This window comes from Lolium perenne, chromosome 3, assembly GCF_019359855.2.
Source record: "Lolium perenne isolate Kyuss_39 chromosome 3, Kyuss_2.0, whole genome shotgun sequence".
NCBI classification, from domain to species: Eukaryota; Viridiplantae; Streptophyta; class Magnoliopsida; order Poales; family Poaceae; genus Lolium; species Lolium perenne.
The window spans coordinates 144,948,208-145,020,296 of record NC_067246.2 but is presented as its reverse complement, the minus strand read 5'-3'; the positions used below and the strand labels follow the sequence as shown (position 1 = coordinate 145,020,296).

The 72,089-nt window shown below is 44.0% G+C and overlaps 2 protein-coding genes across 2 annotated transcripts; both read right to left on the bottom strand.

Moving 5' to 3' along the window:
• Nucleotides 1-29,160: 29,160 nt before the first annotated feature.
• On the bottom strand, nucleotides 29,161-31,671 carry LOC127327101 (ubiquitin-ribosomal protein eL40z fusion protein). The gene is made up of 4 exons (XM_051353884.2): nucleotides 31,474-31,671; nucleotides 30,674-30,884; nucleotides 29,867-29,933; nucleotides 29,161-29,451 (listed from the first exon to the last, which is right to left on the bottom strand). Exons 1-4 carry the CDS (start codon nucleotides 31,574-31,576, stop codon nucleotides 29,398-29,400), a joined length of 435 nt encoding a protein of 144 aa, XP_051209844.1. The 5' UTR covers nucleotides 31,577-31,671; the 3' UTR covers nucleotides 29,161-29,397.
• A 560-nt stretch (nucleotides 31,672-32,231) lies between these two features.
• LOC127327098 (F-box/kelch-repeat protein OR23) lies at nucleotides 32,232-40,153 on the bottom strand. The gene is made up of 2 exons (XM_051353880.2): nucleotides 39,096-40,153; nucleotides 32,232-32,841 (listed from the first exon to the last, which is right to left on the bottom strand). Exons 1-2 carry the CDS (start codon nucleotides 40,085-40,087, stop codon nucleotides 32,553-32,555), a joined length of 1,281 nt encoding a protein of 426 aa, XP_051209840.1. The 5' UTR covers nucleotides 40,088-40,153; the 3' UTR covers nucleotides 32,232-32,552.
• Between the last annotated feature and the right edge of the window lie 31,936 nt (nucleotides 40,154-72,089).

Genomic DNA, 72,089 nt, shown 5'->3' with positions numbered 1-72,089 from the left:
CATTTAATAATTTTCTCATATGAGATTGAGGATATTGTCCAAAACTGAAACTTCCACCATGGATCATGGCTTTAGTTAGCGGCCCAATGTTCTTCTCTAACAATATGCATGCTTAACCATAGGGTGGTAGATCGCTCTTACTTCAGACAAGACGAACATGCATAGCAACTCACATGAAATTCAACAAAGAGTAGTTGATGGCGTCCCCAGTGAACATGGTTATCGCACAACAAGCAACTTAATAAGAGATAAAGTGCATAAGAACATATTCAATACCACAATAGTTTTTAAGCTATTTGTCCCATGAGCTATATATTGCAAAGGTGAATGATGAAATTTTAAAGGTAGCACTCAAGCAATTTACTTTGGAATGGCGGAAAATACCATGTAGTAGGTAGGTATGGTGGACACAAATGGCATAGTGGTTGGCTCAAGTATTTTGGATGCATGAGAGGTATTTCCTCTCGATACAAGGTTTAGGCTAGCAAGGCTTATTTGAAACAAACACAAGGATGAACCGGTGCAGCAAAACTCACATAAAAGACATATTGTAAACATTATAAGAATCTACACCGTCTTCCTTGTTGTTCAAACTAAATACTAGAAATTATCTAGACCTTAGAGAAACCAAATATGCAAACCAAATTTTAGCATGCTCTATGTATTTCTTCATTAATGGGTGCAAAGTATATGATGCAAGAGCTTAAACATGAGCACAACAATTGCCAAGTATCACATTACCCAAGACATTATAGCAATTTACTACATGTATCATTTTCCAATTCCAACCATATAACAATTTAACGAAGAAGAAACTTCGCCATGAATACTATGAGTAGAAACTAAGGACATACTTGTCCATATGCTACAACGGAGCGTGTCTCTCTCCCACAAAGTGAATGCTAGGATCCATTTTATTCAAACAAAACAAAAACAAAAACAAACCGACGCTCCAAGCAAAGCACATAAGATGTGATGGAATAAAAATATAGTTTCAGGGGAGGAACCTGATAATGTTGTCGATGAAGAAGGGGATGCCTTGGGCATCCCCAAGCTTAGACGCTTGAGTCTTCTTGATATATGCAGGGGTGAACCACCGGGGCATCCCCAAGCTTAGAGCTTTCACTCTTCTTGATCATAGTATATCATCCTCCTCTCTTGACCCTTGAAAACTTCCTTCACACCAAACTTCTCATAAACTTCATTAGAGGGGTTAGTACATAATCAAAAACTCACATGTTCAGAGGTGACACAATCATTCTTAACACTTCTGGACATTGCTCAAAGCTACTGGAAGGTAATGGAACAAAGAAATCCACCCAACATAGCGAAAGAAGCAATGCGAAATAAAAGGCAGAATCTGTCAAAACAGAACAGTCCGTAAAGACGAATTTTTAATAAATACTTCCGTTGCTCAGATCAGAAAACTCAAAACTAATGAAAGTTGCGTACATATCTGAGGAACACGCACGTAAATTGGCATATTTTTCTGATTTTTCTACAGAGGAAACAGGCCAGATTCGTGACAGATAGAAATCTGTTTCTGCGCAGAAATCCAAATCTAGTATCAACCTTCGATTAGAGGCTTCACTTGGCACAACCAAACACAAAACTAAGATAAGGAGAGGTTGCTACAGTAGTAAACAACTTCCAAGACACAAAATAAAAACAAAGTACTGTAGCAAAATAACACATGGGTTATCTCCCAAGAAGTTCTTTCTTTATAGCCATTAAGATGGGCTCAGCAGTTTTAAAGATGCACTCGCAAGAAATAGTATTTGAAGCAAAAGAGAGCATCAAGAGGCAAATTCAAAACACATTTAAGTCTAACATGCTTCCTATGCATAGGAATCTTGTAAATAAACAAGTTTAAGAAGCATAATGCAACAAGCATAGAAAGATAAAACAAGTGCAGCTTCAAAAATTTAAGCACATAGAGAGGTGTTTTAGTAACATGAAAATTTCTACAACCATATTTTCCTCTCTCATAATAATATCCAGTGGCATCATGAAAAAATTCAACAATATAACTATCACATAAAGCATTCTTATCATGAGTCTCATGCATAAAATTATTACTACCCACATAAGCATAGTCAATTTTATTAGTTGTAGTGGGAGCAAATTCAACAAAGTAGCTATCATCAAATATAGGAGGCATATTGTATTCATAATCAAATTCATCCTCCATAACAGGTGGTAACAAAAGACTACTGTCATTATAATCATCATAAATAGGAGACAAAGTATCATCAAAGAAAATTTTCTCCTCAATGCTTGGGGGACTAAAAAGATCATGAAAACCAGCTTCCCCAAGCTTAGAACTTTCTATATTATTATCAACAGTGGTGTTCAAAGCGTTCATACTAATATTACTACCAGCATGCAAATAAGATTCCATAGGTTTTTTAATTTTCGCATCAAACAATCCATGTTTTAAATCAGGAAATAGCATAAGAAGCTCATTCTTGTCCATTATGCCAAACTAGTGTAAACAAGAAACAAAAAGATGCAATTGCAGGATCTAAAGGAAATAGCTTTGAGTACTTACAACGGCGAAAATAGCTTAGTAGCCGAAATCCGGAGTGTGAGTACCTTTTACCTTTCCTCCCCGGCAACGGCGCCAGAAAATAGCTTGATGTCTACGCCCCCTCCTTTTCCTGTAGACAGTGTTGGGCCTCCAAGAGCAGAGGTTTGTAGAACAGCAGCAAGTTTTCCCTTAAGTGGATCACCCAAGGTTTATCGAACTCAGGGAGGAAGAGGTCAAAGATATCCCTCTCATGCAACCCTGCAACCACAAAGCAAGAAGTCTCTTGTGTCCCCAACACACCTAATAGGTGCACTAGTTCGGCGAAGAGATAGTGAAATACAGGTGGTATGAATAAGTAGTAGCAACGGCACCAGAAAAGTGCTTTGCCCAGACAAGAACAAGCAGTAGTAACGCAGCAGTAGTAACGCAGTAAAACAGTAAACAAGCAGCGATAGCAGTATTTAGGAACAAGGCCTAGGGATCATACTTTCACTAGTGGACACTCTCAACATTGATCGCATAATAAATAACTCTTTCTCGTATGTGCTACATACACTCTTTTGTTGGATGATGAACACATTGCGTAGGATTACACGAACCCTCAATGCCGGAGTTAACAAGCTCCACAATTCAATGTTCATATTTAAATAGCCTTAGAGCATAATAGATCATTGCAAAATAAACCAAGAACTAACATAGTGCACACACTGTCCACATTACACTATGAAGGAGGAATAGATCACATCAATACTATCATAATGATAATTAACTCCACAATCTACAAGAGATCATGATCATAGCCTACGACAAGAACCACATGGTGCACACACTAGTCACCTTTACACCATGCAGGAGGAATAGACTACTTTAATAACATCACATGAGTAGCACACAACTAGTAGCGATACAAAGCTCATCATATGGATCTCAATCATGTAAAGCAGCTCATGAGATCATTGTATTGAAGTACATAGGAGAGAGATTAACCACATAGCTACCGGTACAGCCCCGAGCCTCGATGGAGAACTACTCCCTCCTCATGGGAGCAGCAGCGGTGATGAAGATGGCGATGGAGATGGCAGCGGTGTCGATGGAGAAGCCTTCCGGGGGCACTTCCCCGTTCCGGCGGCGTGCCGGAACAGAGACTCCTGTCCCCCAGATCTTGGCTTCGCGATGGCGGCAGCTCTGGAAGGTTTCTGTGGGTTTCGTCGAACATGATAGGGTTTTCGCGACGGAGTGCTTTAAATAGGCGGAAGGGCAGCCTCGGAGGTGGCCTGGGGCCACCACACCATAGGGCGGCGCGGCCCCCCCTCTGGCCGTGCCAGGGTGTAGTGTGGGGCCCCCAGGGCTTCCCACTGGCAGATCTCGGGTGTTCTGGATGCTTCCGGGCAAAATAGGAACCTGTGCGTTGATTTCGTCCGATTCCGAGAATATTTCGTTACTAGGATTTCTGAAACCAAAAACAGCAGAAAACAGGAACTGGCACTTCGGCATCTTGTTAATAGGTTAGTTCCAGAAAATGCACGAATATGACATAAAGTGTGCATAAAACATGTAGATAACATCAATAATGTGGCATGGAACATAAGAAATTATCGATACGTCGGAGACGTATCACAAGTCCTTAAGAAAGAAGGATATTTTACCAGAAATTGTCAAGAAAAGCACACTCCAAGAGATTTGCATCACAGTTAGAAAAAGACTTACAGAAGGAGGAGTCGCGGTGGCAGCAGTTGGAGAGACGTCTTTCCCTTTGGAAAGGGAAGAAGCAGTCGATGCTTGAGCCATAGGAGCAGCCTTAGGAGCCGAAGCTTCGGAAGCCACTACGACCGGCGAGGCAGCATCAGATTTGGCTTTTTTAGACGGAGGCTCAATAAAGCCTTCGTCGCTGCAAAGGTGAAAGGTCGACAATGGTTATAAGAAGAGTAAGAAAAATAAAAGGGCAAAGAAACTACTTACATGTCGAAGAGATCATCTTCATCGACAAAGCCTCCGGTTGATCTCTTCACAGGTGAAGCCCTGGCCTCCTCAGCAGCTGCATCAACAAAGGTATCATGATCAGCGTTGTCATTACGCATTGATCCATTTGCGACACCAGCTTCATCGGCTGAGGAAGGAAGGTCGGTGTGGGCAACTTCAAAATCTATCGGACCATTATATTCGTCCTCTAGGCCTGTATGCTCGACAGAGTGAAAATCTACGGGGATTGAGGATCCCCACCCTTCAGAAGTATCATCTGGTGAATCATGCGTATTTCCAGAAACTATGGGGATCTGTCGAAGAAAATAGCAAGTACGAACATTGGTAATTATGTCGGCTAAGTAAAAGCAGCATAGAAGGAACGAGAAAAATGAAAAATACCTCTGATGGTGGATGGCCAGCGTCTAGGGGAGCATAAGAAGAAATCAGCGGAATCGAATCTTCCTGGCTAAAAGAAGTAAGGCGACGGACTTCGTCAAGCAACTCCTTTTCCGACAGATCGGCAGCATTGATCCTGGTTTCATCCTTTGGACCTGAGTACAACCACATCGGGTGAACTCTGGCCATGACTGGTTGGACTCGGCGTTTCAAAAATAAAGCTGCCACCTCTGTGCCGATCATAGTTTGGCCGTCGGCCTCTTTGATTCGAAGGAATTTGGCGAATAGTTCTTCGGCTGTTGCTCTTTCATCGGATGAAAGAATATTCTTCCAGGAATTCTTGGGCTTGGCTTCAGAAACATCGGCAAAGCAAGGAAGCTGAGATTCGGGTGACAAGGAGTCCTTGATGTAAAACCATTTCAGTCTCCACCCTTGCACGGACTCCCTCATTGGTAAATTGAAATAATTGACCTCCGAACGAGCTACAAACCCCACTCCTCCGATGACAAAGTATCCAGTACTGCTGCTGTATCTCTTTACATAGAAGATCCTTTTCCACAGCCCGAAATGAGGTTCGATACCCAGAACGCCTCGCAAAGGGTGATGAACACAGCAACATGGAGGATTGAGTTGGGGGTAAGTTGCCATAGTTGGATTTCGTACGTTCGCAAGAGATGGAGGAGGAATCCATGAGTGGGAAGCGAAAGGCCTCGGTATAGGAAAGATAAGAACATCACGGTAAAGCCAGCAGGGGGATCAGGCCGAGAAATCGCACCTGGAAGGATTACGTTTCCCGCGTCAGAAGATATCAATCCCAGGCTTCGGGATCTCTTTTCGTCACGCTTGGTGACGGTTGATGCTATCCAGTCTCCGGGCTTGACCATTGAACTCGACGGCGCTGGTGGCGCCGGAGCTAGGGGAGGAGCGCTCGGAGCGCTCCCCTTCGGAAGAGAAGAAGAGGACTTGGCGGCGGCACCTCCGCTGGTGGAACTGGCGGCGGCAGGATTCTTCTTCTTCACCATTGTGAGATCTGATGAAGATTGGGAAAGCAGCGGTGGCGGCGCAGCGACGGCAAAGGAAGGAAGAAGGGGAAGAATGAGGAGATGCTACGGGAACCGTAGAGGAGATTAGGGATTTTTCGCCCTTTGGAGATTTTAAGAGTTGTGTAAGCACGTGGCGCTTGAAGAAGGGGAGGAACCGGCGGCCCATTATTCCCACGTTGTGCGAAAATCGAGGAGGCACCTCGGTCACCACGCGTGCACTGATCAAGCCCTAAAAACTACCCGCGCAGAGCTAGGGCGGGCCCGTCAGGTCAAGTCTTGTCCATCAATCCACAATAGTGACACGTCAACAGTGACGTCATAAAAAAGGCTAGAAGCATTCGAAGGAAAAATGAAAAGTTATCGGATGAAGGACTTGAGTCTACGCACGGATTGCAAACATCCGTACCTAGACTCGGGGGCTACTCCCATCGGGAGCGCTGACGCGCACCCGATAAAATGAAGGCTCGACAGAATGAGCAGTCGAAGGAAGAAGGTTTGAGTCTGCACTCGGTTACAAGCGCTTGCACCCAGACTCGGGGGCTACTCCCATCGGGAGAGCGCGGCGTGCACCCGATAGAAGTTTTTTGCACTCCAGGATCATGCCCGGGAACTTGATTCTGTGTAGGGTAACGTTGTTTTGCCATCGGTAGTTAACCAACAAAAGTTGGGCACGTTACTCATTATCCTTTGCATAAAGAAAATATATCGGATGACCTATGAAGACCTGTGAAAAACATCGGCAGAGGGGAATATTCGAGTGGTACAACTTGAGTCTACGCACGGATTGCAGACATCCGTACCTAGACTCGGGGGCTACTCCCATCGGGAGCGCTGACGCGCACCCGATAAAATGAAGATAGAGAAGATTCAAGATGAACAAGGACAATGAAGGAGAAGAGCATCAGGAGAAGACATGTTTTAGTCTCTACCCGAACTATCTTCGGCTAGACACTCGGGGGCTACTGACGTGGGCACTACCCTTCGGGTAACCCACATTACCCTATCCTGTATTGACTAATTGGAGGCCCATGAAGACACCTGAAGGCGAGATGGGCCACTAGGACGGCGCATCAGAAGGTTCCTTGACGGGCAAGACAAGGAAGCGATCGAACAAGGAAAGATCGGATCTAAAACTACTGTAAACCTAGTCGTACTCGGTGAGACCTCTTGAGACCTGGCCTCCTATATAAAGGCCAGGAAAGGGGCTGCCGAGGGACACGATCAATCTTAGCAATCTTATCCAGCAAAAGCTTAGAGCTAGGTCGCCTTAGCAATAGCCATCTCGACGAGATCTTAGCCGAACTATTCGGCACCCCATTGTAACCCATTATCATCATAATCAAGAACAGACAGGCAGGACGTAAGGGTTTTACCTCATCGAGGGCCCCAAACCTGGGTAAATTGCTCTCCCCGCTTGTCTGTGAACCGATGTCTCGTGTCAGCTTACAGGATTCCCTAAGCCCCTATCGGAGGGCATTGGCGAGGAGTACCCTCGACACCCACCTCCTCTCCCCTCCCTCCTATATAAGAGAGGAAGTCCATCCACCTCATTCATCCCATTGGTTTTGCCTTCTCTCCCCCTCTCTCCCTCACGTGTGTCTTCCCATGTTTGGAACGTGCATACGGAGTGAGATCTCTCCACCATACACACGTTGTCGTGCTGATGGAATCTCGGTCCGAATCTTCTTCTTCCGCTGCTTCGCTGGACCGAAGCTCCGGGGACATCTATACACCGTAAATGTGTGGAACTGCGCAGTTGTGACACTTGGAGCACTTCGGCGCTTGTACTTCTACTCGATTATGAGATCGGTGTCACTATACATCTTCACCAACAATGTTCGTTCGGAACGTAACGATTTCGGTTTTCAAGGGTATGAACACCAAATCCCTCTGTTACTTTACATCTACATAGAATAGATGTTGGTTATGTTATTCTATCGTAGGAATTTTTTGTTTTCTGCAACAGAACCCTACAATTCATCCCCTTGGCATTTAGCTTCTCTCCATATCTCTCCCTCACGTGTGGTTCCCTACTTCTGGATCATGCATACGGGGTGAGAGCTCTCCACCATACGCACGCCGCCATGCTACTAGAATCTCGGTCCAGATCTTCTTCTTCCGCTGCTTCGCTGGACCCGAGCCCGAGGAACGTCTATACACCATATGTGTGTAGAACTGCGGCAGTGCGACACTTGGAGCACTTCATTGCATGTACTTCTACTCGATCTTGAGATCAGCCCCGTTGTACACCTTCATCAACAATGTTCGTTTGGAACATAACACTTTTCTATCTTCGAGGGTATAAACATTGAATCCCTTCGTTACCTTACATCTATATAGAATAGATCTTGGCTATGTTATTATGTCGGTAGAATTTTTTGTTTTCTGCTAAGGAACCCTACAATTCATACCCTTGGCATTTTCCTTCTCTCCCTCGCTCTCCCTCATGTGTGGTTCCCAAGTTTTGGAACATGCATACGGGGTGAGAGCTCTCCACCATACACACATCGTCATTCTATTGGAATCTCGGTCTAGATCTTCTTCTTCCACTGCTTCACTGGACCGGAGCTCGGGGGACGTCTATAGACCGTACATGTGTAGAACTGCAGAGGTTCAACACCTAGAGAACTTTATCGCATGTACTTCTACTCGATCTTGAGATCGGCGTCGATGTACACCTTCATCAACAATGTTCGTTTGAAACATCATGCTTTTTTGTCGATGTACACCTTCATCAACAATGTTCGTTTGAAACATCATGCTTTTTTGTCTTCAAGGGTATATGAACACTGAATCTCTCTGTTACCATACATCTGCATAGAATAGATCTTGGCTAAGTTATTCTTTCGTAGGAATTTTTTTGTTTTCTGCTACGAACCCTACAAATCTAACAACTAGCTCTCATTGTATCACAGCATGATCTGGCTCAACCTTTTTGACAAGTAATCCTCTCATGACTAATATTATTTTTTGCGCCTCAAGCTTTCATAGTATGAACTATTTCCACTTGTGTTCTTTGATCTGAAAACTTTGGTCTATATTTCTATCATTTAGTTTGTTCTCGGTTAATTTGTTGATTATTTAGCATTTTTTATGTTGATCGTAACCTATTCATTTGAAATATATAGTGCTTATTAATTATTGCACATCTCTACTTTTTTTACATTGTTGGTAATCACTGATTTTATTTCATACATGAAAGTTAAGCTCATTGATATATTTAAAACTCATGGACATATACATAGGAGAAATATTTTTCCTTTGTATGGCCACAATTATGATTCGGCATTGGAATCTATAAGGAAAGATGGTGAGTGATCTTCCAGGGTTCTTCTATGCCTCTACCACACACAGCACAACAAGACAAAATGGTATCTCATCTATTTCACAGTTAAGTGACTATCATATTTGCATTATAAAAAAGTTATTACTGGAGAACCGATAAAGTTTGCATTTCATTAAAGAACAACAAACATTAGTTTATAAAAGATACTCGAAGCTAAACCGGCACTAAATAACGCAAATAAAACTAAACTACTGGCAGATAAGATGTTGATACGTGCATTTTGTATGATCTATTTTATGGCCTATATGTTTAGTTTATGATTCATCCATTATTCTCTCCTATTTTATCAGTTTATAATTATTTACGGTATTTTCTCAAAATCCCTTTGCCTTGTTATTTAATTTGCAACTTGTTTTCTCATCTTCAACATCCTCATACTCATTAGTCTTATAGTCAAGCTTAACGGTTTAATTCAACCAACTATTCCCTACTTTCCGTTATACTAGAATCAACAAGTATTTTTTGATAAACAGAATATATTAATATCGGGAGATACCAATTACACTCAGCCTCTGCAAAACTGCAATACCCTGATGACAGTATAGTTGCACGCCCAAAAAAGGGAAAAAAAAACTAAGAAAATAATAGACCCGTTACAGCATTCCAGATCTAGCAGCAATAATACGTCTACCACCAAGAAAACACTTGAACTATAGGCTCTTCAAAAGCAACGCCTCTAAGAAAAAAACAATGCACAGACACCGTCGTAACCCAATCAAAGATATTAGGTTTTCACCCTGAAGATAGTCTCCGCTCTCAAAATAATGTCTTCAACAAGGTCATTGCCAGACACAACCAATTAAGGTCATATCTTCTATTTTCTTCTTGAAAGATAAGACGCATTTTTAGTTTTTTACTTTTTTGCATCCGTTTGCGTCTGGATCATTCTCCAGCGGAGAGACACATTCCGTTTTTTTTTGTCTGTTACGTCCGGAGAGACGCATTTGCTACCCAAATATACGTGAGGTTTGCGTCGGGACGGACTGACCGTGTGACAGTGTGACTGCTTTATATCCGCATGCGTCTGGCTGTGTGCTAAAATTGGCCCATATGTCAGTCACTCTTCTCTCCACCTACCTCACTTTCCTCTCTCTCTCGTCTCTCTCTTCGGCTCTCTCTCCCCAAATCATCCGACGAGATAGATCAAGCGGAGTCTGCAACGGTGGGGCATGGCCGGGGAAGAATGCCGGAGGAAGGTTGGTGAGGCCCGCGACCTGCCGCCGTCGGAGGAGAAGTTCAAGCAGGTACTCTCGGAGACGCCGCGGGTCAAGCCGACACCGTCGGTTGGAGGGTAGCGCGGCATGCGCGTTCCCTCGAGGAGAGGTCGGAGGCAGCACCCGAGTCATTGACCACGACCACGGCGACAGGACCCGAGCGGTCGCCGTCAAAACCGCCCAGGTACAGGCAGGGAGCCATGTCTGGCGAGCCCAGACGAGCTAGGCGGGACCGCTCCGCCGCTGCTCCTGGCGGGCGCGCGTCTCCCTCGCCTCCACCTCCAAGGCGCCATCCTGGTCGGAGGTCGCCGTCACCGGCGGCAAAGCGGTTTCAGGACCAGCGCCTCGACACCGCTGCCCGCAGCGGAAGCCACCAGCCGTGAGGGCGTGCGGCCTCGAGCCGATGCCGCGATGTGCGTAAATGGCCTCGAGCCAACGCCACGGCGTGCGCACGACCGCTATGCCGCTGCTCCTGGCGGGCGCGCGTCTCCCTTGCCTCCGCCACCAAGGCGCGACCCCGGTCGGAGCTCGCCGTCGCCGGCGGTGCAGGACCAGCGCCTCGACGCCGATGCCCGCAGCGGAAGCCACCAGTGTCCGCGACACCATGCGGCCTCGAGCCGATGACGCGGCGTGCGCAGGATGCGCCTCGCCAGGCCGTCGGTAATTTTATCCTTCCTGTGCGTCGCCGCCTGGTTGAAATCCGATGGCTTGCTTGGTTGCGCTGCCATGGTTGATTTAATCCGTCGTTGATCTCTCTTCAACAAAGCTGGAGTTGACTACTTGTGTGCTTGTTTTTGGACCAGAGTACTACTTGTTCTTGTTCCACTAGAGACGTAAAAAAATACACCGCTGGGGGCACTCGGACGCAAAACGGACGGTTTAATTTTTGATCTTTCCGGACGCGACGTAAACGGTCAAAATACGGATGTTTTTAGCGTCCGTTTGCATCGCCTCGCTGGAGATGCCCTAAGACTCTAAACTTCACATGTGCGGCTGGCACCACTTGCATACTGCTGCTGCGAAACCCATAACACCAAGCAAGTCCCTCAACAGCGCAGAAATTCGAACCTCCATTGCTAGTCCTCCAATCTGACATTTATGATATTTTTCGCCTTTGACTTCACCATGGACCAAAATGTCAAATGATGGCAACAAACAACGGAGCTTCGCGTCACTCTCTCCAGAACCAAACAGTCGAAATAGAATCATGGGTGCGCATGAACAAATACCACCCGATCCAGCAAACTCTAGACATAGGTGCTTACATTAGTTGATGGAGCCTTCCAGAACTCCCACTCCATCCAGATCAAGAATGAGCAGTTCAGGAAGGTCTCCATCTTCGCACAAGAGGAACCCTAGGCCAGTAACCTTTATTAGGGAGATCAGTAGCCCCCCATGTCTCCACGCACCGGTCAACCTCATTGGCGGAAGAGGAGGCGGCCACTGATAACAAAACCGTCGACGAGTCGTCCGCCGCCTCCCCAAACACCAAAGTCGTGAGCCGCCGGGAGTTAGGGTCACAGATGACCCACCGACCAACACCAAGCATGGCCGTGTCACCATGGACGGTGGATCCACAACCGTCGGGGTCACCCCTGCCGCCAGCCACATCGCCAAGCCATCACCCAGCCGTCATAGCCCTCGCCAAGGGAGCCAGGCGCGAGGCCCCGCAGAACCACTGCCAGAGGCCGCCACCCCAGATCCCGTCCTGGACCCCACCACGTTGACCCCCTACCAGCCCCGCTATCGGCCGGTGGTCACAATCGCCAATCTAGTGCCTCCTCTCTCTCTATCTTTGTGTGTGTGTGTGGGCACGCGCGCGTGTGTGTGGGTGTGCGTGTGTGTGTGTTTGTGGGTGTGTGTGTGAGAGAGAGAGAGACAAGAGGGAGGACGGAGACCGAAGGAGAGGGAGGAAGATGCGGCGGCGTTAGGGTTTTCCACCCGAGCCGCCCTCTTTACTATCATCATTTGCCTCCCATTTCTATGTCTTTCTACTCGCTTGCTTCTACCTCATACTTAAGGAGAAGATACTCAGTTACGCTCGATTGAGTTTTTACATAGACCATCGTCTGAAATCATTGACCGTATCATATGTCCCAGTCTCTGTGTTGACAATATGTACACACATCAGCACAGTCATAGTCATGTTGCAGATGTGTTTACCTCACATCAAGGCCAAAGCCTCGTGAGCCGTAATGTTAAAGAAATTGCTAGTCACGGATTCTTCGTTTGGCTACAGGAGAATTTTGAATTTTATGTGCAAGTGTTCTAGAGTTAGTTCTGGAGCAATAATCAGAACCAGCGGGGCCAAATCTTCAGTAGAAATCCGGATGCAACACGTGGCAAATGGTTACCAACACACGAGTCAACCGACGGCAACTTGGCCAACCTAACGGTATCCAACGTCCAATGATTGAGACGCAACGACCCCGCCTGTAAGGGCATCGGCGCGTGTTGGTTTACGTCGGTCTGCGGACGCAAAAACGTTCGTTTTTGTCCGTGCGTCTATTTGCGTCTGGGGTGTCTCTAGCAGCCCGGTGCATTTTTATCTACTTGTTTTTTTCTCTTCTTCATTTATAAACATAGTTTCAAACATTACACAAACTAATACATACTGGGAACATGGTTTTACATAAACTAATACATAATTGGGGAACATGGTTTACGCAAACTAATACATAGTTTAAAACATGGTTTACACCAATTAGAATATTGCAAAATGAGGAAACCTAAGTAGTGTTGGTTATGTATGTTCGCTGCCAAGAGAAAACACTCTCGGGCACACTCAATCATCCAAACTGGAAAATCCAGCTGGTAATTATATTCATGTTGGTCCTCCAAGGGGGAACATAAAGAAACCACAACTACTGGCTTCAATTGGCTCGTGGCCATATTCGCTGCAAAGAAAGAACACTCTAACAGTTTTAACAGTCGGTGTACGAGCCAGACTCGCCGGTGTGGTAGTGCATGCGGCAGGATGTGTCGTCGAACACCTTAACGATCATCTCGCCGTCCCCCTCGTAGAGGAAGCTGAGATGGCAGTTGGGCTCGAGCACGAGGTCGCGGGCGAACTTGTCCCACCCCGTATGCAAGTACATCTTGCCCTGCCTGATACGGGCATGAAGGCCGAGGTGAAGCCCAATTTCAGGACTCCACCTAGCTAGTTATCTTATTTACTGTATTTTATATCTATGATCATATGATGCGTGTAGTTGACACGTCCGTTGGGAACCCCAAGAGGAAGGTGTGATGCGCACAGCGGCAAGTTTCCCTCAGTAAGAAACCAAGGTTTAATCGAACCAGTAGGAGTCAAGAAGCACGTTGAAGGTTGATGGCGGCGGGATGTAGTGCGGCGCAACACCAGAGATTCCGGCGCCAACGTGGAACCTGCACAACACAACCAAAGTACTTTGCCCCAAAGAAACAGTGAGGTTGTCAATCTCACCGGCTTGCTGTAACAAAGGATTAACCGTATTGTGTGGAAGATGATTGTTTGCAGAAAACAAAGAGAACAAAGATTGCAGTAGATTGTATGCGATGTAAAGAATAGGACCGGGGTCCACAGTTCACTAGAGGTGTCTCTCCCATAAGATAAACAGCATGTTGGGTGAACAAATTACAGTTGGGCAATTGACAAATAAAGAGGGCATGACCATGCACATACATGTCATGATGAGTATTGTGAGATTTAATTGGGCATTACGACAAAGTACATAGACCGCTATCCAGCATGCATCTATGCCTAAAAAGTCCACCTTCAGGTTATCATCCGAACCCCCTCCAGTATTAAGTTGCTAACAACAGACAATTGCATTAAGTATTGCGCGTAATGTAATCAGTAACTACATCCTCGAACATAGCACCAATGTTTTATCCCTAGCGGCAACAGCACATCCATAATCTTAGAGGTTTCTCACACTCCCAGTTCACGGAGACATGAACCCACTATCGAGCATAAATACTCCCTCTTGGAGTTACAAGCATCTACTTGGCCAGAGCATCTACTAGTAACGGAGAGCATGCAAGATCATAAACAACACATAGACATGAATTGATAATCAACATAACATAGTATTCTCTATTCATCGGATCCCAACAAACGCAACATATAGAATTACAGATAGATGATCTTGATCATGTTAGGCAGCTCACAAGACCCGACAATTAAGCACAATGGGGAGAAGACAACCATCTAGCTACTGCTATGGACCCATAGTCCAGGGGTGAACTACTCACTCATCACTCCGGAGGCGACCATGGCGGCGTAGAGTCCTCCGGGAGATGAATCCCCTCTCCGGCAGGGTGCCGGAGGCGATCTCCTGAATCCCCCGAGATGGGATTGGCGGCGGCGGCTTCTCTGGAAGGTTTTCCGTATCGTGGCTCTCGGTACTAGGGGTTTCGCGACGGAGGCTTTAAGTAGGCGGAAGGGCAGGTCAGGGGGCCACACGAGGGCCCCACACCACAGGTCGGCGCGGCTAAGGGCCAGGCCGCGCCGCCCTAGGGATTGGCCGCCTCGTGGCCCCACTTCGTCTCCTCTTCGGTCTTCTGGAAGCTTCGTGGCAAAATAGGACCCTGGGTGTTGATTTCGTCCAATTCCGAGAATATTTCGTTACTAGGATTTCTGAAACCAAAAATAGCAGAAACAAAGAATCGCTCTTCGGCATCTTGTTAATAGGTTAGTTCCGTAAAATGCACGAATATGACATAAAGTGTGCATAAAACATGTAGATATCATCAACAATGTGGCATGGAACACAAGAAATTATCGATACGTCGGAGACGTATCAGCATCCCCAAGCTTAGTTACGCTCGTCCCGAGCAGGTAAAACGATAACAAAGATAATTTCTGGAGTGACATGCCATCATAACCTTGATCATACTATTTGTAAAGCATATGTAGTGAATGCAGCGATCAAAACAATGTATATGACATGAGTAAACAAGTGAATCATAAAGCAAAGACTTTTCATGAATAGTACTTCAAGACAAGCATCAATAAGTCTTGCATAAGAGTTAACTCATAAAGCAATAATTCAAAGTAAAGGTATTGAAGCAACACAAAGGAAGATTAAGTTTCAGCGGTTGCTTTCAACTTATAACATGTATATCTCATGGATAATTGTCAACATAGAGTAATATAATAAGTGCAATATGCAAGTATGTAGGAATCAATGCACAGTTCACACAAGTGTTTGCTTCTTGAGGTGGAGAGAAATAGGTGAACTGACTCAACATAAAAGTAAAAAAGAATGGTCCTTCAAAAAGGAAAGCATCGATTGCTATTTTTGTGCTAGAGCTTTTATTTTGAAAACATGAAACAATTTTGTCAACGGTAGTAATAAAGCATATGAGTTATGTAAATTATATCTTACAAGTTGCAAGCCTCATGCATAGTATACTAATAGTGCCCGCACCTTGTCCTAATTAGCTTGGACTACCGGGATCATCGCAATGCACATGTTTTAACCAAGTGTCACAAAGGGGTACCTCCATGCCGCCTGTACAAAGGTCTAAGGAGAAAGCTCGCATTTTGGATTTCTCGCTTTGGATTATTCTCAACTTAGACATCCATACCGGGACAACATGGACAACAGATAATGGACTCCTCTTTAATGCATAAGCATGTGGCAACAATTATTATTCTCATATGAGATTGAGGATATATGTCCAAAACTGAAACTTCCACCATGAATCATGGCTTTAGTTAGCGGCCCAATGTTCTTCTCTAACAATATGTATGCTTAACCATAAGGTGGTAGATCTCTCTTACTTCAGACAAGACGGACATGCATAGCAACTCACATGATATTCAACAAAGAATAGTTGATGGCGTCCCCAGAAACATGGTTATCGCACAACAAGCAACTTAATAAGAGATAAAGTGCATAAGTACATATTCAATACCACAATAGTTTTTAAGCTATTTGTCCCATGAGCTATATATTGCAAAGGCGAATGATGGAATTTTAAAGGTAGCACTCAAGCAATTTACTTTGGAATGGCGGAGAAATACCATGTAGTAGGTAGGTATGGTGGACACAAATGGCATAGTGGTTGGCTCAAGGATTTTGGATGCATGAGAAGTAATCCCTCTCGATACAAGGTTTAGGCTAGCAAGGTCATTTGAAACAAACACAAGGATGAACCGGTGCAGCAAAACTCACATAAAAGACATATTGTAAACATTATAAGACTCTACACCGTCTTCCTTGTTGTTCAAACTCAATACTAGAAATTATCTAGACCTTAGAGAGACCAAATATGCAAACCAAATTTTAGCATGCTCTATGTATTTCTTCATTAATGGGTGCAAAGTATATGATGCAAGATCTTAAACATGAGCACAACAATTGCCAAGTATCACATTATCCAAGACATTATAGCAAATTACTACATGTAACATTTTCCAATTCCAACCATATAACAATTTAACGAAGAAGAAACTTCGCCATGAATACTATGAGTAGAACCTAAGGACATACTTGTCCATATGCAACAGCGGAGCGTGTCTCTCTCCCACAAAGTGAATGCTAGGATCCATTTTATTCAAACAAAACAAAAACAAAAACAAACCGACGCTCCAAGCAAAGCACATAAGATGTGATGGAATAAAAATATAGTTTCAGGGGAGGAACCTGATAATGTTGTCGATGAAGAAGGGGATGCCTTGGGCATCCCCAAGCTTAGACGCTTGAGTCTTCTTAGAATATGCAGGGGTGAACCACCGGGGCATCCCCAAGCTTAGAGCTTTCACTCTCCTTGATCATGTTGCATCATACTCCTCTCTTGATCCTTGAAAAGTTCCTCCACACCAAACTCGAAACAACTCATTAGAGGGTTAGTGCACAATAAAAATTAACATGTTCAGAGGTGACACAATCATTCTTAACACTTCTGGACATTGCATAAAGCTACTGGACATTAATGGATCAAAGAAATTCATCCAACATAGCAAAAGAGGCAATGCGAAATAAAAGGCAGAATCTGTCAAAACAGAACAGTTCATATTGACGAATTTTATCGAGGCACCAGACTTGCTCAAATGAAAATGCTCAAATTGAATGAAAGTTGCGTACATATCTGAGGATCACTCACGTAAATTGGCATAATTTTCTGAGTTACCTACAGAGAAAACAGCCCAGATTCATGACAGCGAAGAAATCTGTTTCTGCGCAGTAATCCAAATCTAGTATGAACTTTACTATCAACGACTTTACTTGGCACAACAAAACACTACACTAAGATAAGGAGAGGTTGCTACAGTAGTAAACAACTTCCAAGACACAAAATAAAAACAAAGTACTGTAGTAAAAACATGGGTTGTCTCCCATAAGCGCTTTTCTTTAACGCCTTTCAGCTAGGCGCAGAAAGTGTGTATCAAGTATTATCAAGAGACGAAGTATCAACATCATAATTTGTTCTAATAATAGAATCAAAAGGTAACTTCATTCTCTTTCTAGGGAAGTGTTCCATACCTTTCTTGAGAGGAAATTGATATTTAATATTACCTTCCTTCATATCAATAGTAGCACCAACGGTTCGAAGAAAAGGTCTTCCCAATATAATGGGGCAAGATGCATTGCATTCAATATCCAAGACAACAAAATCAACGGGGACAAGGTTATTGTTAACCATAATATGAACATTATCAACTCTCCCCAAAGGTTTCTTTTTAGCATTATCAGCGAGATTAACATCCAAATAACAATTTTTCAATGGTGGCAAGTCAAGCATATCATAGACTTTCTTAGGCATAACAGAAATACTTGCACCAAGATCACATAAAGCATTACAATCAAAATCATTGACCCTCATTTTAATGATGGGTTCCCAACCATCCTCTAGCTTCCTAGGAATAGAAGTTTCAAGTTTTAGTTTCTCTTCTCTAGCTTTTATGAGAGCATTTGTAATATGTTTTGTGAAAGCCAAGTTTACAGCGCTAGCGTTGGGACTCTTAGCAAGTTTTTGTAAGAACTTTATAACTTCAGAGATGTGGCAATCATCAAAATCTAAATCATTATGAGCTACAGCAATGGGATCATCATCCCCAAGGTTGGAAAAAATTTCAGCAGTTTTATCACAGGCAGTTTCAGCAGTTTTAGCAATTTCAGGCAATTTTGTACGCTTTGCACTAGGAGTAGAAACATTACCAACACCAATTATTTTACCATTAATAGTAGGAGGTGCAGCAACATGTGAAGAGTCAACATTACTTGTGGTGGTAATAGTCCAAACTTTAGCTACATTTTTCTCTTTAGCTAGTTTTTCATTTTCTTCTCTATCCCACCTAGCACGCAATTCAGCCATTAATCTTATATTCTCATTAATTCTAACTTGGATGGCATTTGCTGTAGTAATAATTTTATTTTCAATATCCCTATTAGGCATAACTTTCGATTTCAAAAGATCAACATCAGAGGCAAGACTATCAACCTTAGAAGCGAGAATATCAATTTTATTGAGTTTTTCCTCAACAGATTTGTTAAAGGCAGTTTGTGTACTAATAAATTCTTTAAGCATAGCTTCAAGTCCAGGGGGTGTATTCCTATTATTATTGTAAGAATTCCCATAAGAATTAGCATAACCGTTACCATTATTATAAGGATATGGCCTATAGTTATTACTAGAATTGTTCCGATAAGCATTGTTGTTGAAATTATTATTTTTAATGAAGTTTACATCAACATGTTCTTCTTGGGCAACCAATGAGGCTAACGGAACATTATTAGGATCAACATTAGTCCTATCATTCACAAGCATAGACATAATAGCATCAATCTTATCATTCAAGGAAGAGGATTCTTCAACAGAATTTACCTTCTTACCTTGTGGAGCTCTTTCCGTGTGCCATTCAGAGTAGTTGATCATCATATTATCAAGAAGCTTTGTAGCCGCCCCCAAAGTGATGGACATAAAGGTACCTCCAGCAGCTGAATCCAATAGGTTCCGCGAAGAAAAATTCAGTCCTGCATAAAAGGTTTGGATGATCATCCACGTAGTCAGTCCATGGGTTGGGCAATTTTTAACCAAAGATTTCATTCTTTCCCATGCTTGTGCAACATGCTCAGTATCTAATTGTTTAAAATTCATTATGCTACTCCTCAAAGATATAATTTTAGCAGGGGGATAATATCTACCAATAAAAGCATCCTTGCATTTAGTCCAGGAATCAATACTATTCTTAGGCAGAGATAGCAACCAATCTTTAGCTCTTCCTCTTAATGAGAAAGGGAACAATTTTAATTTTATAATGTCACCACTACATCTTTATATTTTTGCATTTCACATAGTTCAACAAAATTATTGAGATGGGCAGCAGCATCATCAGAACTAACACCAGAAAATTGCTCTCGCATAACAAGATTCAGTAAAGCAGGTTTAATTTCAAAGAATTCTGCTGTAGTAGCAGGTGGAGCAATAGGTGTGCATAAGAAATCATTATTATTTGTGGTTGTGAAATCACACAACTTAGTATTTTTAGGGGTGGCCATTTTAGCAACAGTAAATAAAGCAAACTAGATAAAGTAAATGCAAGTAACTAATTTTTTTGTGTTTTTGATATAGCAAACAAGATAGCAAATAAAGTAAAACTAGCAACTAATTTTTTTGTATTTTGATTTAGTGCAGCAAACAAAGTAGTAAATAAAACTAAGCAAGACAAAAACAAAGTAAAGAGATTGGGATGTGGAGACTCCCCTTGCAGCGTGTCTTGATCTCCCCGGCAACGGCGCCAGAAATTTGCTTGATGCGTGTAGTTGACACGTCCGTTGGGAACCCCAAGAGGAAGGTGTGATGCGCACAGCGGCAAGTTTCCCTCAGTAAGAAACCAAGGTTTAATCGAACCAGTAGGAGTCAAGAAGCACGTTGAAGGTTGATGGCGGCGGGATGTAGTGCGGCGCAACACCAGAGATTCCGGCGCCAACGTGGAACCTGCACAACACAACCAAAGTACTTTGCCCCAACGAAACAGTGAGGTTGTCAATCTCACCGGCTTGCTGTAACAAAGGATTAACCATATTGTGTGGAAGATGATTGTTTGCAGAAAACAGTAGAACAGTATTGCAGTAGATTGTATGCGATGTAAAGAATAGGTCCGGGGTCCACAGTTCACTAGAGGTGTCTCTCCCATAAGATAAACAGCATGTTGGGTGAACAAATTACAGTTGGGAAATTGACAAATAAAGAGGGCATGACCATGCACATACATGTCATGATGAGTATTGTGAGATTTAATTGGGCATTACGACAAAGTACATAGACCACTATCCAGCATGCATCTATGCCTAAAAAGTCCACCTTCAGGTTATCATCCGAACCCCCTCCAGTATTAAGTTGCTAACAACAGACAATTGCATTAAGTATTGCACGTAATGTAATCAGTAACTACATCCTCGAACATAGCACCAATGTTTTATCCCTAGCGGCAACAGCACATCCATAATCTTAGAGGTTTCTGTCACTCCCCCAGATTCACGGAGACATGAACCCACTATCGAGCATAAATACTCCCTCTTGGAGTTACAAGCATCTACTTGGCCAGAGCATCTACTAGTAACGGAGAGCATGCAAGATCATAAACAACACATAGACATGAATTGATAATCAACATAACATAGTATTCTCTATTCATCGGATCCCAACAAACGCAACATATAGAATTACAGATAGATGATCTTGATCATGTTAGGCAGCTCACAAGACCCGACAATTAAGCACAATGGGGAGAAGACAACCATCTAGCTACTGCTATGGACCCATAGTCCAGGGGTGAACTACTCACTCATCACTCCGGAGGCGACCATGGCGGCGTAGAGTCCTCCGGGAGATGAATCCCCTCTCCGGCAGGGTGCCGGAGGCGATCTCCTGAATCCCCCGAGATGGGATTGGCGGCGGCGGCGTCTCTGGAAGGTTTTCCGTATCGTGGCTCTCGGTACTAGGGGTTTCGCGACGGAGGCTTTAAGTAGGCGGAAGGGCAGGTCAGGGGGCCACACGAGGGCCCCACACCACAGGTCGGCGCGGCCAAGGGACAGGCTGCGCCGCCCTAGGATTTGGCCGCCTCGTGGCCCCACTTCGTCTCCTCTTCGGTCTTCTGGAAGCTTCGTGGCAAAATAGGACCCTGGGCGTTGATTTCGTCCAATTCCGAGAATATTTCGTTACTAGGATTTCTGAAACCAAAAACAGCAGAAAACAAAGAATCGGCTCTTCGGCATCTTGTTAATAGGTTAGTTCCAGAAAATGCACGAATATGACATAAAGTGTGCATAAAACATGTAGATATCATCAACAATGTGGCATGGAACACAAGAAATTATCGATACGTCGGAGACGTATCATCATACGTGGGCAAATTAGGGTTTTTAATAAGATCGCGTTAGTGTTGGTCTGGGCCTGTCCAAAGCAAGTTAGGGAGGCCCACTAGGGATGGCTGGCCACCCCCCCCCCCCACCCCCTCATATAACGGCTGGTGCGGCTAGGTTTAGGGTTAGAACTAGTTTGAGTTAAATTGAGACGCTATCGCGCGTGTGCTTGGTGAAGCATCCCTCAGGGGATGGCGCTGTCGTTTATCTATCATACTTGTTGCGGAGGTTCTTGTGTTCATCAAGGATTGTCGTGCTTTGGTCTTGAGGCATGGTGATCTCCATCAGGTTGCTTGCTGGATTTATCCCCTACTTCAGGTTGTGTTCCGCGCGTAATTGGAGGTATCTATCTACCCGGGTTCTCGTTGTGAAAGATCGGGCAACACCGTAGGAGGATCTACTGGGATTCCCTCATCATGTGGTACCAGATTTATGGGTTCCTCAAGGTGAGGTATTGTTGATCGATCTCATCGGATCGGTTGGCATCGGAGGAGATTGGCTCAAGGTTGAAGGAGGTTGAGGTGGAGGAAGTTTTGTGCTTTTGGGGCGCAATTTTCCACTGTCTCGAGCTGCTTTTGCTGGCAGAATCGCTAATTTTGAGATTTGGATTCGGGAAGAAGATGCAGTTTTGGATAGAATTCGGTGCCAGTCCCGGCACACCGGCCTACCACCGGCCCACCCGGCCCCAGGCCCGGCCAGACCGGCCCCACCATCGGCCGGACCAGCAAAAACCAGCCTATACGTCGGTGCCCACCGGGGCGAGGTCTAGGGGGCTCGGCCCTTCAGCCCGGTGCTCAGCCCGGCCAGACCGGCCTCCAGCCCGGACCAACCGGCGCCCAGGCCGGCCCAACCGGCCCCTAGGCCGGACCATCTGGCATCAAGGTCAGTAGAATCGGCTCCCAGTTTGGAATTCCGGATAACCAGGCTCGCACTTCCGCAGTCTGACGTGGTGGATTCGTTTCCAGGCGATGTTTTGGGCATGCGGTGTTCTCATGGGAAGATATCTAGTGTTGTTTTCAATTATTATCTTGCCATCCGGAAGGGAGTAGAGCGTCAGGCATCCAAGCTTCATTGGTATTTACACCATCTCGCGACAGTTGAGGAGTACGAACATTGGGAAAGGAACATGATATTGGGTTTCAATTGATGTCGCAGATACAATGGAAAGTTCAGTGGGTATGATGCGTATGTCCTTGCTCATCGGCGTGTGGACGAGGAGTTAGACCATTGGTGGTGTGATGCGGTTGAAAGAGGAGAATTTTCTTGTACTTGGGAGGACTTCAAAACTTTTCTTCGTGATAGTTTCGTGTTACCGTATATGGAGATAAGTGAGCAGCCACCTAGAGTTGTGCATGCAATAAAGGAAGTTGGCAAGAGCATAATTCCTATTTAGGAGGTTGGTCCAGTACAGCTAGTCGCTAAGGGCAAGGTGATATCTTGAGAGGAGAAGGAACTTGGCTCTGATACCACGGGCACTACTGTGACTATGGAGGAGGATGTACCATTGAGTGGGCAGAATATGCAACTCAAGAAGGTACAAGATGACGCTTGCAAGATAGTTGATAAGGCTCAGCGGTGGAGTTTGTTTCAGACTCAGTGCATTATAAAGGGCAAGGCTTGCCAGTTGATGACTGATGGTGGTAGATGTACTAATGGCATAAGCAAGCCGATGGTGGCAGCATTGGGGTTGTCTACATGACGTCTTCCTGAACCAAAACGCCTTGAGTGGTTGAATAGTTCTGGTATGTTGAAGATTACTCATAAGGTGTGTGTGCCATTTACAGTTGATGATTATGATGATGAGATAGAGTGCGATGTGTTGCCATTGGAGGTGTGTGGATCGCTACTTGGGCATCCATGACAGTATGATCGTAATGTGACACATGCTGGGAGAGCAAATACATATTCTTTTATGCATGGTGGCAAACAACGGACTTTGAAGCCTATGGGTGATGATCATATCAAGTCCAATGTGGAGTTGGTGGTACGCAAGCAAAAGTTGCACAAGCCTAAAGTGCAGCATGAGGTGCATGATGTTCCAAGCGTCAATGTTGGTGATGTTTCAGCCATGCATGTAGATGACAAGCCAGTTCTTGTTGGTGACAAGCCGGATGAAGTTAATCCTATTGTTGATGAGGATGTTGTAGCATGTGCTACATTTCCAGTTTGTGTTGATACCGGTGTACAGACTGATGATGTTTGTGCTGATAGTGTTTCAATGCATATGCCACATATGCGTGTGGGAGGAGTGGGAGGCGAGCGTGTCAGGAGACAGTGGGCAGCGGCACTACCGTGCTAGGAGTATTGTAGTCTAGTTTTACGTGACACCGCGGATGCATAGAGGCAATGATGGTCGTGTTCGATAGCTTTGTGGCCCAGGCATTACTCGTTTGCAGGGTTGCACAAAGAAAGTTCATATTCAGCAACACAGGGTTCCAGCAATACCTCACAAGAAGAAGGTATTGGCTCCGAAGTCCAAGCTCATGTGGAGAAGAAAGGAGGTGCCAAGTGCTGTATCAAGCCAAGCACGCCGAGAGAGAGGATGTGGTGTGGTAGGCAGGCAGGCAAGACTTGAAGACGGTGCGGACGTGTGATGTTCATATCACGTCACCTTTTCCAGAAGACCCTCACGCGTTGGGGACAACACTTCTTGAAGGGGGGAGCATGATACGGGCATGAAGGCCGAGGTGAAGCCCAATTTCAGGACTCCACCTAGCTAGCTATCTTATTTATTGTATTCTATATCTATGGTCATATGTGGGCCAATTAGGGTTTTTAATAAGATCGAGTTAGTGTTGCTTTGGGCCTGTCCAAACCCATTTAGGGGGGCCCACTAGGGCTGGCTGGCCACCCCCCTCATATAAGGGCTGGTGCGGCTAGGTTTTAGGGTTAGAACTAGTTTGAGTTAAATTGAGACGCTATCGCGCGTCTGCTTGGTGAAGCATCCCTCCGGGGACGGCACTGTCGTTTATCTATCATACTTGCTGCGGAGGTTCTTGTGTTCATCAATGATTGTCGTGCTTTGGTCTTGAGGCGTGGTGATCTCCATCACGTTGCTTGCTGGATTTATCCCCTACTTCAGGTTGTGTTCCGCGCGTAATTGGAGGTATCTATCTACCCGGGTTCTCGCTGTGAATGATCGGGCAACACCGTAGGAGGATCTGTTGGGATTCCCTCATCATTGTCCGTCGAACAAGACCTCGGCGGGCCACCAGCAAAAGTTGCAGCTGGCCTGCCGTAGATGCAATTGGGCTGGCTCGATGCCATCAACGAACTTGGGGAACTTGTCCGGGAGCCGCTTCATGTCGAGGGGGTCGTCGTTGATACGGAGGAGGAAACTCAAAGCAGCGCTCCTCCTGCGAAGACGAGGAGGGAGCAGGTGACGGTGACCGTGGGGCCATAGCTGCTCCACCTCGGCGGCCCCAGCTCCATGGCGCACAGGCCCGCAGCCTCGACCGCCTTGCTGGCCACCTGGATCCGCCATGGACTTCCTCGCAGGGCTGGCTGCGTCGCGGGAGAGCTAGACGGCGCTACAGTGGAGCTCATGGCGGCTAGGGTTTGTGTGGAGGAGTGGATGCGGAAGAAGAGCGTGCACCTTCTTTATATAGGCCGGAGGTAGGCGACGGGCGCGGGACGCGTGTCATCACTATTACTGCGTTGGCGGAGGTGGGCGGCGGCCGCTCGGTAAGCGAGGCATCGCCATTAACGTGGTGCAGACTGCCAAAGCGACGTAGCGGTGCCAGTCGCTGGCGCGGCTGAGAAGACGGATCAAGCCAGGGTCGCTATCAGGCGGGCCCGACGAAACGTCTGCAAAACGCGAGCGGACACTTTGTGCGTCCGCAGCATCCCAGCGCATATTTGGACCAGATTTACGTCGCTGCGAATAGCCCGATCACTTTGTGTCGCCCCACTGGAGAAGGGACCCAACGCATTTTTCGACCCGGTGGACACAAACGGTCGTTTCGCGTCCATTTGTGTCGCATCACTGAAGATGCCCTAAGGATAAAAGTCACAACTAGAAACCATGGTGGGTTCCATATTATAACCAGTGTGGCGAAACCGAGTAAGTTAGCCAACCTAGTGGTATCTAGTGTCCACTTATTCAGACACAACGCCGTACCCAAAGTTTTTTTTTTGCGAATATACCAAAGTTAAGGTAGCTTCGGAAGATCTCTTCTTCCAGTCGCGTCATATAAAGTGTCTTCCAAAGTTTTTCGGGACGCATCGGACATTTTTTTGTCTCCAACCGTGCGCTTCAAAGCCTCCTTTCTCCCGGCACAGCTCAATACGGTGTTCGGCGTCCCAAGCCCGTCCCTGCTCCATAGGGGACACTTCGGTCGCGCCGGATGGAGCGAGAAGCGAGGCGGGTGCCCACCTGTTGGTGACCAAAACTAGAACGCTTGGTTCCCGCCTTTTATTTCTCGTGGCGCCTCCCCTCCCGTGCCTCCCACCCCTCCGCTGACGCTCGATTTTCCGTCTGTCTCGATGGCCAATCTCTCATGAGTCGGGCACCGTCGTGACTGCTGACTCCCTCGCCGTCCTTTTCGCTGCCGCCGCTTCGCCAATGCGTCTCAGAACGCGCCGGCAAATCCGCCCCTCCTCCGTGCACATAAGGTGTTCGGTGCCTTGTCTGGTAGGCACAACAGGTTTCTGTTCATTGCCTCCTCTGTCGCGGATGAATTTTAACCATTTGTTTTTCTTCAGACATGGATAGCGACGACGAGATGATCATCCAATTGATGGAGGAAGAGCAACCCTTCGACGACGACATTCAGGAGCATTTGTCGATCATCGCATCCCTCCAAAACATGCTTGACGCCGAGGCGGGGAAGAGGAAGAGGCCGTGCCGCGGAGGTTCAAAGGCAGGAAGAAAGAAGTCGAAGCTCCGACAGAGGATGGGGCGCATACCATGCTGCACAACGATTACTTCACATATGAAGCAACACATACCGACAATTTTTGGCGCCGGTATAGGATGAGCAAGGGTTTGTTCATGAATATCCTCCGCGGTGTTCGAGAGTTTGACCACTACTTCAAGTTGAAGCACGGCGCTGTTGGCAATGCCGGGTTCTCGGCGATTCAAAAGTGCACCGTCGCCATGAGGATGCTTGCATACGGAGCACATGCCGACACACATGACGACTACGTTCACATGAGTGAGTCTACTTCCATTGAGTGCATGTACAAGTTTTGCCGAGTTGTGGTGGGAAGTTTGGCAAATACTACTTGAGAGGACCAACTGAAGAAGAGACTCCAAGGATTATGGCCCAAAATGCAGCGAGAGGATTCCATGGGATGCTTGGAAGCATCGATTGTATGCACTGGTTATGGAAGAACTTCCCATTTGCTTGGCAAGGTATATACAAAGGGCGTCTGATGTGGGCATTACCCTTCGGGTAACTGGTCTTGTGCTACCTCTTACGACTCAACCAGGGGCCCATGAAGGATATCCATCAACCAAGGTGGGCCGATACGTTAATTCCAAGAAAGGAGTCTTGGAAAGCAAGGCAAGAAGACGAAGAAAACAAGAAAAGATTAGACATAGGACTCTTTGTAACCTAGTCGTACTCGAACAGGCCTCTCGAGACCTGGCTCCCAATATAAGGGTCAGGAGAGGGCCTCTCGGGACACAATCATAGTAGCCATAACCACCGCAAGTCTAGAGCTAGGTCATCGCAGAACTTAGCCTCTTGACGATAGCCGAAACCTTCGGCACCCCATTGTAACTCGATATTTTCAGTAATCAAGATCAGACAGGCAGGACGTAAGGGTTTTACCTCATCGAGGGCCCCGAACCTGGGTAAATCGCTCTCCCCGCTTGTTTGATAACCGATGTCTCGTGTCAGCTTACAGGATTCCATCTACCCTAAGCCCCAAACAGAGGGCATTGTCGGGGAGTACCCTCGACAGCATCATGGATATTGCAGTGTGGTGCTTGAACTTGTGGCGGATTATGACCTATAGATTTGGCTCTTTATTTGGCATGGCGGGATCGCATAATGACATCAACGTGTTGCAGCGGTCTTCGGTGTTCAGCAAACTAGTGGAAGGTCATGCTCCACCATGCAACTATAAGATGAATGGCCACCAATATACCAAAGACTATTGTCTAGCCGATTGTATATATCCAAAATGGGCGACTTTTGTCAAAACAATCCCGGCTCCATCAGATCAGAAGAATTGCCACTTTGCTTCGCGATGGGAGGCTTGCAGGACGGATGTCGAGCGGGCATTTGGTGTGCTTCAAGCTCAATTTGCTATTTCGGTACCCTGCTCTAAGTTGGTCTCACGACCAAATGTGGGAGGTGATGCAGGTTTGTGTGATCATACACAACATGATCATCGAGGATGACCGCAAGAATCGGGTTAGGACACATGTTGGTACCTATGAGTGTGAGGACCCTTTTGCGGAGGTTGATCATGAAGTGCCTGCAGATTTTGCTGATTTTCTCGTCATGCAAGCATAGATTCGTGACAGCAATATTCACGAGAAACTTCAAAATGATCTCGTTGAGCATCTGTGGAGGATCAAAGGATTATCAGCAAATGCGGCAGCGCCTTGATCTAGCCCAACTTTTATTATATTTGCTTTGTTTTTTATTATTTGTTGTATTTTAATTTGAAAATAATTTTAGCAAACATATTTATTTGTATGTTATGTTTAACAAAAATGGTTTTGTTTTCGAATACTCTAACAAAAAAATTAGGGTCTCGTTTGGGGGCCGCGGCTGGGCAGCGACGTCCCCCAAACGCGGCACGAAAAAAAAACGTTCCATAAATGCTCGATCCAGCGCGATTTGGCGGACGCTACTGGAGCTACGATTCTGCCAATTTAGAGAAAGAAGTGGCACTGTCTAAATTTCAGTGTGGAGTAGTGTCACAGTTGAGTAAAAACCCTCATTCTCATTTTTTACTTACCATTCTCAAAAACGAGATCCATGAGCTAAATGAGCCACAAATCCGCATTCGAGGAGATTCAAACCCGGGTTGGGGGCAGCCACCAACTCGAGCTAAACCCTCCGGTCATTCTCTTTACTTACCATTCTCAAAGTTGCTTTCTCCATACAAACCGTGCACAATTTTCAAACAGCAGTTCCTTTCAGAAGAACAGAAAAATTTGTTTTGCATGTCCAGGAGCCCACAAATACTTTTTTGAGCTTTCTTAATAATAATACCAACAGAACAAACGAGAGAATGATATATAGCTTTACTTGCTGCCTAAGAACTGAAAACAAATAACTTCGAATCCTCTGACCTAGTGATTCATCGATCCTATTAACACCAATCACCACAGGTTGGGAAACACGCATGATAGCAAGCAGAACAGGCAATATTCATTCCGACAAGAAGATTACAGTGTTTAAACTGGTAAGCATAACATCCCGTTCAGACCTTCCACCACAATTTCTTAACCATGTCTAAACTGGTATGCATAAACCGCTTGCGTTCAACAAAGTAACTACTAAGGTCCAAATCCCAGCACATCACATCTAGGTAAGCAAAAAAACATAATTCTGGCCATAACTCTGATACGACTCTTTCCCAGTGTTCAGACGGGGTGGTCTTTCCCGAACTTGGACATAAACCTTTTCTTCATCCTCAGCTGAAAAACAACAGAGCAAATATTACATTCAGCACTACTGGGTTCAGTTATCAGCAGCCAGTAATTAATTGGAATATTTACAATTGCCATTCACTGGAACTGTTTGTTACGGTATATACAGCATATTACACAATTGCAAACCTAAAGTAGGCATATTCTTTATAACAGATAACAGGGTCGGCAATGCAGAACAATATTATGACGCTATAAAGGGAATTTACCAAATTATGAAGATGTGATGAACATGCATCATAGGAAAATAACAAAGACAAGTTGATGAAGCAAAATACATGGATGGTGTTAACTGCTAGGAGGACTAAGGCCAAGAACGTAAGCACTGCTAAGGATTAATTGGGCAATAAGCAGGATAATCCTAACGCAACAAAGCCCTAGCACATAGACAATGATAGCTCACCTCATTGGTGTGGCCACACTTCTTCTTGCGGCAGATGGTAGACCTGAGCGGAAGGCGAGCATAGCACCTGCAAGAGATAAAGTATATAATGAAACAGTTACAATATAGCGGCGCATACATTACAAGCATGAAATTCTTGTAAATGAATTATTTACTCAAAGCAACACAAAGAAGAACATGCAGGGCTTGAAGGTTAAAAGGGATGTTTTTGTGATAGGCAAGGTTGACTAACGATCTAAGTTGATTGTTCCATGAAAAACAATCTACAATAATTGATTTGTGTTGAATGCAAGTAGTACATATGAGCAAAAAAAAATCAAGTGAATGGCAGTTTACAAACATAATGACTTAACAGTAGATTGTCATGCATGTCATGAATGTTCTCATCTAGCTTATCTAATTCGAAAATGTCATTACACCCTAACAACCATGCATCTAGTTATACAGTTTCACCGTTCCTGCTACAAAATCCAAGCAATCTAGTAGTGCAGTGCACAAAGTGAAAACAAGTCTAATGCAAAAAATGGACATGACAAATTAAATGTGAGACATGCATACAGTACAGTCACAAATGAATTCCAGTGTTAACAGTTACAAGTGGTCATTAGTCACCCAAAACATCAGCACATTACTTTCTGGCATGTAATGAACCGCACTAAAAATATGCACCGCCGAACAGACAGCAGTTAATTAAAAGAGCCGATTCATAATTTCATATGGCTGCATCGTTATCTAAGAACAATGCATGCACAAGCATTCGCAGATGGGAACAAGGACATAAAGACAGTGATAGAAATGCTTGCATACTTGCGGCAGACCATCTTGTTCTCATTGTACTTCTGGGCGAGCATGCGGAGATTGGGCTCGAGATTCTTGGGGTAGGCACCTCTGCTGCCGCCACGGAGGCGGAGCACCAGGTGAAGCGTGGACTCCTTCTGGATGTTGTAGTCGGCCAGCGTGTGGCCATCTTCCAGCTGTTTCCCTGCGAAGATGAGACGCTGCTGGTCCGGAGGGATACCTACGATTAGGCAAGAGAAAGCAAACCCAAAACTTCCAGTTAGTTCATCAGTACTACATAAAACAAGCGTGAAGTTGGTAAATAAAACACCTCGGTTTGATGAAGGCGGTGACGAAAATTAGACCAGAAATCGAATTGATTTACTACCGAACAGGGGATCTGCCGTTTAGATCTAGGGTGGATGCCTAGCAAGTCGCCAAAACAAGGGGAAAATCAATTCGTACCGAAAGACGCAACGACGAACAAGCCCATCTAAGATTATCCAACCGTCGGGTGAAACACTAACGCTTCGATCTGAAGCTGCTCAACACAAAATTAAGGATCTATATCACCCTGGTAAATCTGCCATAGATCAAACACGGAACATGGAGGAACTACACTGGGCAGATCAAGCTCTCCTGGACAATATTAACATGTAAAATCGACCAAATCCAACAAAAAAAAAAGGCAAGCATTTCGCGTTTGCAGTTTCGAGCAAGGACACAGGGATGCAAGAACCAAGGCGACGCAGCCACGCTAGTGAAGATTATCAGGCGCTGAGTGAACAGAGGAAGGTTGTGGTAGGAGTAGGAGACGAGGAGTATAGTACCTTCCTTGTCCTGGATCTTGGCCTTGACGTTGTCGATGGTGTCGCTGCTCTCGACCTCGAGCGTGATCGTCTTCCCCGTCAGCGTCTTGACGAAGATCTGCATCCTGCCTCCCTCGATTGCTCGCTCCCGCTGCGTCCCTCGATTGCTCGCTACCGCCGGGTGGTGGTGTGGTGTGGTGCTGAGCAGTGAGCAGCGCCGCGGACGTCAAGCCCCTTTTATAGGAGTGAGGTAACGCAAGCTCTACGAAACCCCAAGGAACCCTAACACGTGTCCGCTAAGATCGGGACTTGGTAGGAGGCTGAAATGGGCTGTGCGTTTCCGTTAGATTAAGCCCATTTCAGGCCCAAAGGATATAAGGCGTTTACCACCCATTTTTTTCATATGAAATGCTGTTGCTATCCATCCCATGATTTCATAGTAGGAAAATAAACACCCACGCTGACAGCCTGTTTGGTAACCCTAAGAAGGAGAATTACCATGCTGATTCTAGACGCTCTACAAACTCAACATGAAATTTCCGACTGAAATATCATTCCACGATTGGTAAGAGGCAAGTGCTACTCTTGTCAATAAAGTTGGTCAAAGTTTCATTTTTGGACTTAGACAAAGTGCTAGAAATACACTTATTTGAGGATGGAGGAATAGAAGTGACCCACATGGTTTAGGTTGAGCATGGCTATCAGCTCAACCGAGGAAAGAGGAATACAAACACGCAAATATCAGGAAAGCAAAACCTTTTTTTTTTCTAAAAAGATGATGAAGAGGTTCAAACAATGTTGATATTGCAGAATTCACCAACGAGGTGACGGCAGCATACAACATCCTATGCCCTGATTTGTAATGTGCCGTTCAGTATTATTTCCACAAACATATATACAGGTTACAATGCAAATTACTCACAGCAGCCTTCAGCTATTCACCGACATCATTAGAAGTTGTCGTCATTTACATCTAAAATTTGATCAATTGTTGGCCCGCTATCGGAATCTTCTATTTGCCTCCATTCCGAAAGCTTCTAAAAAAGGCTTACATTTTGGAATGGGAAGTAGTGTATAGTAAATGGTGAGCACCAACAGTTCTACAACTCAACTGTACAAAGAGCTGCAGATCTGCAATCAAAGGATTCACTGACTGGAGCATGTGTGATGAACACTCTCCATTTCCTTGACACAGGGTTGTACACCTGAAACTCCAGAGCCCGCCCCTTTTTCAACAGCCTGCGTGGATGGGAAATTTTGATGGGAACGTTGGCAGATCTAATCACGTTCAGTTCACCGTTCAATGATACGAAACCACACAACTCGGTGTTTGGGATATTTCTCCTCAAGGTAGCCTCCTTCAACCACCTGTTTGAAGCAAAGTGATACCTGCACCACACAACATTCAGAACTCCTGAGCAAAGAGTTGGCTGACATGCCTATTTAATGTAATATCATAAATGCATAACATACATGTAAATTTTGAGTAAATAAAATGGCTTATAAGTTTCAGATAAAACATAGATCACATAGCATGGTATGAAATCAACCGGAATAATAAAGGCACTTCCACATGCTCTACATAAAAAAGGTAGAATTGCTAATTGCTAGTCTAGCATTTGCAGCTTGCTACTAACAAGATGGATAAGCACATTCAGTTAAAACTGAACACTGGGCATTAATAGGTAACAGAACGCTGTACTGGAGCAAACAAGTCTTAGCTATATGATTCTGATAAAAAAATAAGGTAAATGTTAGCCTTCGCATCAGCATTTCCCTTCGGACAATAAAACATTGTTATGGTCTGCTGCCTTTTGATGTCAAAATTACATTTGCATAGATCAATGCAACAAATAGAACATCATTTTGGAAAGAAAAAAAATGGCCCCTCGACTCCCTGCTTGAGTTGCATTTTCTGAAATAACAATCATGAGTTGCTACAGTTAAACTGTTGTCATTTGCCACTCGCTAACATGATACTATTTTGATCCTTATGATAGAAGGGGAAGAAAAATGTTTTCAACCATGAAAATAAATCAGTCCCAATTGAACTTAACCCCACATCTTCCAGCTAGTTAGAGGGAATGAGGGATCTATGCATGAGCTTTAATGATGTCGGTGAATAGCTGAAGGTTGTTGTGAGTAATTTGTAGTTAGAAAGAATGAGGGATCTATACATGGGCATGCCAGCCAGATGACACTGCCAGGTGAGCTCAGCGGAGATTCAGTGACAAATGACCTTTTACACCCTTCTATCCAAGAAAATCTGTCGCAACATATGGACAATTGAAAAGACAGCAATAACTACAATATTTGAACCTATGGAATGTCCAGTTTACGAACTTACTGAGCTTTTCACTCAATGTAATAATTTTACTTACCACCAAAACAAGCAAGCATATTGATATATTCAAGAACATATTTTCCCATGCACAAGTTAGCTCTGTTGTGTACTTGGGTTTGCAGGAAGGTAGGGAAATGGCTCTTGTCTATGGGGCAAGGCTAGGACTGTCAACCATAATTCGGCAACCCATAAGAACATATACGTGGGTAGTGGGTAGTTGCTCGCGTGGATCTGCTAGGCATAGGCAGAAATGGCTCTTCTAATCAAAGCCTTTGCTTTGCATAGGCAGAAAGAGCGAAATAGAATCTGCTAGGCAACCGGAAAGTAAAACTGGAAAAGGCATAGTTGTTTCATCTAGCTTGACATAAAGAGTACAGGCATAATGCATAGCCTGGATATTATTCTCAGCGAGCATTAGTGGTTTGCTCCTAACGTGTTGGTCATTTATGATGAAATCTGCAGCTCATGTGTCATGTTCTAAGTAAAAATACAGGGAGGTTTCAGTATGGGCCTGGAAATTCTTCTCAGCAAGGTTTCGTGTTTTGCTTCTAACGTCGTGTTGGTCGTTTATGATGAAATCTGCAGCTCCTATGTCATGTTCCACGTAAAAATACTGTGAGGTTTCAGTATGCATAGCCTGGAAATTCTTCTCAACAAGCATTTGTGTTTTGCTCCTAACATCATGATCGTTTATGAATCATCAGCACCCAGCCATGCCACTTGCCCGCTGTGTGCCCAGGATCCTTTTGGCAGAGCGCTTATTTATGCCATGCACATGGCAGCTCAGCTCTGGCTCACGACTCTTCGCTGGGCAAGTAACAGTGATGGCATCCTCAGTCAGCCAGATACAACTGATGATTGGTGCCAAACAAGATGCAAGCAGGTTGCCATAGATGGGTTGAAGGTTTACAGTTCCTTGATGGTCGTTCAGATTTGCCCCCTCTGGCAAGAGAGTAGCAGACATGGTTTTCAGGAAGAGAGCAATAATCTAGTGATTAAGGCTGACGTAAACCGTGGAACCAATTGTGCCAACCCAGATTTGGAGAACCACCATGAGATTAGGAGTGAGTGTGCATGCTGCCAGGTTTCTCTGTGTCTCTTCAGGGGATTGGATCATTTGTCTCTTCCCCCCTCAAGTTTTTTCTAGCCACTTGTGGCCTTTGTATCTAAACTTGCTTCTCGATTCAACAAAAAAGATGTGCAAAGCTATTGCACATTCTCTAAGAAAGTTCGAAACATGATGGAACTCAATTCTCACAGTATTCTACGTTTTCCTTATAAATAATATTTGCTTGCATTGGGTTCAATTTTCCATAAAACGGATTGACTTGGTTTAAAATGAACTAATTTCCGGTAAAATACTTCCTTGCAATATCACATAAGATCCTTGGAAAAAAAATATTCACTTAAAATTGGTCGCTGACTGGGAAACATAAACGTTGGCAGCAAACTCTATTCTCCACATTTCATGCTCCGATACTTCCTTGCTCACACCTTCCCAGGTCCCAATTGACTCAGATTTTCTTTTAGCAAATGATATGAATCATTTATTACTTGAGAAAACATTATTGTATTAGAGCAGTTGGTATTTATTTTCATATATGCAGAGCTATGTGCAGCATCTCGTTACGCAAACTAATGCGCTTACCTTTGCTGTTATGCATGATTCCCAGGATCAAAGCCTGCAAGAAATATTTATTTGAGCAACACAGCATGGTGCAGCTAGAGCGGACAGCCCTAGGAACAAGGTCAAGTGAGAGAGACTGTGGCTTCAAGGAGTAATTGTTATTCTAATTCCTTACTGAGTTACCCATCTCACCTTTATCTCTAGGGGACTCGATCTGATACAACTCATATAGATCACCCCTGATTACTTATTAGTATTCCTATTATCCTGAGTAGCCTAGGGAATAGCCAGACCTAGTGCGTTGGCTCGGCTGGACAAACTGAGCCCATCACGACTTAAGGCTGAATCATGACTCTTCCTCTGCTAGTGGCACATATGCTGCTGGTGTGACTTCCTTTGTAGGCCCATCGTGTGTACCCTAGGCCCCACATGGCATCTGTAAGTTTCAAACAAGTTTTTGACTAGTGACGAAGTCGAGAAAAAGAGAGATAGAAGAATGGTGAACATCGTCTGTGGAAGAGAGTGATTTCATTTGTTCCAGCCTTTCAACTTATCTTGATGGACACAGCGGACTAAGTATTGAGGGATGCTCTGGGGGAGACGGGGAAGGAATTGTTCAGGGGGAGGTTATGAGCTGGGGAGTCTATCATATTATGATGATGAGGACGTGCCTATTACTTGGGCGACCAAATAGCAGCACTATATGACTAGTTGGATTGTAATATTTTTGGGCAAGCAATAATATTTATCGTCTTCCTGGATTCTCTCATCTACACTGACTATCCCTCTCATTGCCATCACAATGTGACAACGCCGATTAGCAAGACTGCATTTCCTCATTGGACGGTGGAATATCGACAACCATCACAGCAAGGTCCAAAAACAAAAACTGCGTTAAAGTTGTTGAAATATCGCACTAAGCTACCCATGTATCAAAAATATGATGTGAAAGCAAGATTCTACTAGGTAGTTCATAATAGAAATTTGCATTTGTGCCATATTGTATTCCAGACAAGGCTATCTTATTTGCAGACATGTCAATCATCTGATGCCAACTTAGTGTGCAAGTTAGGGTACCATTTGCCAAGGTTCTAAATTATTTGAATCATTTTTTCTACTCCCTCGATTCATATTGATTGACTCAACTTTGTCTAGATACAGAAGTATCTAGTTAACAAACGCGTCTAGGTACAATAATCTGAATCATTTTTTTAGTCCGGTGATCACAGGGTTTGCCATTTTGGTCATCTAATGAATGAACTGGAAGAAGCTTGTCTCTGGGCAAGGGAAGGAGCTCTAGGACTGAGGGCCATCCTTCCAACCAGTTGGGATGTGCACTAGGCAAACCATCCCCTACCCTGTATCACCGTCTCCTAGGAGACTTGTAATTACAACTCTTTCTTTTCAATGAAATGAAGCGCAAAGGTCCTTTGCGTTTTCTCGAAAAGAAAAATGAACTGGAAGACGGCTGGAACACTGTCCGCAAAGGAAGGGAGGCAAATTAGATTTTGCGAATTTAAGAGAACAAAAAAAAATTTGTAAAATCTTCATAAAAATTGATAGCACACTAGTCACTAGTGCATGGGAACTTGTAGATTACAGAATAAAATTAGTTACCGATGGTTCAAGCAAGTTCCAGTTTTAGATAATATATTCCTTCGTAATAGGTTATGGTTCCTTAATCTGAGGGTGTAGCTAGGCCAGGAGGAGCCTGCGGACTGGGCCAGGAAGATAACAGGTAGAAGATAGAGTACAGAGACAGGGAAGATTTAACTTCATTTATTGCCCATCTAAAACCAACTTGACTGCCTCCTCTTATATAGGATGGCTTTACAAACACCCTAATGGAATACAAAAATAACGATTTCTTTGGAAAAGCGCTATTTTATTAAAGCATCAGGTTCATACAAAAACATAAACACAGTCTCTGAAAAAACACGGTGACAAACATCAAAATACACACAGCTAGCACAACACTTAAAAACAGAGAATTAAAGACGAGCAACGTCCCCAGACGTCGCCTTCAAGAAACTTTACCAGTCACCTCTTAGCTTCCTGGTGATGCACATTCCACAATCAACAGGTTCTTCATCACCAATGAAGTGGTGAGGGTCTGACACTCCAAAACGACACCTCTACAGCTGTTGACTGAACCGTCAAAGCCAGCTCATAGATTTTCACCCAGAGAATGACCAAAGTAGAAGCAGAGTGAGCACCTCAAGACAATGCCTCCAAGAACGTGGATGACGCCCATAGACACCACCATTGCCGGATCTTCAGACCAGATTTTCACGCAGGTGGACGCTGCGACCACTTATCAAAGACACATGGAAGAATAGCCATGGTAGACGAAGGCCACCATACATTGCTAACACCTCCACAAAGCTGTTGGATACGGTCATCCAACAAGACCGAGAAGGGCAGGTGGAACGGAGGGAAATGCCATGCTGAAGAACACCTAGACAAAGCGCATGGCAGGATGATCTGAGATGCCATGATCCAACACAGTCCATCATGTCATCCAGGATACGTCCTTTGCGCCCACGGCCAACTTGAACTAGGCCGACCACGTGAAGGAGGCAGGCGACACAGGGCCCTAATACGGACTCACTCTTTCCTGAAGACTCTTTAAAACAGACCAAATACTAATCAGATACCAATCCTAACTTGGTATGACAACATAGACTAGACTTAACCAGCTCGGCGTTGGCTGTAGGTTAATCCCCACATAATATGAGAACCGTGGCATAGCCCAGATGGTAGGCATGGACTATGCATACTTGCCCGTCTGGGTTCAAGCATCCGTGCTTGCAATACTAGGTTGTAATTGCAAAACAGCTCGTCCTCGAGTCGAAACAAGGGATATGCCTCCTTGAATTCTACCACTTGGAGCTTGCTGGCCTTGATGACCACATCAGTTTGACAGTTGACACTGGCATATGAGCAGCGTGCCCACCCAGCTCAGGGATTGCTCTCTACCACACCCCAGTTGACTTCAAGGCAGTTCACTCGCCCTGTCTCTTTCCTAGTGGCATATGAGCAGCTTGCCCATAATACAAAGCAAGAGCAGGAGATAATAGATGACAAAGTAAGAATAGGTCGCTGTAAGCAGAAGAGGAGAAAGAAGTGCAAAGGTACTCTTTCATCTTACAGGCATGTTTCTTCAATTTTATATGGAAGCACTAGAATATAATCAAAACCATCACGTACCCAGCACAAAGACACACTGATCCTTAATTTGCCCACATGCACATCTAACAGATAAACTAATTACACGGCCAAGTAGAAAAGCAAGGTTAAGCGATAATGACTATCTGTCAGAACTCTTCATTAATGAAAAATCACACTAAATTAAAATTTAAGCACTACAGCCAAATAGTCAAACATGTATACTAAAAAATGCTACTCCCTCCGTCCCAAATTAATTGACTCAATTTTGTTCACATATCGTATGTATATAGATATGTTTTAGTGTTTAGATACTCCTACATGTGTATCTAGACAAAACTGAGTTAATTAATTTCGGACAGAGGGAATACAATACACCTGGATTAACTGCTACTAATTGAAACCACGCATTATGCAAACAATAACATAAGTTAAACTTTAAACTGAAGCAAGATACTAAAACTGGAACGTGTATTCAAGCAAATCCGAGATAAGTTGGCTGACCTGAAGATATTGTGTCCGTCGAGCATGAACACCTGTGTAACCCTTCCATCATCAGCAGAAATGGTTGCCATGGGCCCGAGACGAATTCTCTCGCCTTCCACCCACATATCTCCAATCTCCCTCCACCTCCCGCTCCACAGTCCGAGCGCCACAGCGTCCCGGCAGTAGAGGTCGTTGGGCACCACTCCACCCACTGTGGTATACCCGTCGTAGCCGCCCATGACCCAGAGCTCATCCTCCCTCCCATCTCCATCTCCTCCCCCGCGCGCGACGAATCCGACGCAGCCGGCCCTCTCCCGGAGCATCGGCGTGACGATGTGCCATGTATTGGTGGCGGCGTCGTACCACTCCGTGTTGTTGATGCGGCTGCCGTAGGAGGGGAGCGTGGGGTGTCTGGACCCACCCCCGGCGACGATGATCCCGCCGGCAGGCGCGGGGGCGCAGGCAAAGCTCCCGCGGGGGATGTGCATATTGGGGAGGCGCTCCCAGCGGTGGGGGGAGAGAGCGAGGTCGAGTCGGTAGGCGGCGGCGGAGGGTGAAGGGTAACCGAGGGGATAACTCCGGGCGTCGAAGTGAGAGCCTCCGAGAACGTAGAGGTGGCTCCCGACGGCGAGCGCAGAGAAATTGGCGAGGGAGTATAGGTGCGGCGAGCAAGGGATCGGCGGGAGAGGCCACCAGGCGGTGGGGGCGGTGGGGTCGAGCAGGATGGGAGAGGCGAGCGTTGGGTCGTCGGGGAAGAGGCATAGGAGGTGGCGGGACGGGAGACGGAGGCGGCGGCGGAGCAGGAGAAGCGTCGGGGCGGAGAGGAGGAGCCGCCACGCGCGTGAGGTGGCGCGGAGGCGGGATTGGTCGGGGAACGTGAGCAGGCAAAGGATGACGGCCGCCACGTCGTCCGGGAGACCCGGGATTAGAGACGCCGCCGCCCCCGGCCGCGGCCGCGGCGCAAGGGATCTGGCGGGGCGGCCGCCGGGGTAGGAGGACGACGAGGCCATTCCGGCGAATGCCTCGTCAAAACTCACAGGGTCATCACCGGGGAAGAGAGAAATTAAACCGCACAAAAATGATGGGGGGGAGAAATGGACCATGCCCCCCTCGTCACTTTACAGGGACCTGTTCACAAATCTACAAAAACATACTCCCGGCTCCCTCTATTAATTATTAATAGATGTTAATCTCAAAAAAAAAATATTAATATATGCCTGAGGTAGGTTTATCTAAATGTGAATGTATCTATTTTTATGTGAGACTCAAATGCCATTTTACAGTATCTTGAGTTGACGCCTCTAGACATCGTTTGACGAGAATGCCGGACAACTTACGAGAGGTTGAAATGATAGAAACGGTAATCTGAATAATAAATAGGACATATTTTTTTTCTTTTCTTTTCACATGTTTTATGTTGTGTGAATAATAAAGGCGAGTCTAACAACAAAGTGAAACAAGCTATATGATGCAATAAGGTACTTCAAACACAAAAACTATCACAAATATGTAAATGCGCAAGTAAAAAAAACTTAGATAGAAATAACCGGGGCAAGGGAGACACATGTATACCAGTGTTCACTTCCTTCGAGGAAGCTAGTCGTCGCTGAAGAAGTGTGGGTAACCACGAAAGACCCCCAAACGCTACGAAAGCTCGCCTTCTTCTCCTTGAGCCTCTTCAATGAAGTAGGGGCTCAATAACTAGTGGTAGGCTTTAAGGTGACCTTCAAACTCTCACAAACTTTCCGAAGAAAATCCACAACCCGGAAACGTCTAGGCGACCTAGCACGCCTAGGGTTTCCCAAGAAAACCTCGAGTAACAATAAATTGATGAACTCAAGGGGGTCACTTTTGGCCCAGTGGAAACGTAGATACGACTTCCTCTCTTTTCCCGAAGGAATTAGGGTTTGGTTTGGGGGAATGTAAGATCTCCAAGATTTGAGATTGTCAACAATAGAGGAGTGAGAGAGTTGTGTTGTCCTTTGTGTTGGTCAACCCACCCATCATACGTCTATTTATTTATAGATAGAGGTAATACATATCATCTATTTTTAAGTGAGACTCAATGGCATTTTACACCATCTTGAGTTAATGCCTCTAAACGTTGTCCGACGAGAACGTCGGATAACATACCAGAGGTTGAAAGGATAGAAACGGATAGAAACGATAATCTAAAAAATAAATAGGACATTTTTTTTTACTTTTCTTTTCACATGTTTTATGTTGTGTGAATAATAAAGGCTAGTCTAACAACAAACCGAAACAAGCTATATGATGCAATAAGGTACTTCAAACACAAAAGCTATCACAAATATAAATGCGCAAGTAAAAGCGTACATAGAAATAACCGGGACAAGTGGAGATAGATGTATACCGTGTCCACTTCCTTCGAGGAAGCTAGTTGACGTTGGAGAGGTGCGGGTAACCACGAAGGACCTCCAAACGCTACGAAAGCTCGTCTACTTCTCCTTGAGCCTCATCCATGAAGTAGGAGCTCAATAACTAGTGGTAGGCCTTAAGGTGACCTTCAAACTCTCACAAACTTTCCAAAGAAATCCACAACCCGGAAACGCCTGGTTTCTTCTTGAGGAAATAAACCCAAGTATATCTTGAATAGTCATCAACAATCACCAAGCAATGTTTCTTCGCACCATGACTTGCATGACTGGTAGGACCAAAGAGATCCACATGAAGGAGCTCCAAGATCCTCTTGGAATAGATAATAGTCTTGCTTGGATGCAGAGAGTCATGCATTTTGCCTTCAACACAAGCCCTGCAAATACGATCTTGGGCAAAAGAAAAATTGTCCTTTAGTCCCACAATATGGTTCTCCTTGTGAAGACTTTGCAAAGTTCTCATGTTGACATGGGCCAAGCAGCAATGCCACAACCAACCCGTGTCCGCCTTTCCGAATAGGCACATCGCACTTGAAGTGGTGGCCCCCGAGAAGTCCACCACATACAATGTGTTTTCGCGATACCCAACGAAAGCGACTTTTAGAGTCTTGCTCCACAAGAGGACCACAATATGTCTATCAATAAAGATGGTGAAACCCATCTTGCCAAGGGCAGAAACAGGTAACAAATTATAACCAAGGGTTTTGACAAGCATGACATCCACAAGAGTAATGTTGTGTGCAACCACAACCTTGCCAAAACCCAATACCTCAGATATTGAATTATCACCAAAGGAGACGATGATTTGATGAGTGTTGGGCCTCAACTCCTTGACTAGATCCTTTCCGCCGGTCATATGACTTGTGCATCCACTATCAAACACCCATTTTGACCCTCTGGCGGCATACTCCTACATGAGATCAATTCTTGGATTTAGGTGCCCATTTTTCAATGGGTCCTCTTTTGTTAGCAACAAGGGTCTTTGGGACCCAAATAGACCAAGCAATATAACCATCATAAGTGTAGGGATTCGTAGCATAGAAAACAAAAAATTTCCTACCGCGAGAACGCAATCCAAGCCAAGATGCAATCTAGAAGACGGGAGCAACGAGGGGATGAACGAGACTAACCCTTGAAGATTTCCAAAGCCTACAAGAGGAGGCTCTCGTTGCTGCGGTAGACGATCACTTGCCGCTTTCAAAAGCGCGTAGAAGATCTTGACGGTGCCACAATCGGGCAGCACCTTCGTACTCGGTCACACGTTCGGTGTTGATGAAGACGACGTCCTTCTCCCCGTTTCAGTGGGCAGCAGAAGTAGTAGCTCCTCCTTGAATCCCGGCAGCAAGACGGCGTGGTGGCGGTGTTGATGGAGATCTCCGGGGGAGCTTCGCTAAATGTTTGTGGGAGAGGTGGAGGAGGTAGGGCGGCTAGGGTTTGGGAGAGGGGGTGGCCGGCCACTATGGGGTGCGGCCAAGCTATGGGCTTGTGGTGGCCGGCCCCCTCCCCTTGCCCCTCATTATATAGGTGGAACCCCCAAGTGTTGGACTACAAGTCTTCGAATAAGACTCCAACCCAAAACCTTCCATGTGTAGGGAAACCTACCCAAGGTGGGACTCCCACCCTTCCATGAGGGGGGGTGGCCGGCCACCCTTGGTGGAGTCCACCTAGGACTCCACCCCCTAGGGTTGGCCGGCCATGCTAGGTGGAGTCCCTCCGGGACTCCGCCTTCCATAGTGATTTCTTCCGGACTTTTCTAGAACCTTCTAGAACCTTCCATAAATGCACCGGATCATTTTCAAACTTATAAAATGACTTCCTATATATGAATCTTATTCTCCGGACCATTTCGGAACTCCTCGTGATGTCCGGGATCCCATCCGAGACTCCGAACAAAACTTCGAACTCCATTCCATATTCAATATCTACTAATACGACATCAAACCTTAAGTGTGTCACCCTACGGTTCGCGAACTATGTAGACATGGTTGAGACCTCTCTCCGACCAATAACCAATAGCGGGATCTGGAGATCCATAATGGCTCCCACATATTCAACGATGACTTAGTGATCGAATGAACCATTCACATACGATACCGATTCCCTTTGTCACGCGATATTTTACTTGTCCGAGGTTTGATCATCGGTATCTCTATACCTTGTTCAACCTCGTCACCTGACAAGTACTTTTTACTCGTACCGTGGTATGTGATCTCTTATGAACCATTCATATGCTTGCAAGCTAATATAGACGACATTCCACCGAGAGGGCCCAGAGTATATCTATCCGTCATCGGGATGGACAAATCCCACTGTTGATCCATATGCCTCAACTCATACTTTCCGGATACTTAATCCCACCTTTATAACCACCCATTTACGCAGTGGCGTTTGATGTAATCAAAGTACCTTTCCGGTATAAGTGATTTATATGATCTCATGGTCGAAAGGACTAGGTAACTATGTATCGAAAGCTTATAGCAAATAACTTAATGACGTGATCTTATGCTACGCTTAATTGGGTGTGTCCATTACATCATTCATATAATGACATAACCTTGTTATTAATAACATCCAATGTTCATGATCATGAAACTATGATCATCTATTAATCAACAAGCTAGTTAAGAAGCTTACTAGGGATTCATTGTTGTTTACATAACACACATGTATCAATGTTTCGGTTAATACAATTATAGCATGGTATATACACATTTATCATAAACACAAAGATATATAATAACCACTTTTATTATTGCCTCTTGGGCATATCTCCAACAGTCTCCCACTTGCACTAGAGTCAATAATCTAGATTACATTGTAAGGTACCTAACACCCATGGCATTCTGGTGTTGGTCATGCTTTGCCCTAGGGAGAGCTTTAGTCAACGGATCTGCTACATTCAGATCAGTGTGTACTTTGCAAATCTTTACTTCTCCATCTTCGATGTATTCGCGAATCGAATGATAACGCAGCTTGATATGCTTCAGCCTCTTGTGTGACCTTGGTTCTTGTGCATTGGCGATGGCACCCATGTTGTCACAGTAGATGACTAGTGGGTCCGATGCACTAGGAACCACACCGAGCTCTACAATGAACCTCTTCATCCATACCGCTTCTGATGAAGCCTCTGAAGCCGCTATGTACTCCGATTCTGTTGAAGACTTCGCCACCGTGCACTGCTTCGAGCTTGCCCAGCTTATCGCAGACCATTCAATATAAACACGTACCCAGATCGAGACTTAGAGTCATCGGGATCGTTGTTCCAACTTGCATCGGTGTAACTGGTTACAACGAGCTCTTGGTCACCTCCATAACAAAGAAACATATCCTTAGTTCTTTTCAAGTACTTCAGGATATTCTTGACCGTTGTCCAGTGTTCCATTCCTGGATCACTTTGATATCTGCTAGTCAAACTAACAGCATGTGCTATATCCGGTCTAGTACATAGCATGGCATACATGATAGAGCCTACTGCCGAGGCATAGGGGATCTGACTCATCCTTTCTCTTTCTTCTGTCGTAGCTGGACCTTGAGTCTTACTCAAGACCTTACCTGGTAACATAGGTAAGAACCCTTTCTTACTTTCATCCATTCTAAACTTCTTTAGAATCTTATCCAGGTATGTACTCTGTGAAAGCCCTATTATGCGTCTTGATCTATCTCTATAAATCTTGATGCCTAATATGTACGATGCTTCACCAAGGTCTTTCATTGAAAAACTATTATTCAAATAACCTTTTACACTGCTTAATAGTTCTATATCATTCCCAATCAATAATATGTCATCTAAATATAATATCAGGAACGCTGCAGAGCTCCCACTCACTTTCTTGTAAATAGAGGCCTCTCCATGGCACTGTATAAACCCGAAGTCTTTGATCACCTTATCAAAGCGCCAGTTCCAACTTCTGGATGCTTGCTTCAGTCCATAAATTGAACGCTGAAGTTTGCACACCTTGTCAGCATTTTTAGGATCGACAAAACCTTTGGGTTGTACCATATACAACTCTTCCTCAATGTCTCCATTAAGGAACGCCGTTTTGACATCCATCTGCCAAATCTCATAATCGAAAAATGCAGCTATTGCTAACAAAATCCTCACAGATTTTAGCTCCGCTACAGGTGAGAAAGTCTCATTGTAGTCAACACCTTGAATTTGTCGGAAACCCTTTGCGACAAGTCGAGCTTTATAGACAGTAATATTACCATCATCATCTGTTTTTCTTTTGAAAATCCATTTATTCTCGCTTGACCTTGCGGCTGCTCAGGTAAGTCTACCAAAGTCCACACTTTGTTATCATACATGGATCCCATTTCGGATTTCATGGCTTCTTGCCATTTGTTGGAATCTGGGCTCATCATTGCTTCTTCATACGTCGCAGGGTCTTCATCATTGTTGTCCACAATCATGACATTTAGACAAGGATCATACCAATCAGGAGTGGCACGTTCCCTTGTCGATCTACGAGGTTCAGTAGCTATCTCATTCGAAGTTTCATGATCATTATCATTAACTTCCTCTGTTACCGGTGCAGGCGGCATAGGAACAAATTCCGGTATTGCGCTACTCTGATCAATGAGAGAAGATTCAGTAATCTCGTCGAGTTCTACTTTTCTTCCAGTCACTTCTTTAGTGAGAAATTCTTTCTCAAGAAAGGTTCCGTTCTTAGCAACAAAGATTTTGCCTTCGGATCTGTGATAGAAAGTGTACCCTATAGTTTCCTTAGGGTATCCTATGAAGACGCATTTCTCCGCTTTGGGTTCTAGCTTGTCCGGTTGTAAATTTTTTACATAGGCTTCGCAACCCCAAACTTTAAGGAACGACAACTTAGGTTTCTTATTAAACCATAATTCATACAGTGTCGTTTCAACGGATTTAGATGGTGCCCTATTTAAAGTGAATGCAGCTGTCTCTAATGCATAACTCCAAAATGATAACGGCAAATCAGTAAGAGACATCATAGAACGAACCATATCTAAGAGAGTTCGATTACGACGTTCGGACACACCGTTTCGTTGTGGTGTTCCCGGCGGTGTCAATTGTGAAAGTATTCCGCATTTCTTTAAATGCATGGTAAACTCATAACTCAGATATTCACCTCCGCGATCAGATCGTAGAAATTTAATCTTCTTGTTACGTTGATTTTCTACTTCAATTTGGAATTCCTTAAACTTCTCGAAAGTTTCGGATTTATGTTTCATGAAATAGATATACCATATCTACTCAGATCATCTGTGAAGGTTAGAACATAACGATATCCACTGCGCGAGGCTACACTCATTGGTCCGCACACATCGGTATGTATGATTTCCAATAAGTCTGTAGCTCGCTCCATAATACCAGAGAATGGAGTCTTAGTCATTTTCCCATTAGACATGCTTCGCATTTATCAAGTGACTCAAAGTCAAGTGATTCAAGTAATCCATCGGTATGGAGTTTCTTCATGCGTTTCACTCCAATTTGACCAAGACGACAGTGCTACATATAAGTAGAATTATCATTCAATTTAATTCGCTTAGCATCAATGTTATGAATATGTGTATCACTACTATCGAGATCTAACAGAAATAAACCATTCTTTTCAGGTGCTTGACCATAAAAGATATTATTCATAAAAATAGAACAACCATTATTCTCAGACTTGAATGAATAACCATCTTGCATTAAACAAGATCCAGATATAATGTTCATGCTCAACGCGGGTACAAAATAACAATTATTGAGGTTTAAAACTAATCCCGAAGGTAGATGTAGAGGGAGTGTGCCGACAGCGATCACATCGACTTTGGATCCATTTCCAACGCGCATCGTCACTTCATCCTTTAATAGTCTCCGTTTATTCTTTAGTTCCTGTTTCGAGTTACAAATATGAGCAACCGAACCAGTATCAAATACCCAGGTACTAGTACGAGAACCAGTAAGACAAACATCTATAACATGTATATCAGATATACCTTCTTTCTTCTTCTTGACAAGGCCGCTCTTCAGATCAGCCAAATACTTGGAGCAATTACGCTTCCAGTGTCCCTTCTCCTTGCAGTAATAGCACTCAGCATCAGGCTTAGGGCCATTCTTAGGTTTCACAGGAGGCGTGGCAGCTTTCTTGCCACCCTTCTTGAATTTTCCTTTAGACTTGCCCTGTTTCTTGAAACTGGTGGTCTTGTTGACCATCAACACTTGGTGCTCTTTCTTGATCTCAATCTCAGCAGATTTTAGCATGGCAAAAAGTTCAGGTAACTCTTTGTTCATGTTCTGCATATTGTAGTTCATCACAAAGTTCTTGTAACTAGGTGGCAGTGATTGAAGGACACGATTAATCCCCAGTCTGTTAGGAATCACTATTCCCAAGTCACTGAGTTTCTTCGCATGCCCGGTCATGGCGAGCATGTGCTCACTAACGGAGCTGCCTTCTTCCATCATACAGCTGGAGAAGTGTTTTGATGCTTCATAGCATTCCACGGCCGCATGAGTTTCAAAGATAGCTTTCAGCTCATTGACCAACTCATGAGGATCGTGGTGCTCAAAACGTTTTTGAAGATCGGCTTCCGTACATAGGATGGCACACTGAACTTGAGAGTACCGAGTTTTCCGAGTCGCGTAAACATTCTTTACTTCATCGGTTTCAATTTCTGCAGGAGGGTCACCTAGCGGTGCATCAAGCACATATTGCAAGTTTCCACCAGCGAGGAAAATCCTCACATGACGGAACCAGTCGGTGAAGTTGCTACCGTTGCTCTTAAGCTTTTCTTTCTCTAGGAACTGGTTAAAATTGATTGGGGACACCATAATCTACAACATATATTTGCAATAGTTTAAACTAATGTTTATGACAAATTGAGTTCAAATTTTAATTCAACAAAATTAAAAATCTAGGTGAACTCCCACTCAAAACAATATCCCTCGAATTGTCTTAGTGATCACACGAACCAAATCCACCACACCAAGTCCGATCATCACGAGACAAGATGTAACTTCAATGGCGAACACTCAAAGTGTTCATCATATCAATCATATGATTCATGCTCTACCTTTCGGTATCACGTGTTCTGAGACCATGTCTGTACATGCTAGGCTCGTCAAGGCAACCTTAGTATCCGCATGTGCAAAACTGGCTTGCACCCATTGTATGCACTTGTTGAATCTATCACACCCGATCATCACGAGATGCTTCGAAACGACAAGTCTTGGCAACGGTGCTACTAAGGATGAACACTTTATTATCTTGATATTTTAGTGAGAGGGATCATCTTATAATGCTACCGTCGCGATCTAAGCAAAATAAGATGCATAAAAAGGATTAACATCACATGCAATTCATATGTGATATGATATGGCCCCTTTGTCTTTGCGCCTTTGATCTTCATCTCCAAAGCACGAACATGATCTCCATCATCAACGGGCATGATCTCCATCATCGCCGGCGTAGCGTCAAGATCAATGGCGCCTTCTTCATGATTGTCCTTTAGTCCCACAATATGGTTCTCCTTGTGAAGACTTTGCAAAGTTCTCATGTTGACATGGGCCAAGCAGCAATGCCACAACCAACCCGTGTCCGCCTTTCCGAATAGGCACATCGCACTTGAAGTGGTGGCCCCCGAGAAGTCCACCACATACAATGTGTTTTCGCGATACCCAACGAAAGCGACTTTTAGAGTTTTTCTCCACAAGAGGACCACAATATGTCTATCAATAAAGATGGTGAAACCCATCTTGCCAAGGGCAGAAATAGGTAACAAATTATAACCAAGGGTTTTGACAAGCATGACATCCACAAGAGTAATGTTGTGTGCAACCACAACCTTGCCAAAACCCAATACCTCAGATATTGAATTATCACCAAAGGAGACGATGATTTGATGAGTGTTGGGCCTCAACTCCTTGACTAGATCCTTTCCGCCGGTCATATGACTTGTGCATCCACTATCAAACACCCATTTTGACCCTCTGGCGGCATACTCCTACATGAGATCAATTCTTGGATTTAGGTGCCCATTTTTCAATGGGTCCTCTTTTGTTAGCAACAAGGGTCTTTGGGACCCAAATAGACCAAGCAATATAACCATCATAAGTGTAGGGATTCGTAGCATAGAAAACAAAAAATTTCCTACCGCGAGAACGCAATCCAAGCCAAGATGCAATCTAGAAGACGGGAGCAACGAGGGGATGAACGAGACTAACCCTTGAAGATTTCCAAAGCCTACAAGAGGAGGCTCTCGTTGCTGCGGTTTGACGATCACTTGCCGCTTTCAAAAGCGCGTAGAAGATCTTGATGGTGCCACAATCGGGCAGCACCTCCGTACTCGGGCACACGTTCGGTGTTGATGAAGACGACGTCCTTCTCCCCGTTCCAGCGGGCAGCGGAAGTAGTAGCTCCTCCTTGAATCCCGGTAGCACGATGGCGTGGTGGCGGTGTTGATGGAGATCTCCGGCGGAGCTTCGCTAAGCGTTTGCGGGAGAGGTGGAGGAGGTGGGGCGGCTAGGGTTTGGGAGAGGGGGTGGCCGGCCACTATGGGGTGCGGCCAAGGTATGGGCTTGTGGTGGCCGGCCCCCTCCCCTTGCACCTCATTATATAGGTGGAACCCCCAAGTGTTGGACTACAAGTCTTCGAATAAGACCCCAACCCAAAACCTTCCATGTGTAAGGAAACCTACCCAAGGTGGGATTCCCACTTGAGGTGGGACTCCCACCCTTCCATGAGGGGGGTGGCCGGCCACCCTTGGTGGAGTCCACCTGGGACTCCACCCCCTAGGGTTGGCCAGCCATGCTAGGTGGAGTCCCTCCGGGACTCCGCCTTCCATAGTGATTTCTTCCGGACTTTTCTAGAACCTTCTAGAACCTTCCATAAATGCACCGGATCATTTTCAAACTTATAAAATGACTTCCTATATATGAATCTTATTCTCCGGACCATTCCGGAACTCCTCGTGATGTCCGGGATCCCATCCAAGACTCCGAACAAAACTTCGAACTCCATTCCATATTCAATATCTACTAATACGACATCAAACCTTAAGTGTGTCACCCTACGGTTCGCGAACTATGTAGACATGGTTGAGACCTCTCTCCGACCAATAACCAATAGCGGGATCTGGAGATCCATAATGGCTCCCACATATTCAACGATGACTTAGTGATCGAATGAACCATTCACATACGATACCGATTCCCTTTGTCACGCGATATTTTACTTGTCCGAGGTTTGATCATCGGTATCTCTATACCTTGTTCAACCTCGTCTCCTGACAAGTACTCGTTACTTGTACCGTGGTACGTGATCTCTTATGAACCATTCATATGCTTGCAAGCTAATATAGACAACATTCCACCGAGAGAGCCCAGAGTATATCTATCCATCATCGGGATGGACAAATCCCACTGTTGATCCATATGCCTCAACTCATACTTTCCGGATACTTAATCCCACCTTTATAACCACCCATTTACGCAGTGGCATTTTATGTAATCAAAGTACCTTTCCGGTATAAGTGATTTATATGATCTCATGGTCGAAAGGACTAGGTAACTATGTATCGAAAGCTTATAGCAAATAACTTAATGACGTGATCGGATGCTACGCTTAATTTGGTGTGTCCATTACATCATTCATATAATGACATAACCTTGTTATTAATAACATCCAATGTTCATGATCATGAAACTATGATCATCTATTAATCCAAGCTAGTTAAGAGGCTTACTAGGGACTCATTGTTGTTTACATAACACACATGTATCAATGTTTCGGTTAATACAATTATAGCATGGTATATAAACATTTATCATAAACACAAAGATATATAATAACCACTTTTATTATTGCCTCTTGGGCATATCTCCAACAATAAGGACCAACATATTTTGCATAAACATCACCATACTAATCTTTAAATAAAACATAGTGAGGGTTAGCAATTTCCGCATGATAATCATTAATGGATTTTCCCTTTGAGGCATCACCACCAATGACAACCTTCTTATTTTCTCATGCGGGCTTGGCCTTTTTATTGTTTTCCTTCTTTGCCTTAGCATTATAGCCAATGTCCTCTTTCCCATTGTTTGGCCTACTCAAGAGGTCATCCAAAGATTGCTTGCATTGGGGAGAGGAGTACTTGGCAAGTTCATCTTTCAACCTAGCATTTTCCTCAATAATATTTGCATGATCACAAGTAGAGGTAGAAGAACTAGGCACATCATATTTACCAAGCCTAATTTTAAGTTGCTCATTTGACTTGGTGAGGAGAGAGTGTTCACTATTCAAGGCCTTGTGAGCCTTGTCTAGATCATTGATACGTCTCCGACGTATCGATAATTTCTTATGTTCCATGCCACATTATTGATGTTATCTACATGTTTTATGCACACTTTATGTCATATTCGTGCATTTTCTGGAACTAACCTATTAACAAGATGCCGAAGTGCCAGTTGCTGTTTTCTGCTGTTTTTGGTTTCAGAAATCCTAGTAACAAAATATTCTCGGAATTGGACGAAATCAACGCCCAGGGTCCTATTTTGCCACGAAGCTTCCAGAAGTCCGAAGAGGAGACGAAGAGGGGCCACGAGGGGGCCACACCCTAGGGCGGCGCGGCCCCCCCTTGGCCGCGCGGCCCTGTGGTGTGGGGCCCCCGTGCCGCCTCTTGACCTGCCCTTCCGCCTACAAATAGCCTCCGTCGCGAAACCCCCAGTACCGAGAGCCACGATACGGAAAACCTTCCAGAGACGCCGCCGCCGCCGATCCCATCTCGGGGGATCCAGGAAGATCGCCTCCGGCACCCTGCCGGAGAGGGGATTCATCTCCCGGAGGACTCTACGCCGCCATGGTCGCCTCCGGAGTGATGTGTGAGTAGTCTACCCCTGGACTATGGGTCCATAGCAGTAGCTAGATGGTTGTCTTCTCCCCATTGTGCTATCATTGTCGGATCTTGTGAGCTGCCTAACATGATCAAGATCATCTATCTGTAATTCTATATGTTGCGTTTGTTGGGATCCGATGAATAGAGAATACTTGTTATGTTGATTATCAAAGTTATATCTATGTGTTGTTTATGATCTTGCATGCTCTCCGTTACTAGTAGATGCTCTGGCCAAGTAGATGCTTGTAACTCCAAGAGGGAGTATTTATGCTCGATAGTGGGTTCATGCCGCATTGACACCGGGACAAGGATGTGAAAGTTCTAAGGTTGTGTTGTGCTGTTGCCACTAGGGATAAAACATTGATGCTATGTCTAAGGATGTAGTTGTTGATTACATTACGCACCATACTTAATGCAATTGTCTGTTGCTTTGCAACTTAATACTGGAGGGGGTTCGGATGATAACCTGAAGGTGGACTTTTTAGGCATAGATGCAGTTGGATGGCGGTCTATGTACTTTGTCGTAATGCCCAATTAAATCTCACTATACTCATCATGATATGTATGTGCATGGTCATGCCCTCTTTATTTGTCAATTGCCCAACTGTAATTTGTTCACCCAACATGTTGTTTATCTTATGGGAGAGACACCTCTAGTGAACTGTGGACCCCGGTCCAATTCTCTTTACTGAAATACAATCTACTGCAATACTTGTTCTACTGTTTTCTGCAAACAATCATCTTCCACACAATACGGTTAATCCTTTGTTACAGCAAGCCGGTGAGATTGACAACCTCACTGTTTCGTTGGGGCAAAGTACTTTGGTTGTGTTGTGCAGGTTCCACGTTGGCGCCGGAATCCCTGGTGTTGCGCCGCACTACATCCCGCCGCCATCAACCTTCAACGTGCTTCTTGGCTCCTACTGGTTCGATAACCTTGGTTTCATACTGAGGGAAACTTGCCGCTGTACGCATCACACCTTCCTCTTGGGGTTCCCAACGGACGCGTGTTGAACGCGTATCAAGCAGCTTTTTCTGGCGCCGTTGCCGGGGAGGAAAGGTAAAAGGTACTCACACTCCGGACCTCGGCTTCCAAGCTATTTTCCGGCGCCGTAAGTACTCAAAGCTATTTCCTTTAGATCCTGCAATTGCAACTTTTTGTTTCTTGTTTACACTAGTTTGGCATAATGGACAAGAATGAGCTTCTTATGCTGTTTCCTGATTTAAAACATGGATTGTTTGATGCGAAAATTAAAAAACCTATAGAATCTTATTTGCATGCTGGTAGTAATATTAGTATGAACGCTTTGAATACCATTGTTGCTAATGATATGGAAAATTCTAAGCTTGGGGAAGCTGGTTTTGATGAGTATGATCTTTTTAGTCCCCCAAGCATTGAGGAGAAAATTTACTTTGATGATACCTTGCCTCCTATTTATGATGATTATAATGATAGAAGTCTTTTGTTGCCACCCGTTATGGAGGATAAATTTGATTATGATTACAATACGCCTCTTATATTTGATGATGAGAATAATAATGATAGCTACTTTGTTGAATTTGCTCCCGCTATTACTAATAAAATTGATTATGCTTATGTGGAGAGTAATAATTTTATGCATGAGACTCATGATAAGAATGTTTTATGTGATGGTTATATTGTTGAGTTTGCTCATGTTGCTACTGAAAGTTATTATGAGAGAGGAAAATATGGTTGTAGAAATTTTCATGTAACTAAAACACCTCTCTATGTGCTGAAATTTTTCAAGCTACACTTGTTTTATCTTCCTATGCTTGTTGCATTATGCTTCATGAATTTGTTTATTTACAAGATTCCTTTTCATAGGAAGCATGTTAGACTTAAATGTGTTTTGAATTTGCCTCTTGATGCTCTCTTTTGCTTCAAATACTATTTCTTATGAGTGCATCATTAAAACTGCTGAGCCCATCTTAATGGCTATAAAGAAAGAACTTCTTGGGAGATAACCCATGTGTTATTTTGCTACAGTACTTTGTTTTTATTTTGTGTCTTGGAAGTTGTTTACTACTGTAGCAACCTCTCCATATCTTAGTTTTGTGTTTTGTTGTGCCAAGTGAAGCCTCTAATCGAAGGTTGATACCAGATTTGGATTTCTGCGCAGAAACAGATTTCTATCTGTCACGAATCTGGGCTGTTTTCTCTGTAGAAAAATCAGAAAAATATGCCAATTTACGTGCGTGTTCCTCAGATATGTACGCAACTTTCATTAGTTTTGAGTTTTCTGATTTGAGCAACGGAAGTATTTATTAGAAATTCGTCTTTACGGACTGTTCTGTTTTGACAGATTCTGCCTTTTATTTCGCATTGCTTCTTTCGCTGTGTTGGGTGGATTTCTTTGTTCCATTACCTTCCAGTAGCTTTGAGCAATGTCCAGAAGTGTTAAGAATGATTGTGTCACCTCTGAACATGTGAGTTTTTGATTATGTACTAACCCCTCTAATGAAGTTTATGAGAAGTTTGGTGTGAAGGAAGTTTTCAAGGGTCAAGAGAGGAGGATGATATACTATGATCAAGAAGAGTGAAAGCTCTAAGCTTGGGGATGCCCCGGTGGTTCACCCCTGCATATATCAAGAAGACTCAAGCGTCTAAGCTTGGGGATGCCCAAGGCATCCCCTTCTTCATCGACAAATTATCAGGTTCCTTCTCTTGAAACTATATTTTTATTCGGTCACATCTTATGTGCTTTTCTTGGAGCGTCGGTTTATTTTTGTTTTTGTTTTTGCTTGAATAAATGGATCCTAGCATTCACTGTATGGGAGACAGACACGCTCCGCTATAGCATATGGACAAGTATGTCCTTAGGCTTTACTCATAATATTCATGGCGAAGTTTCTTCTTCGTTAAATTGTTATATGGTTGGAATTGGAAAATGATACATGTAGTAATTGCTATAAATGTCTTGGGTAATGTGATACTTGGCAATTGTTGTGCTCATGTTTAAGCTCTTGCATCATATGCTTTGCACCCATTAATGAAGAAATACATAGAGCATGCTAAAATTTGGTTTGCATAATTGGTCTCTCTAAGGTCTAGATAATTTCTAGTATTGAGTTTGAACAACAAGGAAGACGGTGTAGAGTCTTATAATGTTTTCAATATGTCTTTTATGTGAGTTTTGCTGCACCGGTTCATCCTTGTGTTTGTTTCAAATAGCCTTGCTAGCCTAAACCTTGTATCGAGAGGGAATACTTCTCATGCATCCAAAATACTTGAGCCAACCACTATGCCATTTGTGTCCACCATACCTACCTACTACATGGTATTTTCCGCCATTCCAAAGTAAATTGCTTGAGTGCTACCTTTAAAATTCCATCATTCACCTTTGCAATATATAGCTCATGGGACAAATAGCTTAAAAACTATTATGGTATTGAATATGTAATTATGCACTTTATCTCTTATTAAGTTGCTTGTTGTGCGATAAACATGTTCACTGGGGACGCCATCAACTACTCTTTGTTGAATTTCATGTGAGTTGCTATGCATGTCCGTCTTGTCTGAAGTAAGAGAGATCTACCACCTTATGGTTAAGCATGCATATTGTTAGAGAAGAACATTGGGCCGCTAACTAAAGCCATGATCCATGGTGGAAGTTTCAGTTTTGGACATATATCCTCAATCTCAAATGAGAAAATTATTAATTGTTGTTACATGCTTATGCATAAAAGAGGAGTCCATTATCTGTTGTCTATGTTGTCCCGGTATGGATGTCTAAGTTGAGAATAATCAATAGCGAGAAATCCAATGCGAGCTTTCTCCTTAGACCTTTGTACAGGCGGCATAGAGGTACCCCTTTGTGACACTTGGTAAAAACATGTGCATTGTGATGATCCGGTAGTCCAAGCTAATTAGGACAAGGTGCGGGCACTATTAGTACACTATGCATGAGGCTTGCAACTTATAAGATATAATTTACATGATACATATGCTTTATTACTACCGTTGACAAAATTGTTTCATGTTTTCAAAATCAAAGCTCTAGCACAAATATAGCAATCGATGCTTTTCCTCTATGGAGGACCATTCTTTTACTTTCAATGTTGAGTCGGTTCACCTATTTCTCTCCACCTCAAGAAGCAAACACTTGTGTGAACTGTGCATTGATTCCTACATACTTGCTTATTGCACTTATTATATTACTCTATGTTGACAATATCCATGAGATATATATGTTACAAGTTGAAAGCAACCGCTGAAACTTAATCTTCTTTTGTGTTGCTTCAATGCCTTTACTTTGAATTATTGCTTTATGAGTTAACTCTTATGCAAGACTTATTGATGCTTGTCTTGAAGTGCTATTCATGAAAAGTCTTTGCTTTATGATTAACTTGTTTACTCATGTCATATACATTGTTTTGATCGCTGCATTCACTACATATGCTTTACAAATAGTATGATCAAGATTATGATGGCATGTCACTCCAGAAATTATCTGTGTTATCGTTTTACCTGCTGGACGAGCAGAACTAAGCTTGGGGATGCTGATACGTCTCCGACGTATCGATAATTTCTTATGTTCCATGCCACATTATTGATGTTATCTACATGTTTTATGCACACTTTATGTCATATTCGTGCATTTTCTGGAACTAACCTATTAACAAGATGCCGAAGTGCCAGTTGTTGCTTTCTGATGTTTTTGGTTTCAGAAATCCTAGTAACGAAATATTCTCGGAATTGGACGAAATCAACGCCCAGGGTCCTATTTTGCCACGAAGCTTCCAGAAGTCCGAAGAGGAGACGAAGAGGGGCCACGAGGGGGCCACACCCTAGGGCGGCGCGGCCCCCCCTTGGCCGCGCGGCCCTGTGTTGTGGGCCCCCGTGCCGCCTCTTGACCTGCCCTTCCGCCTACAAAGACCCTCCGTCGCGAAACCCCCACAACCGAGACCCACGATACGGAAAACCTACCAGAGACGCCGCCGCCGCCGATCCCAACTCGGGGCATCCAGCAGATCGCCTCCGGCACCCTGCCGGAGAGGGGATTCATCTCCCGGAGGACTCTACGCCGCCATGGTCGCCTCCGGAGTGATGTGTGAGTAGTCTACCCCTGGACTATGGGTCCATAGCAGTAGCTAGATGGTTGTCTTCTCCCCATTGTGCTATCATTGTCGGATCTTGTGAGCTGCCTAACATGATCAAGATCATCTATCTGTAATTCTATATGTTGCGTTTGTTGGGATCCGATGAATAGAGAATACTTGTTATGTTGATTATCAAAGTTATATCTATGTGTTGTTTATGATCTTGCATGCTCTCCGTTACTAGTAGATGCTCTGGCCAAGTAGATGCTTGTAACACCATGACGGAGGATTTATGCTCGATGGTAGGATCATGCCTGCTTTGACACAGGACAAAGGTGAGAAAGTTCTAAGGTTGTGTTGTGCAGTTGCCACTAGGGATAAAACATTGATGCTATGTCTAAGGATGTAGTTGTTGATTACATTACGCACCATACTTAATGCAATTGTCTGTTGCTTTGCAACTTAATACTGGAGGGGGTTCGGATGATAACCTGAAGGTGGACTTTTTAGGCATAGATGCAGTTGGATGGCGGTCTATGTACTTTGTCGTAATGCCCAATTAAATCTCACTATACTCATCATGATATGTATGTGCATGGTCATCCCTCTTTATTTGTCAATTGCCCAACTGTAATTTGTTCACCCAACATGCTGTTTATCTTATGGGAGAGACACCTCTAGTGAACTGTGGACCCCGGTCCAATTCTCTTTACTGAAATACAATCTACTGCAATACTTGTTCTACTGTTTTCTGCAAACAATCATCTTCCACACAATACGGTTAATCCTTTGTTACAGCAAGCCGGTGAGATTGACAACCTCACTGTTTCGTTGGGGCAAAGTACTTTGGTTGTGTTGTGCAGGTTCCACGTTGGCGCCGGAATCCCTGGTGTTGCGCCGCACTACATCCCGCCGCCATCAACCTTCAACGTGCTTCTTGGCTCCTACTGGTTCGATAACCTTGGTTTCATACTGAGGGAAACTTGCCGCTGTACGCATCACACCTTCCTCTTGGGGTTCCCAACGGACGCGTGTTGAACGCGTATCAATCATCTAGATCCTTGACAAGTTTCTCATGATCAACACAAAATTTGGCTTTTCCCTTTTTAAGCACTTTTACCTTAGCCCTAGCAAGATCTCTTTATTTTATGAGTTTGGCAATTTCATCTTGAGGCTCTTCAAGAGTTTCTAGCTTCTCTTCAAGAGAAGCTATAGTTTCTTGTTCTTCCTCAAGAGCATTTTTTAAATAGGCAATTTCAAGAGAATCGTCTCTTTTTATTTAACATTTTTTATCAAGGATATCATCTAGTTGTGCTAGACGAGACATGAGAGCCCCAACATGCTTTTTGTTGTCACCTTTCAAGTTAAAGATGAACTCATCGAACTCAAGCATTTCTTGTTTAACATTTAAGCTAGCACGATCAACCCCTGGAGTATTTGGCATATTGGGCATAGGGGGTTAGGGGATGATACCTCGGAAGATTTAGCCATGAAGCTATTTTGTTCCTTCATGTGAATATCCCCATTGGGGGATTCAATTGGTGATGAAGAGGTAGTTGAGATGGAAGCAAGAGCAACCAACCCATTGGTAGTTTCTTCATCATCATCATCGCCGGAAGTATATTCTTCTTGACTTGAGAGCACAATAGATGTATCCATTGAAGATCTTGCCATGAAGCAATGTGCATTCTTGATGTGAGGGTTCTCATTGGGGGGTTCAAAGAGGGATAAAGATCGATTAGAGGTAGTAGCAACAGCGGACACTTCCTTTGAGGTTTCTTCTTCATCACTATCACTATTATTGTCCTCAGAAAAATACTCCTCTTGAGTTAATAGCACAATCCTTGATGGCCTCTTGTTCTTCGTATTCTTGATGAAGGGTCACTTGTTGGGAACCTTTGAATCTTTTCTCTTGTCCTTGGGAATGAGCCTTCCACCCTGAGTTTCTCTATTCTCATATGGGCACTCGGCGATTAAGTGGTACTTGTCACCACAATTGAAGCAAGATCTTAATCTTGGGCCTAAGCTCTTGAACCCGCTTGCTTTTTTTCTCTTGATGTTCTCTTCTTTTGGCTTGGATGGATCAACCCAAAAGGTTCTTGCGTGAAATGCCATATGGTCATGGTAATGGTATTCCAAGTCTTCTGGATGGTACATGCTCCAAGAGGTTCTATATGGTTCCTGAGTGTCCACCTCTTCCACGGTATTGGCATTCAAAGCAAGATTTGCACCTCTTGCCATCCCCATTGCATGATTCCGAGAATCTTGAGAATTTTGTTCGGCCACCTTGAGAGCTTGCATCTCATGCACCACTTGATAGGAGGTTAGCTTAGGATAGCTTTCCCTTCCAAGGAGACTATTGACATCAATGGACATCATGGCATCGATATACTTGTCCTTGATCCAGAAGTCACCAATATGTTGGGCACCCACATTACGAAAGGCATCGGCAATGGATAGGAGCCTTCTATACAATTCTTGATGATCTTCAATTGGCAACATCATGAACCCTTCGGCTTGGTTCTGAAGAGCACTATACTTGTTCCTCTTCATGCTTTCACTTCCCACAAAGATTTCGGACAACCCATCCCAAGCTTCATTTGCGGTGGTGTAGTTCTGAATATAAGCTAAGTCCTTGTCCCCACGGCTTGATGAATCATGTTCAAGGCCGCAAAGTTGAGTTGGTGATCAACCACTTCTAGCTCTTCTATTCAATTTGTCGGCGTTGAAAGGCTTGTACCCTTCAAGAATGATTCTCCAAAGCTCATTGGAGGCACTTCACACATGAGAGCGAAACTCAAATTGCCACCTATTAAAATCCTCAACATTAAGCTTAGGTGGATCAACCCTATTGTTTATATGAGGGTGAGGGATAGAGGGATCCAGAGAGTGCCAATCAACAGCATTGTAGCTCTCCTTCACACCTAAGCCCGCTCTAGGAGAAGCAGTAGAGGTTTTAATATTGTATAGGTCGTCACCGTTCAATGGAAATTTAGTAGAGGGTGAGACCGAAGCATCTCCCTCTAATAAAGATTCCTTGTCCTTGTCCTCTGTGATGGGAATGATGGGAGGAATCGACAGTTTTAGTATTTCCACTAGATATTTCTTCATATCTAGCATATTAGCTTCCATGGAGGATCTCAAGGATGTTTCTAAAGACTTGAGATCGTCCATGGAAGCCGGCTTTGCGGTCCCTTCCGGATTCTCATCATCTGGCATACTCTTAGGCGGTTAAGCCCGAAATAAGAGCTGAGACTCTGATACCAATTGAAAGGATCGTATGCCGCACCTAGAGGGGGGTGAATAGGTGCTACCCAATATTTAGTTCTTTTTCAATTAAAGTTTGACACAAAGGTAAATTCTCTAGATATGCAACTATGTGAATTTCCCTAGATGAGAAGGTATACAACTAGACAAGATATATCTTGGCAAGATATAATAATGCAATCAAGGATAGAGGTAACCGAGAGTGGAGCACGCGGAGACACAAGGGATGATTCCCTAGTTATTTCCTTTTGAGGGGAAGTACGTCTATGTTGGAGGGGTGTGGTCGCCACAAAGGCCTCACCCTATTCTCCGGTGAGCAACGCCACAAAGGCCTAGTGATACGTCCAATTTGCATCACTATTTTATATCATAATTTACTGGTATTCATTGATATATTTCATATTTAGAGGTGATAATTATGTCATTCCATCTATTTTTGCATGTTTGATGATTATTGGAGAATTAACCGCCAGAGCCAGGATTCTGCTGGAAAAAGGACCGTCAAGACACCATATTTCTAAAGAACAACAATTCCCAGAAAATATACAGAAAATCCTATTTTTCCAGATGACGTAGAAGGCCAGAAGGGGAGGCAGAGATGGGCCCTGAGGGTGCCAGACCACCCCTAGGCGCGGGCCAAGCCTTGGCTGCGCCTATGCATGGTCTGGGTGCCCTGGCCCACCTCTGACGACGCCCCCTCGCGTATTTCAACGCCCCGATAAACCTAAGATGGGGGGAGTGACCAGAGAAATATTCCGCCGCCGCTACGGGGCGGATAACCAGAGATAAAGAAAAGCTCTCCGGCAGGCACAAATCTGCCGGGGAAATTCCCTCCCGGAGGGGGAAATCGACGCCATCATCACCGTCATCAAGCTGGACTTCATCGAGATCATCATCACCATCATCTACACCACCAGTACCATCATCATCGCCGCCTCCACGCCGTCCCGCTGTAACATCTTGGGTTTGATACTTGTCTAGTTCATAGGGGAAACTTTCCCGGTGTTGATTACTCCTTGTAGTTGATGCTATTGAGTGAAACCATTGAATTAAGGTTTATGTCCAGATTGTTCATCATTATATCACCTCTGATTCTGATCCATATGATGTCTCGTGAGTAGTTCGTTTAGTTCTTGAGTACATGGGGGAAGTCATGTTGTTAGTAGTGGAACTATGTTGAGTAATATGCAATGATTTGATATTTAAGTTGTGGTGCTATTCTTCTAGTGGTTTCATGTCAATGTCGAATACATGATACTTCACCTTTATGGGCCTAGAGAAATGCATCGTGTATTTGGCTACTAATTGTGGGGTTGCGGGAGCGACAGAAACCCAAACCCCCATTAGGAAACTGGTGCACGAGGGAGTGTAGGATCTCAAAGTTTAAGTATGTGGTTAGATTTATCTTAATTACTTTCTTGTAGTTGCGGATGCTTGCAAGAGGTATAATCAAAAGTATGTATTAGTCCAAGTATGGGGTAGTGCATTAGCATAGGTGAATGTACAAGGATGTCGCCTAGAGGGGTGAATAGGAGGGTTATAAAAACTTCTGCTTGAGGGCTAAACAAGGTGGAATAAAACTACTCAAGGTATACTTGTTTAGCACAAAGCCTATCAACTAGGGTTTTCCTATGTGCACCAACAACCTATGCTAAGCATGATGAGCAACAAGGTGATAACAAACTAGGTATAGAACATCAAGCATGAAGGCTATCACAATGTAAAGCACATAGGTAAAGGAGCTCGGGTTGAGAAGTAACCGGTGCACGAGGAGATGACGATATATCCTGAAGTTCACACCCTTGGGTGCTACGTCTCCGTTGGAGCGGTGTGGAGGCACGAGGCACTCCAATGAGCCGCTAGGGCCACCATATTCTCCTCGAGCCTTTCCACCAAAGGGAAAGCCTCGATCCACCAAGGGACCCTTGACAGTGGTCACCGAACCCGTACAAGCTTGGGGCAAACACCCAAGTATCAAGCTTGAGGCAAACTCCACAACACCGGAGGCTCTCAAGTACAAGGTGAAAGTTCAGAGATGGTAAACCTAGAGGGGGTGAATAGGTTTATACAAATTTTAATTCTTTCTTTGCAATATTAGGCTTTGCGGAATATAAAGATGAGCCTAATGCAAACTAGGTGAAACAACCTATATGAGGATACAAGTAACTCAAGCACGAAGGCTCTCACAGGCAGTTACATCACAAGTGAGGAGTTCGGTTAGAGATAACCGATAGCACGCAGAGACGAGGATATATCCCCGTGTTCCCTTCCTTTGCAAGAAGGTACGTCACGTTTGGAGGGGTGGAGGTCCCACGAAGGATTCCCCACGCCACGAAGGCTCACCCTATTCTCCGGAGCCTATCCCACGAAGAAATATCTCTCTCACTTGTGGTAGACTTTGAGGTAGCCTCCAAACCTTCACAATCTTGTCAGGAGCAAACCACAGCCTGGATGCTTCCGGACCACTCTTGTCCACCTAGGGTTTCCAAGGAACCCTAGAGAGCAAGCTTCTTGATGAATACAAGGGGAATGAGATTTGGCTTGGTAGAACAGTAGATCGGGTCCTCCTCTATCGTTTCCCCGGAGGGATTTGAGTTTGGGTGGAGCAGGAGGGAGATCTGAGGCTTTTGGTGTTTCTAGCAATGGAGTGTGAGAGAGAGAGCTCAAGAACATCTTGTAGTGTAGTGCCTACCCCTTCAGAGGTAGGAGAAGGGGTGGGGCGCCCGGTCTGGAACCCGGTCCGACCGGGCCAGGGACCGGATCGGACGGTCCAAACCGGGCTGGCAACCGGACACTTACCGGGTGCACGCCCACCCTTACTGGACTCTGCCCGGTTGGCTCAAGCGCTGGGGCCGGTCGGCGCCGGGCTGGCCGGTGCCAGGGCCGGTCTGACCGGGCCAGGGACCGGCCAAACTCTGGAAATTCTTCGTTGATTTTCCATCGAAGTGGGGGGGGGGTCTCCCATTGCCTTCTTGTTTCATTGATACACCATTATACCTCTTTGGCTAATACCTAGGAATCATCTTGTAGATATGTATTAGTCCAAATACTCTAGCACGGTGTCATAGTTACCAAAATAATGGATAAGGGTAAAATACCCTTACACAAGGCCACAGGGGCTACAACATGCCACACATGGCAACAAGGCCACAAAGGCTCCAACGCGCCACAACCGGCTCCAAAACCACAAAGGCTACCACACTCCACAAAAGCAACAACGCCACAAAGGCTACTACGCCACAAAGGCGACAAGGCCACAAAGGCTACCACGTCAAAAAGGCGACAATGACACGAAGGCAACACCACTAAGGTCAACAAGCCCTCTAGGGTTCCCTAGAGGGCTTGTTGACCTTAGTGGTGTTGCCTGATGACCCACAAGTATAGGGGATCACAACAGTCTTCGCGGAAAGTAAAACCCAATTTATTGATTCGACACAAGGGGAGACAAACAATACTTGAAAGCCTTAACAGCGGAGTTGTCAATTCAGCTGCACCTGGAAATAGACTTGCTCGCAAGAGTTTATCAGTAGTAATAGTTTTATAGCAGTAGCAGTAGTGAAATAACGACGATGTAACAAAGACAGCAGTAGTGATTATAGTAAACAGCAGGATTAAAATACTGTAGGCACAGGGATGGATGAACGGGCGTTGCATGGATGAGAGAAACTCATGTAACAATCAAGAAGGGCATTTGCAGATAATAATAAAATGGTATCCAAGTACTAAACAATCCATAGGCATGTGTTCCGTATATAGTCGTACGTGCTCGCAATGAGAAACTTGCACAACATCTTTTGTCCTACCAGCCGGTGGCAGCCGGGCCTCTAGGGAATCTATCAAAATTAAGGTACTCCTTTTAATAGAGCACCGGAGCAAAGCATTAACACTCCGTGAACACATGTGATCCTCACATCACTGCCTTCCCCTCCGGTTGTCCCAATTTCTGTCACTTTGGGGCCTCGGGTTCCGGACAGCGACATGTGTATACAACTTGCAGGTAAGATCATAAAACAATGAATATCATCATAAAACAATAACATGTTCAGATCTGAGATCATGGCACTCGGGCCCTGGTGACAAGCATTAAGCATAACAAGTTGCAACAATATCATCAAAGTACCAATTACGGACACTAGGCACTATGCCCTAACAATCTTATGCTATTACATGACCAATCTCATCCAATCCCTACCATCCCCTTCAGCCTATAGTGGGGGAGTTACTCACACATGGATGGGGGAAACATGGATGGTCGATGGAGAGGCGTCGGTGGAGATGATGGCGATGATCTCCTCCAATTCCCCGTCCCGGCGGAGTGCCAGAACGGAGTTTCTGGTCCCGAGACGGAGTTTCGCGATGGTGGCGGCATTCTGGATGGTTTCTGGCGACTTCGACTTCCCGTCTCGCGTTTTTAGATCGAAACCCTTAAGTAGTCCAGAGGGGGCATCAGAGGCTGGCCGAGGCGGCCACACAGTAGGGCGGCGCGCCCCCCTACAGGCCGCGCCGGCCTGGTGTGTGGGGGCTGATGTCTACTTCCCCCTCCTTTTCCTGTAGACAGTGTTGGGCCTCCAAGAGCAGAGGTTTGTAGAACAGCAGCAAGTTTTCCCTTAAGTGGATCACCCAAGGTTTATCGAACTCAGGGAGGAAGAGGTCAAAGATATCCCTCTCATGCAACCCTGCAACCACAAAGCAAGAAGTCTCTTGTGTCCCCAACACACCTAATAGGTGCACTAGTTCGGCGAAGAGATAGTGAAATACAGGTGGTATGAATATATATGAGCAGTAGCAGCGGTGCCAGAAAATAGCTTGCTGGCGTGTAGTTGATGGTGGTAGTATTGCAGCAGTAGTAACGCAGTAAAACAGTAAACAAGCAGCGATAGCAGTATTTAGGAACAAGGCCTAGGGATTAGACTTTCACTAGTGGACACTCTCAACATTGATCACATAACAGAACAGATAAATGCATACTCTACACTCTTGTTGGATGATGAATGCATTGTGTAGGATTACACGAACCCTCAATGCCGGAGTTAACAAGCTCCACAATTTGTTCATATTTAAGTAACCTTATAGTGTAAGATAGATCAAAAGACTAAACCAAGTACTAACATAGCATGCACACTGTCACCTTCATGCATATGTAGGAGGAATAGATCACATCAATACTATCATAGCAATAATTAACTTCATAATCTACAAGAGATCATGATCATAGCATAAACCAAGTACTAACACGGATGCACACACTGTCACCATTACATCGTGCAGGAGGAATAGAACTACTTTAATAATATTGCTAGAGTAGCACATAGATAAATTGTGATACAAACACATTGCAATCATAAAGAGATATAAATAAGCACCTCACTATGCCATTCATCAGTGATCAGGGTGGGCATAAAAACCGTGAAACCAAAAACCGAACCGAAGCCGAAACCGAACTAACCGAAATCTCTGTTTTTTCCATTAACCGCTATTTTTTCGGTTTCCATTTATACTAACCGAATTAAATTTGGTAGAATTCGGTTTTTAGCCCCACCAACCGAACAAGACCGAATAGACCGAATTGAGTAACATACCATCAATTTGTGCATAAACCGATCATTCCATAGAAGCCCAATTGCGTTTGATGTTCCAAAAATTCTTCATTCATGTATGACTTTGGTCTTTGATGTACTAGCTTTTTCTGAATATAGCGTGAAGCCTGCATAATAGAACACGTCTCTCGAAGTCTTAGCTACCCCTTTTAATCGCTCACGAGTGATGCACCTGACCACGAGTGCCGCAGCCTACCAAATAGCATCCCTCCATGATTTGTGCTCATTTGTCGAATTCTTGCGCAGTTGATGCTTTTTTTTGCGCAGTTGATGCTTTTTGTGTTGATATGTCAATCACTGTTTGCTTTCTTCGGTGATGCCTACTATTTGTTCAAGTGAGTAGGTTCATTCGGTTTTGACCGAAAACCAAACCGAATTTGTCGGTTAACCGAATCTTCGGTTTCCTAAATTTTCACGCTAATTTCGGTTACCATTTTTGAAAACCGAATTTGTTCAAAAACCGCAAAAACCGAACCGAAATTTCGGTTAAAACCGAATGCCCATCCTGAATCAGTGAATAAGTATTCTGTGAAATATAGCCTAAGAGACCCACACGGTGCACACACTGTCACCTTTACACACGTGGGACAAGGAGTCTCCGGAGATCACATAAGTAAAACTCACTTGACTAGCATAATGACATCTAGATTACAAGCATCATCATATGAATCTCAATCATGTAAGGCAGCTCATGAGATTATTGTATTGAAGTACATAGGAGAGAGATGAACCACATAGCTACCGGTACAGCCCCGAGCCTCGATGGAGAACTACTCCCTCCTCATGGGAGCAGCAGCGGTGATGAAGATGGCGGTGGAGATGGCAGCGGTGTCGATGGAGAAGCCTTCCGGGGGCACTTCCCCGCTCCGGCAGCGTGCCGGAACAGAGACTCCTGTCCCCCAGATCTTGGCCTCGCGATGGCGGCGGCTCTGGAAGGTTTCTCTGGTTTTTGTCAAACGTCCCAGGGTTTTCGATCCAGGGGCTTTAAATAGGCGAAGAGGCGGCGCAGGAGGGTCGAAGGGGCGACGACACCATAGGGTGGCGCGGCCAGGGCCTGGGCCGCGCCGGCCTATGGTCTGGGGGCCCAGTGCCCCCCCTCTGGTCCTTCCCGGGTGTTCTGGATGCTTCCGGTGAAAATAGGAACTTGGGCGTTGATTTCGTCCGATTCCGAGAATATTTCGTTACTAGGATTTCTGAAACCAAAAACAGCGAAAACGAACTGGCACTTCGGCATCTTGTTAATAGGTTAGTTCCAGAAAATGCACGAATATGACATAAAGTGTGCATAAAACATGTAGATAACATCAATAATGTGGCATGGAACATAAGAAATTATCGATACGTCGGAGACGTATCAGGGGCCCTGGGTCTCCCCCAGGCCTGCCCTTCTGGCTCCGTGAATCTTCTGGAAAAATAAGCCCTTCGACATAAATTCCGGGGATTTTCCTGAAAGTTGAATTTCTGCACAAAAACAAGACACCAGGGCAATTCTGCTGAAAACAACGTTAGTCCGTGTTAGTTGTATCCAAAATACACAAATTAGAGGCAAAACAATAGCAAAAGTGTTCGGGAAAGTAGATACGTTTTGGACGTATCAACTCCCCCCAAGCTTAGCTTATTGCTTGTCCTCAAGCAATTTAGTTAACAACTGAGTGCGATAAAAGAACTTTCACGAACACATTTGTTCATATGATGTAAATATTCTCATGATATGGACAAGTACTTAGGCAATTCATAATAAGATACATGCAAATAAAATCATCTAATAGCTATGTCAATCATGGAAAGGTACCAACAAATTAATAATAAGCATCATGAATCATGTCTATCAGTAGGATTGCAATGTTCATAAAAGGATATGATAAAGTGGTATCTCGCTTGCCCGTATTTGTACAGCAAAACATAAATGCTCGGGCACCTCTGAAGTTCATGGAAAGACTAGAAGTAGAGATTGTCAAAGATAAAAGCATCAAAGTTATACCACAGTCAATCACATTTTGGGACAAGCATATTATACTAAGAATGATAGTTGTTCTCTCAAGAAAGTGCTTAAAGAAAGGATGGTGACACAACATGAAAGTAAAAGATTGACCCTTCGCAGAGGGAAGCAGGGATTAACATGCGCTAGAGCTTTTCATTTTTAAAACAGGAGTAAAATTATTTTGAGAGGTGTTTGTTGTTGTGAACGAATGGTAATGGGTACACCAACTACCTCGCCAACCAGACTTTCAAGAGCGGCTCCCATGAAATTTTATTTTTAGGTGACACTCCTTCCAACCTTTGCTTTCACAAACCATGGCTAACCGAATCCTCGGGTGCCTTCCAACAATCACATACCATGAAGGAGTGTCTATTTATTTTAGTTTTATTTAGAGATGACACTCCTCCCCACCTTTGCTTTCTCAAGCCATAGCTAACCGAATCCTCGGGTGCCTTCCAACAATCACATACCATGGAGGAGTGTCTATTTGTAAAATTATGAAAGTTAATTAATTGGGGCTGGGCACCCCGTTGCCAGCTCTTATTATGAAAGTCTGTCAAAAGTAAATGACAAGGTTGAAAGATAAACACCACATACTTCCTCATGAGCTATAAAACATTGACACAAATTGAGAAGCATTTTGAAGGTTTTAAAGGTAGCGCATGAGAATTTACTTGGAATGGTTTGAAATGCCATGCATAGGTATTTATGGTGGACACTTTGGAGTAACTTGGTTTTCAGGGGTTTGGAAGCACGAGCAGCGTTCCCGCTCAATACAAGTGAAGGCTAGCAATAGACTGGGGAGCGACAATCAAGAGAGCAGTAACTGTCATAATCATGCTTGCGGCAAAATAAATTAACGGAGGCATAAAAGTGATACAAGAACTCTGAAGCAAAGTAAATCATTGAGGCTTAATTGACTTTTGTTCAGTCATATGCATGTGTGAGCATGTGCCAAGTCGATTCGAATGAATTATTCAGAGGAGGATACCACAATGTCATACCTATTTATGAATAAAACAATGCAAGCAAACATCCATGACATGCTACTCATATTAATAAACTGGAGCTAAGCATGAGAGATCATGAACTACTAGACTTTCTTAAACGACATATACCTCACATGAACCAACTAAGCATGCTCACATGGATGAGTATATGTACAAAAATGAAAACAAATAGAGTTCATACCAGCCTCTCACCACAGTCGAATTGTCGTAGATCGTCATTATTGCCTTTCACTTGTGTAGCTTGAATAATATGAAATGAAAACCACGCTCTGGCCACCGAAGACCATTGAAATCCAAAATGAACTTTACAAAACCAAAGAATAACAGCAAATATTTTTGGTATTTTCGAATTGGAAATAAGAACAAAAGGAAACAAGCAAACAAAGCAAAATCTTTTTGGATTTTCTTATAGCAAACCAACGATAGCAAACAAAGCAAAATAAAAGCAAGAAACCAAAATAAGCAAATGGTGAAGAGAAACAACAGAAATATTTTTGGTCTTTTTGTGTTTTAGGAAATAAACAAAGCAAAAACAAGAAAATGAAAACTAAAAGAGTCACATAAACACAAAGCAGCAGGAATTCGTCAAACTTGACAGCAATACAGTGATCGGTTTTCAAGAAATTCTTACGCTGCTCAGCTCGAAACGTGTTCAACTAATGAAAGTTAGATAACAACCTGGGGAACATGCAAAAAAATTGGCATCGCAAAATAACGTTATGGCTGTTTTTGAGATTTTTTTTGGTTTCAGTCCAGAATCTATTTTCAATCAGCACTTCCCCAAATATCATCTCCCTCTTAATAGAAAACCACTTTAAGAAACTAAACAAGTATGTACAAGTATCCAGCAACTATAATATGCAAAGAATGAGTGATTCCGGTATACCTCCCCCCAAGTTTAGGCTTTTGACTCTTCTTGATCACATTATATCACCCTTCTCTCTTAACCCTTGGAAACTTCTGCCACACCAAACTTCTCATAAACTTCATTAGAGGGGTTAGTACTCAAAAACTTTAATCCACTTTAGTCCTGTAGTGACACATTGCAAAAACTCAATAAAACATTAGCTACAACTCTCCACGTCTAGAAAGCCTTACTTAAAGTCCACATGAGACAATGCAAAAAACAGACACAGAATCTGCCAAAACAGGACAACCAGTAAAGACGAATTTTTTCGAGGTACTTCCGTTGCTCAAATCAGAAAACTCAAAACTAATGAAATTTGCGTACATATCTGAGTATCACACGTGAATTTTTACAGAATTTTTAGATTCTCCTACAGAGAGAAAAACTCAAATTCGTGATAGCTAAAAATCTGTTTCTGCGCAGAAATCCAAATCTAGCATCAACTTTCTATTAGAGACTTTACTTGGCACAATAATGCAATAAAGTAAAGATACAAAGGTATTGCTATAGCGAGTAAAACAAGTGGAGGAAGAAAGAAATGTTGTTTAGCTCCTCTATGCATATAAAATGTATTTTTTAACAAGGTTGATCAAGTCTTGCCACCAAATAAATTTTACATAGCATAAGAAGAAATAAAACTCAAATCAATCATGTTACCTTGAATTGTATTGATATGGATCCAATCATAATATTTTGATATCCTTCTTTAGGCTCATATATAGGACAATCAACAACTCCCACTTTGATAGTTCTTACATTAGAGATTGTGTTAACTCCACATACTTTATCAATCCTCTTGAGGGAAATAAACGGTATGCTCCTTGTCATCGACATTGAAAGTAACTTTTCCTTTATTGCAATCAATAACAGCCCCTGCGGTGTTAAGAAAAGGTCTCCCAAGAATAATAGACATATTATCATCTTCAGGCATTTCCAACACAACAAAATCAGTTAATATCAAGCAGTTATTAGTAACTTGAACAGGAACATCCTCACATATACCAACAGGAATAGCAGTAGATTTATCAGCCATTTGCAAAGATATATCAGTCGGTATCAACTTATCTAAATAAAGTCTCTTGTAAAGAGAAAAAGGCATAACACTAACACCTGCTCCCAAATCACATAGAGCAGTTCTAACATAATTATTCTTGATAGAACAAGGAATAGTCGGTATACCTGGGTCGCCCAATTTCTTTGGAACTTTGCCATTGAAAGAGTAATTAGCAAGCATAGTGGAAATCTCCTCATTAGAAATTTTCCTTTTGTTGGAGACAATATCTTTCATATACTTTGAATAAGGAGGCAATTTAATAGCATCAGTCAAAGGGATTTGCAAGAATAAAGGTTTCATCCAATCGCAAAATTTATTATAATGTTCTTCTTCCTTTGATTTTAGTTTCTTAGCAGGAAAAGGCATTTGCTTTTGAACCCAAGGTTCTCTTTCATTACCATGTTTCTTAGCAGTAAAATCTTCTTTAGTATACTTTTTATTTTTAGCATGCTTTTCAGGTTCATCTTCAACCTCTTCTTTATCAGAAGCATCATTCTTATCATTATCTTTATCATGTTCATTACCACTTTCGGTTTCAGCATCAGAAATAGATATACTATTAGGATCATTAACAGGTTCAGAGGATTCTACAATAGTTTTATGTTTCTTCTTCTTTTTCTTAGAAGGAGCACTAGGTATAATTCGTTTAGAATCTTGTTCAACTCTTTTGGGATGCCCCTCAGGATATAGAGGATCCTGAGTAGAAACACCGCCTCTAGTTGTTACTTCATAAACATGTTTCTCTTTAGAACTATTTTTTAACAAGTCATTTTGCACTTTAGTGAGTTGATCAATTTGAGTTTGAATCATATGAAAATGTTTAACAAGCATCTTAACATCATTGGAGGTTCTCTCCACAATATCATGCAAATTACTAATAGCTTGAGA

Bases quoted from the DNA above. Each gene is read 5' to 3' on its own strand.
- LOC127327098 (XM_051353880.2), bottom strand. From the start codon at position 40,087: ATGGCCTCGTCGTCCTCCTACCCCGGCGGCCGCCCCGCCAGATCCCTT. The intron at 32,842-39,095 runs GTCAGCCAACTT...TGTGTGGTGCAG, and splicing joins GACGGACACAATATCTTCAG to GTATCACTTTGCTTCAAACA.
- LOC127327101 (XM_051353884.2), bottom strand. From the start codon at position 31,576: ATGCAGATCTTCGTCAAGACGCTGACGGGGAAGACGATCACGCTCGAG. The intron at 30,885-31,473 runs GTACTATACTCC...GCCTAATCGTAG, and splicing joins CAAGATCCAGGACAAGGAAG to GTATCCCTCCGGACCAGCAG. The intron at 29,934-30,673 runs GTATGCAAGCAT...TATCTCTTGCAG, and splicing joins AACAAGATGGTCTGCCGCAA to GTGCTATGCTCGCCTTCCGC.